Genomic DNA, 72,089 nt, shown 5'->3' on the forward strand with positions numbered 1-72,089 from the left:
CTTCTAATGTTAACATGCACAACAGAAGGCTTCTAATGTTACCATGCACAACAGAAGGCTTCTAATGTTACCATGCACAACAGAAGGCTTCTAATGTTAACATGCACAACAGAAGGCTTCTAATGTTATGCACATGTTAACACAACAGAAGGCTTCTAATGTTACCATGCACAACAGAAGGCTTCTAATGTTAATGTTAACATGCACAACAGAAGGCTTCTAATGTTAACATGCACAACAGAAGGCTTCTAATGTTAATGCACAACAGAAGGCTTCTAATGTTACCATGCACAACAGAAGGCTTCTAATGTTAACATGCACAACAGAAGGCTTCTAATGTTACCATGCACAACAGAAGGCTTCTAATGTTAACATGCACAACAGAAGGCTTCTAATGTTAACATGCACAACAGAAGGCTTCTAATGTTAACATGCACAACAGAAGGCTTCTAATGTTAACATGCACAACAGAAGGCTTCTAATGTTAACATGCACAACAGAAGGCTTCTAATGTTACCATGCACAACAGAAGGCTTCTAATGTTACCATGCACAACAGAAGGCTTCTAATGTTACCATGCACAACAGAAGGCTTCTAATGTTAACATGCACAACAGAAGTTACCATGCACAACAGAAGGCTTCTAATGTTAACATGCACAACAGAAGGCTTCTAATGTTAACATGCACAACAGAAGGCTTCTAATGTTAACATGCACAACAGAAGGCTTCAGAAGGCTTCTAATGTTACACATGCACAACAGAAGGCTTCTAATGTTACCATGCACAACAGAAGGCTTCTAATGTTAACATGCACAACAGAAGGCTTCTAATGTTAATGTTAACATGCACAACAGAAGGCTTCTAATGTTACCATGCACAACAGAAGGCTTCTAATGTTACCATGCACAACAGAAGGCTTCTAATGTTACCATGCACAACAGAAGGCTTCATGCACAACAGAAGGCTGTTAACATGCACAACAGAAGGCTTCTAATGTTAACATGCACAACAGAAGGCTTCTAATGTTAACATGCACAACAGAAGGCTTCTAATGTTACCATGCACAACAGAAGGCTTCTAATGTTAATGTTACCATGCACAACAGAAGGCTTCTAATGTTAACATGCACAACAGAAGGCTTCTAATGTTAACATGCACAACAGAAGGCTTCTAATGTTAACATGCACAACAGAAGGCTTCTAATGTTAACATGCACAACAGAAGGCTTCTAATGTTACCATGCACAACAGAAGGCTTCTAATGTTACCATGCACAACACAATGTTACATGCACAACAGAAGGCTTCTAATGTTACCATGCACAACAGAAGGCTTCTAATGTTACCATGCACAACAGAAGGCTTCTAATGTTAACATGCACAACAGAAGGCTTCTAATGTTAACATGCACAACAGAAGGCTTCTAATGTTACCATGCACAACAGAAGGCTTCTAATGTTAACATGCACAACAGAAGGCTTCTAATGTTAACATGCACAACAGAAGGCTTCTAATGTTACCATGCACAACAGAAGGCTTCTAATGTTAACATGCACAACAGAAGGCTTCTAATGTTAACATGCACAACAGAAGGCTTCTAATGTTAACATGCACAACAGAAGGCTTCTAATGTTACCATGCACAACAGAAGGCTTCTAATGTTACCATGCACAACAGAAGGCTTCTAATGTTACCATGCACAACAGAAGGCTTCTAATGTTAACATGCACAACAGAAGGCTTCTAATGTTACCATGCACAACAGAAGGCTTCTAATGTTACCATGCACAACAGAAGGCTTCTAATGTTAACATGCACAACAGAAGGCTTCTAATGTTAACATGCACAACAGAAGGCTTCTAATGTTACATGCACAACAGAAGGCTTCTAATGTTACCATGCACAACAGAAGGCTTCTAATGTTACATGCACAACAGAAGGCTTCTAATGTTAACATGCACAACAGAAGGCTTCTAATGTTAACATGCACAACAGAAGGCTTCTAATGTTAACATGCACAACAGAAGGCTTCTAATGTTAATGCACAACAGAAGGCTGCACAAACAGAAGGCTTCTAATGTTAACATGCACAACAGAAGGCTTCTAATGTTACCATGCACAACAGAAGGCTTCTAATGTTAACATGCACAACAGAAGGCTTCTAATGTTAACATGCACAACAGAAGGCTTCTAATGTTAACATGCACAACAGAAGGCTTCTAATGTTAACATGCACAACAGAAGGCTTCTAATGTTACCATGCACAACAGAAGGCTTCTAATGTTACCATGCACAACAGAAGGCTTCTAATGTTAACATGCACAACAGAAGGCTTCTAATGCTTCTAATGTTAACATGCACAACAGAAGGCTTCTAATGTTACCATGCACAACAGAAGGCTTCTAATGTTACCATGCACAACAGAAGGCTTCTAATGTTAACATGCACAACAGAAGGCTTCTAATGTTACCATGCACAACAGAAGGCTTCTAATGTTAACATGCACAACAGAAGGCTTCTAATGTTAACAACAGAAGGCTTCTAATGTTAACATGCAAACAGAAGGCTTCTAATGTTAACATGCAAACAGAAGGCTTCTAATGTTACCATGCACAACAGAAGGCTTCTAATGTTACCATGCACAACAGAAGGCTTCTAATGTTAACATGCACAACAGAAGGCTTCTAATGTTAACATGCACAACAGAAGGCTTCTAATGTTAACATGCACAACAGAAGGCTTCATGCAATGTTAACATGCACAACAGAAGGCTTCTAATGTTACCATGCACAACAGAAGGCTTCTAATGTTAACATGCACAACAGAAGGCTTCTAATGTTAACATGCACAACAGAAGGCTTCTAATGTTAACATGCACAACAGAAGGCTTCTAATGTTAACATGCACAACAGAAGGCTTCTAATGTTAACATGCACAACAGAAGGCTTCTAATGTTAACATGCACAACAGAAGGCTTCTAATGTTAACATGCACAACAGAAGGCTTCTAATGTTACCATGCACAACAGAAGGCTTCTAATGTTAACATGCACAACAGAAGGCTTCTAATGTTAACATGCACAACAGAAGGCTTCTAATGTTACCATGCACAACAGAAGGCTTCTAATGTTACCATGCACAACAGAAGGCTTCTAATGTTACCATGCACAACAGAAGGCTTCTAATGTTAACATGCACAACAGAAGGCTTCTAATGTTAACATGCACAACAGAAGGCTTCTAATGTTAACATGCACAACAGAAGGCTTCTAAGCACAACAGAAGGCTTCTAATGTTAACATGCAACAGAAGGCTTCTAATGTTAACATGCACAACAGAAGGCTTCTAATGTTAACATGCACAACAGAAGGCTTCTAATGTTACCATGCACAACAGAAGGCTTCTAATGTTACCATGCACAACAGAAGGCTTCTAATGTTAACATGCACAACAGAAGGCTTCTAATGTTAACATGCACAACAGAAGGCTTCTAATGTTAACATGCACAACAGAAGGCTTCTAATGTTACCATGCACAACAGAAGGCTTCTAATGTTACCATGCACAACAGAAGGCTTCTAATGTTAACATGCACAACAGAAGGCTTCTAATGTTAACATGCACAACAGAAGGCTTCTAATGTTAACATGCACAACAGAAGGCTTCTAATGTTAACATGCACAACAGAAGGCTTCTAATGTTAACATGCACAACAGAAGGCTTCTAATGTTACCATGCACAACAGAAGGCTTCTAATGTTACCATGCACAACAGAAGGCTTCTAATGTTACCATGCACAACAGAAGGCTTCTAATGTTACCATGCACAACAGAAGGCTTCTAATGTTAACATGCACAACAGAAGGCTTCTAATGTTAACATGCACAACAGAAGGCTTCTAATGTTAACATGCACAACAGAAGGCTTCTAATGTTAACATGCACAACAGAAGGCTTCTAATGTTAACATGCACAACAGAAGGCTTCTAATGTTAACATGCACAACAGAAGGCTTCTAATGTTACCATGCACAACAGAAGGCTTCTAATGTTAACATGCACAACAGAAGGCTTCTAATGTTAACATGCACAACAGAAGGCTTCTAATGTTAACATGCACAACAGAAGGCTTCTAATGTTAACATGCACAACAGAAGGCTTCTAATGTTAACATGCACAACAGAAGGCTTCTAATGTTAACATGCACAACAGAAGGCTTCTAATGTTAACATGCATTCTAATGTTACACATTCTAATGTTAACATGCACAACAGAAGGCTTCTAATGTTACCATGCACAAACAGAAGGCTTCTAATGTTACCATGCACAACAGAAGGCTTCTAATGTTAACATGCACAACAGAAGGCTTCTAATGTTACCATGCACAACAGAAGGCTTCTAATGTTACCATGCACAACAGAAGGCTTCTAATGTTACCATGCACAACAGAAGGCTTCTAATGTTAACATGCACAACAGAAGGCTTCTAATGTTAACATGCACAACAGAAGGCTTCTAATGTTACCATGCACAACAGAAGGCTTCTAATGTTAACATGCACAACAGAAGGCTTCTAATGTTAACATGCACAACAGAAGGCTTCTAATGTTAACATGCACAACAGAAGGCTTCTAATGTTAACATGGGAACAGAAGGCTTCTAATGTTAACATGCACAACAGAAGGCTTCTAATGTTAACATGCACAACAGAAGGCTTCTAATGTTACCATGCACAACAGAAGGCTTCTAATGTTAACATGCACAACAGAAGGCTTCTAATGTTAACATGCACAACAGAAGGCTTCTAATGTTAACATGCACAACAGAAGGCTTCTAATGTTAACATGCACAACAGAAGGCTTCTAATGTTACATGCACAACAGAAGGCTTCTAATGTTAACATGCACAACAGAAGGCTTCTAATGTTAACATGCACAACAGAAGGCTTCTAATGTTAACATGCACAACAGAAGGCTTCTAATGTTAACATGCACAACAGAAGGCTTCTAATGTTACCATGCACAACAGAAGGCTTCTAATGTTAACATGCACAACAGAAGGCTTCTAATGTTAACATGCACAACAGAAGGCTTCTAATGTTACCATGCACAACAGAAGGCTTCTAATGTTAACATGCACAACAGAAGGCTTCTAATGTTACCATGCACAACAGAAGGTTTCTAATGTTACCATGCACAACAGAAGGCTTCTAATGTTAACATGCACAACAGAAGGCTTCTAATGTTACCATGCACAACAGAAGGCTTCTAATGTTAACATGCACAACAGAAGGCTTCTAATGTTAACATGCACAACAGAAGGCTTCTAATGTTAACATGCACAACAGAAGGCTTCTAATGTTAACATGCACAACAGAAGGCTTCTAATGTTACCATGCACAACAGAAGGCTTCTAATGTTAACATGCACAACAGAAGGCTTCTAATGTTAACATGCACAACAGAAGGCTTCTAATGTTAACATGCACAACAGAAGGCTTCTAATGTTACCATGCACAACAGAAGGCTTCTAATGTTAACATGCACAACAGAAGGCTTCTAATGTTACCATGCACAACAGAAGGCTTCTAATGTTAACATGCACAACAGAAGGCTTCTAATGTTAACATGCACAACAGAAGGCTTCTAATGTTAACATGCACAACAGAAGGCTTCTAATGTTACCATGCACAACAGAAGGCTTCTAATGTTAACATGCACAACAGAAGGCTTCTAATGTTACCATGCACAACAGAAGGCTTCTAATGTTAACATGCACAACAGAAGGCTTCTAATGTTACCATGCACAACAGAAGGCTTCTAATGTTAACATGCACAACAGAAGGCATTTACAGTTGCAAAAGTCAACAAATGAGAGCGCCTGGGGACACACAGAGGCTGGGTTAACCTCTACATCACCAGAAGAACAGAAGAGGAGTAGGATGAGGGTACGGCTAAAGGCTATAAGAACTGGTCGTCTAGTGCTTTGGGAACAGAGAATTAAAGGAGCAGATTTCTGGGTATGGTAGGATAGATTCAGGGCATAGCGTACAGACAAAGTTATGGTAGGGTGAGAGTACAGCGGGGGTAAACCTAGGCATTGAGTGACAATGAGAGAAGTTGCATCTCTGGAGGCAACAGTTAAGCTAGGTGCGGTCTCCGCATGTGTGGGGTTGGGACAAGGGGGCTATCTGAGGCATGGACTAGGGGCTCAGCAGTAAAATCAAACAATGAGAGCTGCCCTAAACAACAGTATACAAGGCATATTGACATTAAGGAAAGGCATAAAGCAATCACAGGTATTGATTGGGAGAGCTAAGACAACAATGGGTAAACAGCTAGGGCAACAACAATAGGTAAATGGCGATGAATGGGCAGAGGGTCAGTTAGCTACACACAGGGCCTGAGTTGGAGGCTGGGGCTGACAGATAAACAAAATGAGGTACCGTGTTAATGAACAGTCCAGCAGGCATCAGCTGTGCAGCCGAGTGATCATAGGGTCCAATGAACCGCAATAGGTGAAACAGGGAGCCATTCAGTAGTCGATTACAACGCTAGGCGGGAGACAAAAGGTTCAGGAAGCTCTCGGGCCGGGGCTAGCAGATGGATCATAAACATCCACGACGCAGAGGCCGGTTGAGAGCACATCGGCTGAATTACGTCAGTAGACCAGCAGACCAGTCGTGATGGATCGGCGGGGCTTGCGGCAGGTGATGTAGTGGAAAAAAGCAGTCCGATATGCTCAGGGCTGATATGGCGCTGTGCAGACTGGCAGGTATTATCTGGGCAAAAGTGTCTGGAGTCTGAGTGAGCTAAGGTAAAGACCGCTAGAAGAGGCTAAGAATGACTAATTAGCTAGTAGATAATTAGCTGGCTAGCTTTTGATGGAGGTTCATGTTATAAGGAATAAAAACATAGCAGATCCGTACCACACTGGTTGAGGCGGGTTGCAGGAAGGTATATTGAATTTGAAAATGGAAAAAAGAGATTGAAATATAATGAAATGTACACAAAAAAAACGATAAAGACAATGGGGACGAAAACAAACACGTCTTACTGCTACGCCATCTTGGAAGCAATGTGACTACAATTTGCAGTGAATTGTGGGTCATATCGCCCCAGCAAGTTACCAAAGTTGTTCACTCGCTCCCTCAAGCTTAATCGAGGGATAAGGGGGCAATGTTAGCGAATTGGACCTCCACTTGAAATGACAATCAAACTGCATCCGGTTTAGACGCACATCATTTTTTGTCATCCCCCCTAATCTTAGACACACAAGCACACAAGCACACACACACAAGCACACACACACACACACACACACACAGGCAGTAACTATGCAGTAAGTTGTCAACTGTAAGGAGATGCCAGACCAGGTAAGGTAAGAGACCTTGTGAAAGGTAGGAAGAACAGAATGTCTCCCCTTTTCCCCCCATTTCTCCTATTCTAGCCCTCTCTCCTCCTGTCTCTCATCCACAGGTGATGACGGGCGAGGATTTCTTTGGTCTCTGGGTGCATGAAACTTTTGTTTCCTTTCAACTTCTACACTTCTAAATAAGTTTCTCTCATTACAAATCTACTGTATGCTCCATCTCTGGCCCACACTACTCAATATGACAAGCTAAAATCAAAACATCCAGTCTCATTTTCGCACTGGGCGTCTAATGAAACCACACGCTCGGCACGCTCTTCCGGCCGAGCGTCTGTGTTTGTCTTCCTGCAGTGCTGCAGACGGGATGCTGTGAGAGCAGAAATCATTATGGCACAGGGTAGATTTTCGCTCTTCGCTCTCCAGGCAACTCCAACAAATGGCGACCCCAGGACCTTCTCGGATAGACCACGCTGTCTATATCGGACCAATGGAGCCTTCAGATCTTGATATAGCCCTACCTGACAACACACACTATAGTTTATAGTTCATATAAGGAAATCAGTTGATTAATTTATTTCAATCAGGCCATAATTTACAGATTTCATGACTGGGAATACTGATATGCATCACAGATGCCTTTAAAAAAAGTAAGGGCATGGATCAGAAAACCTGCATCTGGTTTGACCACCATTTCCCTCAGACAGCGCGACTCATCTCCTTCACATAGAGATGACCAGGCTGTGGAATGTTGTCCCACTCATCTTCAATGGCTGTGCAAAGTTGCTGGATATTGCCGGGAACTGGAACACACTTCTGTACACGTAGTGCCAGAGCAGCCATCCAGAGAATCCCAAACATGCTCAATGGGTGACATGTCTGGTGAGTATGCAGGCCATTGGGACATTTTCAGCTTCCAGGAATTGGGTACAGATCTTTGCGACATGGAGCCGTGCATTATGCTGAAACAGGAGGTGATGTCAGCTGATGAATGACAATGGGCCTCAGTATCTGACCACGGTATCTCTGAGCATTCAAATTGCCATCGATAAAATGTAATTGTGTTTGTTGTCTGTAGCTTATGCCGGTCCATACCATAACCCCACCTCCACATTGGGGCACTCTATTCACAACGTTGACATCAGCAAACCACTCGCCCACACGACGCAAATACGTGGTCTGCGGTTGTGTGGCAGGTTAAACGTACTGCCAAATTCTTTAAAACGACGTTGGAGGCGACTTATGGTAGAGAAATTAACAATACATTCTCTGGCATCAGCTCTGGTGGACATTGCAGCAGTCAACATGCCAATTTCACGCTCCCTCAAAACATCTGTGGCATTGTGTTGTGTGACAAAACTGCACATTTTAGAGTGGCCTTTTCTTGACCCCAGCACAAGGTGCACCTGTGTAATGATCATGCTGTTTAATCAGCTTCTTGATATGCCACACCTATCAAGTGGATGGATTATCTTGACAAAATACAGATTCTCACTAACATGGTATGTAAACAAATGTGTACAAAATTTGGGAGAAATAAGCATTTTGTGCGTATGGAACATTTCTGGGATTGTTTATTATAGCTCATGAAACACAAACTTTACATGTTGCATTTATATTTCTGTTCAGTGTAGTATACACACACACAAGACATGTACGCATAAATGAAAATACACACACACATCCATAATGGTAACCCAATACAATCAGCGGTTCATAAAGTCCATTATCTAAAGTGCTGTACTGCTGAGCTGAAGACCAGGGCTCTGTGCTTGTAAAAGCTACACAGTGGGGGAGGTCATACCTATTTAACATTTTGGAAATTTCTTTAACTGTAGAATTGTTCAGAAAGCTTTAAGAATTAGCTGCAACCACATTCATCTGCTCTGATCTTGAGGTACCAGTCTGTGGGCTGGTATTCTACACATAGAAATACGTCCTCCCTCTAGATAAATATTAGGAAGCAGATTATTCAGCAGAAATTCCTATCAGTCCTAGATTGTGGCGACATCATCTAATGTATATGAACACAGCTGCTACTTCATTAATGTTGTTAGATGTAGCATGTCATAGCCCACTGCCCTTTGGTACAGGGGAACATCTAATGTATATGAACACAGCTGCTGTCACTGCCCTTTAGTACAGGGGAACATCTAATGTATATGAACATTAATGTTGTTAGATGTAGCATGTCATAGCCCACTGCCCTTTGGTACAGGGGAACATCTAATGTATATGAACACAGCTGCTACGTCATTAATGTTGTTAGATGTAGCATGTCATAGCCCACTGCCCTTTAGTACAGGGGAACATCTAATGTATATGAACACAGCTGCTACGTCATTAATGTTGTTAGATGTAGCATGTCATAGCCCACTGCCCTTTAGTACAGGGGAACATCTAATGTATATGAACACAGCTGCTACTTCATTAATGTTACTTAGATGTAATGTCATAGCCCACTGCCCTTTAGTACAGGGGAACATCTAATGTATATGAACACAGCTGCTACTTCATTAATGTTGTTAGATGTAGCATGTCATAGCCCACTGCCCTTTAGTACAGGGGAACATCTAACGTATATGAACACAGCTGCTACTTCATTAATGTTGTTAGATGGAGCATGTCATAGAGCACTGGCTTCCTGTCAAAGCAAGGGCTGATTTCAAGGTTTTACTGCTAACCTACAAAGCATTACATGGGCTTGCTCCTACCTACCTATCTCTCTGATTTGGTCCTGCCGTACATACCTACACATACACTACGGTCACAAGACGCAGGCCTCCTAATTGTCCCTAGAATTTCTAAGCAAACAGCTGGGGGCAGGGCTTTCTCCTATAGAGCTCCATTTTTATGGAACGGTCTGACTACCCATGTCAGAGACGCAAACTCGGTCTCAACTTTTAAGTCTTTACTGAAGACTCATCTCTTCAGTGGGTCATATGATTGAGTGTAGTCTGGCCCAGGAGTGGGAAGGTGAACGAAAGGCTCTGGAGCAAGGAACCGCCCTTGCTGTCTCTGCCTGACCGGTTCCCCTCTTTCCACTGGGATTCTCTGCCTCTAACCCTATTACAGGGCCTGAGTCACTGGCTTACTGGGGCTCTCTCATGCCGTCCCTGGAGGGGGTGCGTCACCTGAGTGGGTTGATTCACTGATGTGGTCATTCTGTCTGGGTTGGCGCCCCCCCTTGGGTTGTGCCATGGCGGAGATCTTTGTGGGCTATACTCAGCCTTGTCGCAGGATGGTAAGTTGGTAGTTGAAGATATCCCTCTAGTGGTGTGGGGGCTGTGCTTTGGCAAAGTGGGTGGGGTTATATCCTTCCTGTTTGGCCCTGTCCGGGGGTGTCCTCAGATGGGGCCATAGTGTCTCCTGACCCCTCCTGATGGACTGCACCTCCTCCTCATGGACTGCACCAGATTAACCAGTTCTTGCTGTGAGATGTTACCCCACTCTTCCCCCAAGGCACCTGCAAGTTCCCGGACATTTCTGAGGGGAATGGCCCTAGGCCTCACCCTCTGATCCAACAGGTCCCAGACATGCTCAATGGGATTGAGATGCGGGCTCTTCGCTGGCCATGGCAGAACACTGACATTCCTGTCTTGCAGAAAATCACACACAGAACGAGCAGTATGGCTGTGGCAATGTCATGCTGGAGGGTCATGTCAGGATGAGCCTGCAGGAAGGGTACCACATGAGGGAGGAGGATGTCTTCCCTGTAACGAAGTGTTGAGATTGACTGCAATGACAACAAGCTCAGTCCGATGATGCTGTGACGCCCCAGACCATGACGGACCCTCCACCTCCAAATCGATCCCGCTCCAGAGTACAGGCCTCGGTGTAATGCTCATTCCTTCGGCGATAAATGCGAATCCGACCATCACCCCTGGTGAGACAAAACCGCAACTCGTTAGTGAAGAGCACTTTTTGCCAGTCCTGTCTGGTCCAGAGACGTTGGGTTTGTGGGGAACATCTAATGTTTGTGCCTATAGGCAACGTTGTAGCCGGTGATGTCTGGTGAGGACCTGCCTTACAACAGGCCTGCAAGCCCTCAGTCCAGCCTCTCTCAGCCTATTGCGGACAGTCTGAGCACTGATGGAGGGATTGTGCGTTCCAGTTGTAACTAGGCAGTAGAAAAGCCTCTTTAGTGCCCTAAGTTTTCATAACTGTGACCTTAATTGCCTACCGTCTGTAAGCTGTTAGTGTCTTAACGACCATTCCACAGGTGCATGTTCATTAATTGTTTATGGTTCATTGAACAAGCATTGGAAACAGTGTTAAAACCCTTTACAATGAAGATCTGTGAAGTTATTTGGATTTCTACTTATCTTTGAAAGACAGGATTATTATTTTTGTTAGTTTCTAACAGAAAACATTGTTCACACGTACACACACAGCTCTCCTCTGGACATACTTATACTGTACACTAAGCTTTAAACACACACACTCTCTCAAGCCCAGTTCCTTACATACAGACACTGACACACACTCCCTGGGAGCGTGCACCTACCTGCCTCACATTTGGGTCCTGTGAGTCAGACATGTGAAGCTCCTGTTGCTGAGGAGCCGAGAGAGAGCAGAATTCCAGCCCGGTCATCAACACACTATTAGAACTTCTAAATGAGGGAAACCCAGAGGAGAAAACAGAGAGAGGAGATGGAGGGGCAGTCTGAGCCACATGGGAGAGCAGAGTGCTAGGAGAGCTGCCACAGTGGACTCACATTGGTAAAGGCTTCACTACCACACACACGCACCTATGCACAAAAACAATTTAGTTATACACATGGCCACATATTTCACTGAGTCTCACTGCCCATACAGAACACCAGATTCCTCACTGCATATTCACATGGCCACATATTTCACTGAATCTCACTGCACATAAAAAACAGCAGATTCCTCACTGCATATTCACATGGCCACATATTTCACTGAATCTCACTGCACATAAAAAACAGCAGATTCCTCACTGCATATTCACATGGCCACATATTTCACTGAATCTCACTGCACATACAGAACAGCAGATTCCTCACTGCATATTCACATGGCCACATATTTCACTGAATCTCACTGCACATACAGAACACCAGATTCCTGACTGCGTATTCACATGGCCACATATTTCACTGAATCTCACTGCACATACAGAACACCAGATTCCTGACTGCGTATTCACATGGCCACATTTCACTGCACATAAAGAACAGCAGATTCCTCACTGCATATTCACATGGCCACATATTTCACTGAATCTCACTGCACATACAGAACAGCAGATTCCTCACTGCATATTCACATGGCCACATATTTCACTGAATCTCACTGCATATACAGAACAGCAGATTCCTCACTGCATATTCACATGGCCACATTTCACTGCACATACAGAACACCAGATTCCTGACTGCATATTCACATGGCCACATTTCACTGCACATACAGAACACCAGATTCCTCACTGCATCTCACTGCACATAAAGAACACCAGATTCCTGACTGCATATTCACATGGCCACATTTCACTGCACATACAGAACACCAGATTCCTCACTGCATCTCACTGCACATAAAGAACAGCAGATTCCTCACTGCATATTCACATGGCCACATATTTCACTGAATCTCACTGCACATACAGAACACCAGATTCCTGACTGCGTATTCACATGGCCACATATTTCACTGCACATACAGAACAGCAGATTCCTCACTGCATATTCACATGGCCACATATTTCACTGAGTCTCACTGCACATAAAGAACAGCAGATTCCTCACTGCATATTCACATGGCCACATATTTCAGAGTCTCACTGCACATAAAAAACAGCAGATTCCTCACTGCATATTCACATGGCCACATATTTCACTGAATTTCACTGCACATACAGAACACCAGATTCCTCACTGCATATTCACATGGCCACATATTTCACTGAATCTCACTGCACATAAAGAACAGCAGATTCCTCACTGCATATTCACATGACCACATATTTCACTGAATCTCACTGCACATAAAGAACAGCACGGCCGGCCGCCCAACAACCTGCCCGCTTGACCCTATCCCCTCCTCTCTTCTCCAGACCATTTCCGGAGACCTTCTCCCTTACCTCACCTCGCTCATCAACTCATCCCTGACCGCTGGCTACGTCCCTTCCGTCTTCAAGAGAGCGAGAGTTGCACCCCTTCTGAAAAAACCTACACTCGATCCCTCCGATGTCAACAACTACAGACCAGTATCCCTTCTTTCTTTTCTCTCCAAAACTCTTGAACGTGCCGTCCTTGGCCAGCTCTCCCGCTATCTCTCTCAGAATGACCTTCTTGATCCAAATCAGTCAGGTTTCAAGACTAGTCATTCAACTGAGACTGCTCTTCTCTGTATCACGGAGGCGCTCCGCACTGCTAAAGCTAACTCTCTCCTCTGCTCTCATCCTTCTAGACCTATCGGCTGCCTTCGATACTGTGAACCATCAGATCCTCCTCTCCACCCTCTCCGAGTTGGGCATCTCCGGCGCGGCCCACGCTTGGATTGCGTCCCTACCTGACAGGTCGCTCCTACCAGGTGGCGTGGCGAGAATCTGTCTCCTAACCACGCGCTCTCACCACTGGTGTCCCCCAGGGCTCTGTTCTAGGCCCTCTCCTATTCTCGCTATACACCAAGTCACTTGGCTCTGTCATAACCTCACATGGTCTCTCCTATCATTGCTATGCAGACGACACACAATTAATCTTCTCCTTTCCCCCTTCTGATGACCAGGTGGCGAATCGCATCTCTGCATGTCTGGCAGACATATCAGTGTGGATGACGGATCACCACCTCAAGCTGAACCTCGGCAAGACGGAGCTGCTCTTCCTCCCGGGGAAGGACTGCCCGTTCCATGATCTCGCCATCACGGTTGACAACTCCATTGTGTCCTCCTCCCAGAGCGCTAAGAACCTTGGCGTGATCCTGGACAACACCCTGTCGTTCTCAACCAACATCATGGCGGTGGCCCGTTCCTGTAGGTTCATGCTCTACAACATCCGCAGAGTACGACCCTGCCTCACACAGGAAGCGGCGCAGGTCCTAATCCAGGCACTTGTCATCTCCCGTCTGGATTACTGCAACTCGCTGTTGGCTGGGCTCCCTGCCTGTGCCATTAAACCCCTACAACTCATCCAGAACGCCGCAGCCCGTCTGGTGTTCAACCTTCCCAAGTTCTCTCACGTCACCCCGCTCCTCCGCTCTCTCCACTGGCTTCCAGTTGAAGCTCGCATCCGCTACAAGACCATGGTGCTTGCCTGCGGAGCTGTGAGGGGAACGGCACCGCAGTACCTCCAGGCTCTGATCAGGCCCTACACCCAAACAAGGGCACTGCGTTCATCCACCTCTGGCCTGCTCGCCTCCCTACCACTGAGGAAGTACAGTTCCCGCTCAGCCCAGTCAAAACTGTTCGCTGCTCTGGCCCCTAATGGTGGAACAAACTCCCTCACGACGCCAGGACAGCAGAGTCAATCACCACCTTCCGGAGACACCTGAAACCCCACCTCTTCAAGGAATACCTAGGATAGGATAAGTAATCCTTCTCACCCCCCCCCTTAAATGATTTAGATGCACTATTGTAAAGTGGCTGTTCCACTGGTTGTCAGAAGGTGAATTCACCAATTTGTAAGTCGCTCTGGATAAGAGCGTCTGCTAAATGACTTAAATGTAATGTAAATGTAAACAGCAGATTCCTCACTGCATATTCACATGGCCACATATTTCACTGAATCTCACTGCACATAAAGAACAGCAGATTTCTCACTGCATATTCACATGGCCACATTTCACTGCACATACAGAACACCAGATTCCTCACTGCATATTCACATGGCCACATATTTCACTGAGTCTCACTGCAAATACAGTACACCAGATTCCTCACTGCATATTCACATGGCCACATATTTCACTGAATCTCACTGCACATACAGAACACCAGATTCCTGACTGCATATTCACATGGCCACATTTCACTGCACATACAGAACACCAGATTCCTCACTGCATATTCACATGGCCACATATTTCACTGAATCTCACTGCACATAAAGAACAGCAGATTCCTCACTGCATATTCAAATGGCCACATATTTCACTGAATCTCACTGCACATACAGAACAGCAGATTCCTCATTTCATATTCACATGGCCACATATTTCACTGAATCTCACTGCACATACAGAACAGCAGATTCCTCACTGCATATTCACATGGCCACATTTCACTGCACATACAGAACACCAGATTCCTCACTGCATCTCACTGCACATAAAGAACAGCAGATTCCTCACTGCATATTCACATGGCCACATATTTCACTGAATCTCACTGCACATAAAGAACACCAGATTCCTGACTGCATATTCACATGGCCACATATTTCACTGAATCTCACTGCACATACAGAACACCAGATTCCTCACTGCATATTCACATGGACACATATTTCACTGAATCTCACTGCACATACAGAACACCAGATTCCTGACTGCATATTCACATGGCCACATATTTCACTGAATCTCACTGCACATACAGAACACCAGATTCCTGACTGCATATTCACATGGCCACATATTTCACTGAATCTCACTGCACATACAGAACACCAGATTCCTCACTGCATATTCACATGGACACATATTTCACTGAATCTCACTGCACATAAAGAACAGCAGATTCCTCACTGCATATTCACATGGCCACATTTCACTGCACATACAGAACACCAGATTCCTCACTGCATATTCACATGGCCACATATTTCACTGAATCTCACTGCACATACAGAACACCAGATTCCTCACTGCATATTCACATGGTCACATTTCACTGCACATACAGAACACCAGATTCCTCACTGCATATTCACATGGCCACATATATCACTGAATCTCACTGCACATAAAGAACAGCAGATTCCTCACTGCATATTCACATGGCCACATTTCACTGAATCTCACTGCACATAAAGAACAGCAGATTCCTCACTGCATATTCACATGGCCACATATTTCACTGAATCTCACTGCACATAAAGAACAGCAGATTCCTCACTGCATATTCACATGGCCACATATTTCACTGAATCTCACTGCACATACAGAACACCAGATTCCTCACTGCATATTCACATGGCCACATTTCACTGCACATAAAGAACAGCAGATTCCTCACTGCATATTCACATGGCGTCATTCATTTCCAATAATATTTTTTTTGTAGTTCACACTGATTGGCTGTGCATTACACAGTGAAGGACTGGACTGAGCTGTTTACCATTCACTGTTAGAGGAAATCACATTGGTGAACATTTCTAAACACACATTGGGATGAGAAACCAGTGGTCACCATAGCACTGTAAAAAGCAGCTATAGACAACACACACACACCAGTCCTTTCCACATATAATCATGGGGACTTGGTCAGTTACTAAAAAGACACTCAATTCAAACAATTCATTATAATTATGCACCTTGCTTTACTACAAAGTGGTAACGGATTTAAACAGATTGACTCAATCTGAGAGAGAATGCCAATGCACAGATAGTACATTAAACATCCAGAGAAATATGCCTACAAAGACATTTACATTTAAGTCATTTAGCAGACGCTCTTATCCAGAGCGACTTACAAATTGGACCGATGCATAACTCTCTCATTCACACACACACACTCCCTCCATGTATGATACCTGCTCTGAGGGGATAGGTTGAGAGACAGATAGGTCAGTGTTTGTACTGGCAGCCTGACCAGCATGTGAGCTCCATGGAAATGCCACATCTAATGAAGTAGAAACTCCACATTGACTGACAGGGGCTGGGTGGGTACACAGGCAGCATTTCCACGACAAGGTCTTGTGGTTATAAATAAACCTCCTGGCAGTTATTTCCTGTCATAAAACAAACATCAAACATATTTTGAACAGTGTTGATGAGGCTGGTGTAATGGCACCTTTAGATGTAACGGCACATATCAAATCAAATGTATTTATCAAGCCCTTCTTGCATCAGCTGATATCTCAAAGTGCTGTACAGAAACCAGCCTAAAACCCCAAACAGCAAGCAATGCAGGTGTAGAAGCACGGTGCCATACATACCGTATGGCACCTTTTAGAACAGTGCTTCACTGGCAGGAGTTAACAGCATTCTACAAGTTGGATTTTAAACCTAAACACACTGCTAACCTTTTGTAATGTTTTTATCCAATTCCAATGTTGTGGCTGTGGAATTTGACCGTGGCAGTGTTATCTAGTGAAAACCATCACAGATCAATGGGGGGAAAAGGCATTTTAAAAGGTTTCACTGACATCCTCAGAGACCAAACATTTCCCCTCCAGATTGATCTACAGACAACAATAAATAGCTAGTGAAGATCAGGGCTGCCATCTAGTGGACATAATCTGTTTATAACAGAATAACCAAAAGTTGTTTATTCAAAGGAAACGTCCAGACACAGAATATTACAGCGAATGGGGACAAAGGAAACGTCCAGACACAGAATGTTACAGCGAATGGGGACAAAGGAAACGTCCAGACACAGAATGTTACAGCGAATGGGGACAAAGGAAACGTCCAGACACAGAATATTACAGCGAATGGGGACAAAGGAAACGTCCAGACACAGAATGTTACAGCGAATGGGGACAAAGGAAACGTCCAGACACAGAATATTACAGCGAATGGGGACAAATGAAACAAAAGGAATGTGTGTGTGTGGGGGGTTTAACACTCTGCTGGATAGTCCACACAGGGTAGAATACCCACACATTGAAAAACAACAAGTCTTCAGTGGCACAGTCAGATTAAGTCAGAGTTTATTATGTTCAGAATTAACTGTTCTAGGGTCATTTTCCACTAGAATGTTCTACATTGTAAGAAATACATGAGTTTCAGATAAGGTGTCAACTCAAACACAAATCAACAATAACCTACTTGGGCTTTTTCTGATGTACTGTCAAAGACAAGCAATTCCCAAAAACAAAACAAAAAACTCACTTGATAAGTGCTTGCCTGAACACAGAAGCACCACTAAAGTGAGGTTTTCCACATTTTAGAATTCTCCTCTAAAACATTAGAATGATCCACCGAGACCACATTGACCTCATTCCTGATTCCAATTGAACCATTCAGTTCAGATGGCCAAGTGCTCATTCATGTGTAGACTGACAGAGGTTACAGACAGAGAGCCAGGGAGGGGAAAGCATGGTCAGAACTGTCACTGGTTGGCCTATGGAGAGTGACACCCCATAATCTAGAGCCTTGGAGGACAGTTGTTTTTCCTTAGTGGTAAAACTCCCATTCAAGGCAACACACTGGAAAGAAATGAGACAAAGAAGTCCTCGCTCTTCTTTAAAAATGTGGTTTCAGTCCTGTTTCCTCCCCTGACCCAGGAACCTGGATAATCTTCTGAGCTCAGTCCAGTGTGACCCCATCAGGCAGTTCCACTACGACAGGATCACAATCGTCAGGATCGACCTCAAAGTCCCAGCGGAACTTCTTGGTCAAGTGGGCCTTGAACTTCTCTGCCCGCTTCCGCAGGGTGCCGTCCACCCCCGGCCCACTGGCAAACTGGAAGAAGTCCTGGGGGAGAGCAGGGAAATGGAGAGCGAGTTAGAGGCGCGAGACACCATAAGGAATGTAGGCTCAGTAGATCACCTGCTGGGTGCGGACGAACGAAGACGATTCAACATGTAGAATCAATGGGAAATTAATAGAAAATGGCAGACAATGTTTTGTGGCCAGATGCGATAGGACCAAATGATGTGTATAACCCCTAGATGACTGTTTTGAAGCTACAGCACGCAGACATTTTTTCAGCCACAGGCTGAATTTTGATGGAGGGAACAGGGGCGGAAAGGTATTAAGTATTGTTTCTTCATCGTTAGTAATGTAGTCCCTTGTGAATTTGGTGACGCAATTAATCGTTTCCCGACCTGAGAAATGTGCCATTTAAGTCGCTTTCAGCATTTACCAAAAATGTGTGTGAAGGTACCAAGTTAAGCCAGCTGTTCCTGACACCTTTTTCTCATGGAATTGTTTTAAGAAAGTCTTAAGGATAATTCAGCTATTTGATTTTGAATTTTTAAATCCCTTGAAGTACAGCCCCAGTCAAGAATTAGCACATCTTCATTCGACATTGTAGAATAATAGCGAAGACATCAAATCTATGAATTAACACATATCGAATAATGTAGTAACCAAAAAGTGTTTTAACAATTCAAAATGTATTTTATATTTGAGATTCTTCAGAAGTAGCCACCCTTTGCCCTGATGACAGCTTTGCATTTTCTCAACTCAACTCGTTCTCTCAAGCTTCACCTTTAATGCTTTACTAACAGTCTTGAAGGAGTTCACACATTTTTTATGAAAAATGTTTTGGCCTTACTGATCTTCGCCCAAAAAAACACATTGAAAACATATTCACAACATGGAACAGATAGTCCCTCCCCGTAAAAAAAATAATCTGAAGGAAGGTTGTTTCTCAATTGTCTGTCCAAACATGCATTTAACACTTTATTTTTCAGTACTAAACAGTTCCAAATATATACTTCCATTAATTTTTTGGGTAACGGGGGACATTCAGGCGAGTCTTGAGGCATGTGGGCGTCCTAGACATGTACAGTTGAAGTCAGAAGTTTACATACACCTTAGCCAAATACATTTAAACTCAGTTTGTCACAATTTTTGACATAAAATCCTAGTAAAAATTCCATCTCAGGTCAGTTAGGATCAGCACTTTATTTTAAGAATGTGAAATGTCAGAATAATAGTAGAGAATTTCAGTTTTTATTTATTTCATCACATTCTCAGTGGGTCAGAAGTTACATACACTCAATTAGTATTTGGTAGCATTGCTTTTAAATGGTTTAACTTGGGTCAAACGTTTCAGGTAGCCTTCCACAAGCTTCCCGCAATAAGTTGGGTGAATTTTGGCCCATTCCTCCTGACAGAGCTGGTGTAACTGAGTCAGGTTTGTAGGCCTCCTTGCTCACACATGCTTTTCAGTTCTGCCTACACATTTTCTATAGGATTGAGGTCAGGGCTTTGTGATGGCCACTCCAATACCTTGACTTTGTTGTCCTTAAGCCATTTTGCCACAACTTTGAAAGTATGCTTGGGGTCATTGTCCATTTGGAAGACCCATTTGCGACCAAGCTTTAACTTCCTGACCGATGTCTTGATGTTCCTTCAATATATCCACCTAATGATGCCATCTATTTTGTGAAGTGCACCAGTCCCTCCTGCAGCAAAGCACCACCACAACATGATGCTGCCACCCCCGTGTTTCACGGTTGGGATGGCGTTCTTTGGCTTGCAAGCCTCCCCCTTCCCCTCCAAACATAACGATGGTCATTACGGCCAAACAGTTCTATTTTTGTTTAATCAGACCAGAGGACATTTCTCCAAAAAGTATGATTTTTTCCCCCCATGTGCAGTTGCAAACCGTAGTCTGTTTATTTATGGCGATTTTGGAGTCATGGTTGATGATACTACTAGATATTATCTAGCGTGTCATGCGTTGCATATAATCTGACTGAGCATATAAGTATCTGACTGAGCGGTGGTAGGCAGAAGCAGGCGCGTAAACATTCATTCAAACAGCACTTTCGTGTGTTTTGTCAGCAGCTCTTCGTTGTGCATCAAGCATTGCACTGTTTATGACTTCAAGCCTATCAACTCCCGAGATGTGGCTGGTGTAACCGATGTGAAATGGCTGGCTAGTTAGCGCGCGCTAATAGCGTTTCAAACGTCACTCGCTCAGAGCCTTCTAGTAGTTGTTCCCCTTGCTCTGCATGGGTAACGCTGCTTCAATGGTGACTGTTGTAGTTGTGTTGCTGGTTCGAGCACAGGGAGGAGCGAGGAGAGGGGCGGAAGCTATACTGTTACACTGGCAATACTAAAGTGCCTATAAGAACATCCAATAGTCAAATGTTAATGAAATACAAATGGTATAGAGGGAATTAGTCCTATAATTCCTATAATAACTACAACCTAAAACTTCTTACCTGGGAATATTGAAGACTCATGTTAAAAGGAACCACCAGCTTTCATATGTTTTCATATTCTGAGCAAGGAACTGAAACGTTAGTTTTCTTACATGGCACATATTGCACTTTTACTTTCTTCTCCAACACTTTGTTTTTGCATTATTTAAACCAAATTGAACATGTTTCATTATTTACTTGAGGCTAAATTGATTTTAATGATGTTATATATTAAGTTAAAATAAGTGTTCATTCAGTATTGTTGTAATTGTCATTATTACAAATTAAAAAAAAAATATATATATATATATTTATTTTTTTTATTATTATTAAATTATTATTATTATTTGTATTTTTTAATCGGATGATTAATCGGTATCGTCTTTTTTGGTCCTAATTGGTATCGGTGTTGAAAAATCATGTTGAAAAATCATAATCGGTCGACTTCTAGTTTGGACACCAATGACGATTTTGTGAGAAGACCGATTCACAGAATGTCTTACGGTCTGACTAACACAACAGCAAATCACCGCAGATGCAGAAGTGAGAAATGCAGTGGTTTGAGATGCATCCAATACAAAAAAAATATCTTGCTTAAACTGACAGATTTCATGGTGATGTTTTTATTACACTAATTGAATTTCCATGGGGAGATCGACTCTCGGGGTTAAATGGATCACAACATTTTCTTTGTAACTTCGGGTAGAAAATGACCAAATTCACAGGAAATACATGACAAAGGATGAAGAAGCAATATTTGAAATGCATCTTTATAATAAACTAAAAACTAAACAATTCCCAGGACCCTGCTTCTCAAAGATTCATGCCGGCTCACCTGTAGCGTGGAGGTGAGGAAGTTGTCCTGGGACACGATGTCAACAAAGAAGTCTGGAGGTATCTCTCCCAGCTGGTGGTAGAGCACAGCGATGAGGCCCAGGTACAGATCCCGGCGCTGACGCATGGCCTCCTCACTGCGACACAGCAGGGCTAGAAGGCGCTTCCAGTGCTCAAAGCCCTCGTACACATTCCCAATGAGGAAACACACAAACGCAAACTGCAGCTCACCTGGAAGGGGGGGGCAGGGAGAGAAGGGCAAGGAGCAAAGAGGGAGAGAGAAAGAGAGAGAGAAGGAAGATGCGCAATCAGTCAGACAGTTTATCATCAACTGGCAATGAACTCAAAACAATAGACATATACAGTTTATTTTACACCTCTATATAAAGTAAAGACTGTCCTTCTCAGTTTTCCCATAAAATGTGGTTTATAGTGGTTAAGGATTGGCAGCTGAGGGAGAAATATGACCAACTGCAGGGCTCTAATCATGTCAATTCAAATATCTACGCCCCAATCTCATTTGATGTTCTGCTGTCTATACAATTCTAGTCTAAGTTCCAATTCAACTGCTCCATAAATTCATATAAACTGGTCAAATATACCAAGTAGGTCTCCCTTCTCACTCACCCAGCACGTTGAGTGGCTGCTGCTGGTGATGTTTCTCTAGCAGACTGTCCAGGGCATAGCTCAGGTCCAGGCTGCACTGGGTGATCTGGGCTGGGGTGGCCCCAGGAGGGTAGGTCTGCCTGGGGATGGGGGAGAACCTCAGCTCAGTCCCCTCTCTTGGCTTCATCCTGGGAAGCCTGTCCAGGCCCTCCCTCATGCTCTGACACTCTGTGTCATTCCTGGGCAGGTTCTGCTCGTCGCGATCCTTGGTGTGTGTGAGCTGGAGCTCTGGGATCACGTCGCTGAAGGCACACACACGCCCAGAGAGAGGCTGCAACCTGGTGGCCAGCTCCTGGTTCACCCTGTCAGTTAGGGAGACCCATTTCCGCATCACCTCGTACGGGTAGGGCCCCAGGAAAGGGTCAAGGTCTCGTAAGACTGCGCGGACCCGACCCACCTCATCTTCATTCTGAGTGGCAGAGAAGTCCAGATCCTCCTCTTTGGGGTCCCAGTGGGCCAGCAGGATCTCTCTGGGCTTCAGGGTGAGGAAGAGGCCTGTTCTCGGGCCTGTTTCACCCCCGCGGTCTGGTGCGTTAGAGGAGCAGTAGTGGAGGAAGTGGAGACCTGGTGGGATCATCTTCACCCCGCGGAAGCGAGGCCCGACCTGCCAGCTCTTGTAGTCAATGCCCAGCTCAGTGCCCTCGGGAACCCCCAGCAGTACCAAGGTCGCCCCCTCCTCAAACAACCCCCGTGCCACCTCGGGATCCATGTCCACCGTTGCCATGGCTGTTCCCACAGTGATAGGAATGGATCAATACAGACGTTAGCTAGATAGTTCTTTGAACGTCATGCTTCATTATTACTAAACAAGTGAGCTACATAGCAGATCTGTTATACTTTATTATGCGTTGAGCTAGCAAGCTAGTTAGTGAGCTCTCGTAGCCAACGTTCGATAGCTAGCGTTAACTAACTAAACAAGCCAAATATTCGGAATTGAACTCCATTGATAACGTTAGCTGCTTGCCCAAATGTGCTCTGAACGTGCAAATAAGGTTAACATACTTAACTAAAACACAACAGTCGTGTTTCGATAAACAAGAAGTTTCCAAAAAATGCACTGTACCTGAAAGTTCAGTAGTTGCGTTCACGTTACTAGTTGGTGCAACATTACTGTGCGTGCCTAAATTCTTTCCCCAATAAACAAAAACCTTGAACGAGAAAAGTTCCGGAAGGTATGCAACTACGGAAGAACTTCGTCTTATTTAAAAAAATATATATATATTCATATTGCATCACACGAACATTGTACAAAACAATATACAAACATCACATATGACAAAAGACCCAACCCCAAAATTAAAATAATACTAAATAAAACCAGAAAGGCACAAAGCAAGTATATTACACTATAGACAAGTTACATCTTGACAAATACTGTAAACATGTATTTGATCATTTGCTATTTACACTTTTCACTGATGTTAGATAATATTCTAAATCACATTTTTCCCAATAAAAGTAACAAATCCACAATGTATTGGCAGTCATTGTGTATGTACTGTATGTAAAATAAGCAATTATATCAAACGTGGTAATGCTTACAGGTTTACTTATCTCATCATTAATATAATAATGCTTACAGGTTTACTTATCTCATCATTAATATAAATGTTCATATCTGTCAAAAATATGTCACTATGCAGACGACAAAAAAAAATCAGATTCACAAAAGCTATATTCATTTTCTACATTACATTAACATATTTAGAGACACAGCTATTACAATGATAACATTTGTGAAGGATCTTATAAGAGACTTCTCTTACTTCATTACTTATCAAATATTTCAAATCAAATCAAATGTATTTATATAGCCCTTCGTACATCAGCTGATATCTCAAAGTGCTGTACAGAAACTCAGCCTAAAACCCCAAACAGCAAGCAATGCAGGTGTAGAAGCACGGTGGCTAGGAAAAACTCCCTAGAAAGGCCAAAACCTAGGAAGAAACCTAGAGAGGAACCAGGCTATGTGGGGTGGCCAGTCCTCTTCTGGTTGTGCCGGGTGGAGATTATAACAGAACATGGCCAAGATGTTCAAATGTTCATAAATGACCAGCATGGTCGAATAATAATAAGGCAGAACAGTTGAAACTGGAGCAGCAGCACGGCCAGGTGGACTGGGGACAGCAAGGATCATCATGTCAGGTAGTCCTGAGGCATGGTCCTAGGGCCTATATGGTCCTATATTTATGTGGATTAGTCAACACATGCTGCCATTTCACATCAAACTAAGATGCTGGTTGAAAAAATGCAGCAGGGGTGAACTTCCCGTTAATAATTTCTATAGTTAAGTTGTTACATTTCTCATCTAATATATTCATGCCATTCATTTCTACACTATCACCAATGCAATGGACATCTTGATTAATCCTTCAATTAAAGGGAAACAACTGATTTAACAAGCGGGTTACCTCTGACCTATAGCACCATAACTCTAAATCATCTACAGTGATAGAAAACAGACCCCAACCAGGGAAACAACTGATTTAACAGTTACCTCTGACCTATAGCACCATAACTCTAAATCATCTACAGTGATAGAAAACAGACCCCAACCAGGGAAACAACTGATTTAACAGTTAACTCTGACCTATAGCACCATAACTCTAAATCATCTACAGTGATAGAAAACAGACCCCAACCAGGGAAACAACTGATTTAACAGTAAACTCTGACCTAAAGCACCATAACTCTAAATCATCTACAGGGATAGAAAACAGACCCCAACCAGGGAAACAACTGATTTAACAGGCTGGTTACCTCTGAGCTATAGCACCATAACTCTAAATCATCTACAGTGATAGAAAACAGACCCCAACCAGGGAAACAACTGATTTAACAGTTACCTCTGACCTATAGCACCATAACTCTAAATCATCTACAGTGATAGAAAACAGACCCCAACCAGGGAAACAACTGATTTAACAGTTACCTCTGACCTATAGCACCATAACTCTAAATCATCTACAGTGATATAAAACAGACCCCAACCAGGGAAACAACTGATTTAAGAGGCTGGTTACCTCTGACCTATAACACCATAACTCTAAATCATCTACAGTGATAGAAAACAGACCCCAACCAGGGAAACAACTGATTTAACAGGCTGGTTACCTCTGACCTATAGCACCATAACTCTAAATCATCTACAGTGATAGAAAACAGACCCCAACCAGGGAAACAACTGATTTAACAGGCTGGTTAACTCTGACCTATAGCACCATAACTCTAAATCATCTACAGTGATAGAAAACAGACCCCAACCAGGGAAACAACTGATTTAACAGGCTGGTTACCTCTGACCTATAGCACCATAACTCTAAATCATCTACAGTGATAGAAAACAGACCCCAACCAGGGAAACAACTGATTTAACAGTTAACTCTGACCTATAGCACCATAACTCTAAATCATCTACAGTGATAGAAAACAGACCCCAACCAGGGAAACAACTGATTTAACAGTTAACTCTGACCTATAGCACCATAACTCTAAATCATCTACAGTGATAGAAAACAGACCCCAACCAGGGAAACAACTGATTTAACAGTTACCTCTGACCTATAGCACCATAACACTAAATCATCTACAGTGATAGAAAACAGACCCCAACCAGGGAAACAACTGATTTAACAGTTACCTCTGACCTATAGCACCATAACTCTAAATCATCTACAGTGATAGAAAACAGACCCCAACCAGGGAAACAACTGATTTAACAGGCTGGTTAACTCTGACCTATAGCACCATAACTCTAAATCATCTACAGTGATAGAAAACAGACCCCAACCAGGGAAACAACTGATTTAACAGTTACCTCTGACCTATAGCACCATAACTCTAAATCATCTACAGTGATAGAAAACAGACCCCAACCAGGGAAACAACTGATTTAACAGTTAACTCTGACCTATAGCACCATAACTCTAAATCATCTACAGTGATAGAAAACAGACCCCAACCAGGGAAACAACTGATTTAACAGTTAACTCTGACCTATAGCACCATAACTCTAAATCATCTACAGTGATAGAAAACAGACCCCAACCAGGGAAACAACTGATTTAACAGGCTGGTTACCTCTGACCTATAGCACCATAACTCTAAATCATCTACAGTGATAGAAAACAGACCCCAGCCAGGGAAACAACTGATTTAACAGTTAACTCTGACCTATAGCACCATAACTCTAAATCATCTACAGTGATAGAAAACAGACCCCAACCAGGGAAACAACTGATTTAACAGGCTGGTTACCTCTGACCTATAGCACCATAACTCTAAATCATCTACAGTGATAGAAAACAGACCCCAACCAGGGAAACAACTGATTTAACAGGCTGGTTACCTCTGACCTATAGCACCATAACTCTAAATCATCTACAGTGATAGAAAACAGACCCCAACCAGGGAAACAACTGATTTAACAGGCTGGTTAACTCTGACCTATAGCACCATAACTCTAAATCATCTACAGTGATAGAAAACAGACCCCAACCAGGGAAACAACTGATTTAACAGTAAACTCTGACCTATAGCACCATAACTCTAAATCATCTACAGTGATAGAAAACAGACCCCAACCAGGGAAACAACTGATTTAACAGGCTGGTTACCTCTGACCTATAGCACCATAACTCTAAATCATCTACAGTGATAGAAAACAGACCCCAACCAGGGAAACAACTGATTTAACAGTAAACTCTGACCTAAAGCACCATAACTCTAAATCATCTACAGTGATAGAAAACAGACCCCAACCAGGGAAACAACTGATTTAACAGGCTGGTTACCTCTGACCTATAGCACCATAACTCTAAATCATCTACAGTGATAGAAAACAGACCCCAACCAGGGAAACAACTGATTTAACAGTTAACTCTGACCTATAGCACCATAACTCTAAATCATCTACAGTGATAGAAAACAGACCCCAACCAGGGAAACAACTGATTTAACAGTTAACTCTGACCTAGAACACCATAACTCTAAATCATCTACAGTGATAGAAAACAGACCCCAACCAGGGAAACAACTGATTTAACAGTTAACTCTGACCTAGAGCACCATAACACTAAATCATCTACAGTGATAGAAAACAGACCCCAACCAGGGAAACAACTGATTTAACAGTTAACTCTGACCTATAGCACCATAACTCTAAATCATCTACAGTGATAGAAAACAGACCCCAACCAGGGTTGATTTAACAGAAAACATGACCTACACCATAACTCTAAATCATCTACAGTGATAGAAAACAGACCCCAACCAGGGAAACAACTGATTTAACAGTTACATTTTCCTATACATTTCATCTACAGTGATAGAAAACAGACCCCAACCAGGTTTGATTTAACAGTTAACTAATCTATAGCACCATTTAAATCATCTACAGTGATAGAAAACAGAGCAACATTTAACCGTTAACTTTGTATCAAAGATACATTGATAATTAAACAACTGATTTAACAGTTACCTCTGACCTATAGCACCATAACTCTAAATCATCTACAGTGATCAGACCCAACAGGGAAACAACTGATTTAACAGTTAACCTGACCTAGCACCATAACTAAAACTACAGTGATACAGACTCAACTGATTTAACAGACTCGATTAGTGTAGTGTTAGCTAGCCATCTACAGTGATAGAAAACAGTTGTCTTTGCTGTCTTGATTTAACAGTATCCAAGATAATTCTACAGTGATAGTTTTAACAGGTGTGTAGACCTTAGCACCATATCTAAATCATCTACAGTGATAGAAAACAGACCCCAACCAGGGAAACAACTGATTTAACAGTTAACTCTGACCTATAGCACCATAACTCTAAATCATCTACAGTGATAGAAAACAGACCCCAACCAGGGAAACAACTGATTTAACAGTCTCTGACCTATAGCACCATAACTCTAAATCATCTACAGTGATAGAAAACAGACCCCAACCAGGGAAACAACTGATTTAACAGGCTTCGTCCACAGGTATATCACCATAACTCTAAATCATCTTCAGTGATAGAAAACAGACCCCAACCAGGTTTGATTTAACAGGTTAACTCTGACCTATAGCACCATAACTCTAAATCATCTACAGTGATCAGAAACCAGAAACAACTGATTTAACAGTCTGGACCTATAGCACCATAACTTTCATCTACAGTTAGAAAACAGACCAACCAGCTATTTAACAGTTCTTTATAACCATAACTCTAAATAATCTACACTGATAGCTAGACCCCAGCAACTGATTTAACAGCCCTGACCTATAGCACCACTGTAAAACATCTACACTGATAGAAAACAGACCCCAACCAGGAAACAACTGATTTAACAGTGTAGTGTCAACCTAAGCAGCCACTGCCAGCTAGCCTACAAACTCTAAATCATCTACAGTCAACAACGTAAACACTGATTTAACAGCTAGCCTACCTATAGCACCATAACTGTAAATCATCTACAATGATTTTAAACAGACCAATAAAACAACTGATTTAACAGTTCTGACCTACGCACCATAACTCTAAATCATCTACAGTGAACAAAACAGACCCCAACGGTAACAACTGATTTAACAGTCTCCTCTGACCTATAGCACCATAACCTCTAAATCATCTACAGTGATAGAAAACAGACCCCAACCAGGTGTCTGATTTAACCCTGTTAACTCTGACCTATAGCACCAGACCATCTACAGTGATAGAAAACAGACCCACAACCAGGGAAACAACTGATTTAACAGGCCGCTCTGACCTATAGCACCATAACTCTAAATCATCTACAGTGATAGAAAACAGACCCCAACCAGGGAAACAACTGATTTAACAGGTCTCCGGTTACATCTGGAACTGCCTAAATCATCTACAGTGATAGAAAGGCAGACCCCATCTCAGCCTATTTAACCTCCCTCCTAGTCCCATAACTCTAAATCATCTACAGTGATAGAAAACAGACCCCAACCAGGAAACAACTGATTTAACAGACAACACTCTGACCTATAGCACCATAACTCTAAATCATCTACAGTGATAGAAAACAGACCCCAACCAGGGAAACAACTGATTTAACAGTTAACTCTGACCTACACCTCTAAATCATCTACAGGTCAGACCCCAACCAGGGAAACAACTGATTTAACAGTTAACTCTGACCTATAGCACCATAACTCTAAATCATCTACAGTGATAGAAAACAGACCCCAACATGGTTACACCATAACAAATCCAGGGAAAACAGACTGATTTAACATCTCTCCTAAGCACCATAACTCTAAATCATCTACAGTGATAGAAAACTCCCCAACCCAACTGATTTAACAGCCTCCTTTGAATTCACCATGCTCTAAATCATCAGTGATAGAAAACAGACCCCAACCAGGGAAACAACTGATTTAACATTTAACTCGACCTCCAGGTTCCATCTCGGAGAGAAAACATCAATGAGCTTGATGCCTTGATAAGCTCCTTTCATCTACAGTGATAGAAAACAGACCCCAACCAGTCAACTGATTTAACAGTTTAACCTCCCTATAGCACCATAACTCTAAATCATCTACAGTTAGAAAACAGACCCCAACCAGGGAAACAACTGATTTAACAGGCTTCTCTGACCTATAGCACCATCTCCTCTCTTGATAGACCCCAACCCAACTGATTTAACAGGCTTTCTCCCCACCATACTCACAAGTGATAGAAAACAGACCCCAACCAGGGAAACAACTGATTTAACAGATGCTGTTCTTCCACCATAACTCTAAATCATCTACAGTGATAGAAAACAGACCCCAACCCAAGTTTAACTCCGACCACTACCTCTAAATCATCTACAGTGATAGAAAACAGACCCCAACCAGGGAAACAACTGATTTAACACTTCCCACTGACCTATAGCACCATAACTCTAAATCATCTACAGTGATAGAAAACAGACCCCAACCAGGGAAACAACTGATTTAACAGTTAACCCCTAACACCATAACTTCATCTACAGTGATCAGACCCCCCAGGGAAACAACTGATACTCTCTCCTCTTCCATCCTAAATCATCTACTGATCCCCCAACTGGGAAACAACTGATTTAACAGTTACCTTCTCACAACCTAAATCATCTACAGTGATTCTGCCTCCAACCAAAACAACTGATTTAACAGTTCCTGACCTATAGCATCCATAACTCTAAATCATCCCCAGTGATCAGACCCCAACCAGGGAAACAACTGATTTAACAGGCTGGTTACCTCCCCTCCCCATAACTCCGTGGCTCGACGACTCATTGCAACTTTACAGAACAGTGCTCCTAAATCATCTACAGTGATAGAAAACAGACCCCAACCAGGAAACAACTGATTTAACAGTTAACCCTGACCTATAGACCATGGCAAATCATCTACAGTGATAGAAAACAGACCCCAACCAGGGAAACAACTGATTTAACATTTTCCTCACCATCTGTCATCTGCTGCTAAAGCCACAACTTTTAACACTCTAAATTCCAAGCACCATAACTCTAAATCATCTACAGTGATAGAAAACAGACCAACCAGGGAAACAACTGATTTAACCTGAATCCTGACCTATAGCACCATAACTCCCCCCTCATCTACAGTGATAGAAAACAGACCCCAACCAGGGAAACAACTGATTTAACAGGCTCTCTGCAGATGACTTCGTCAACCATTTCATCTACAGTGATAGAAAACAGAAGGTCGACGACATCCTAAATCATCTGCTGTAACTCAAAATCACAGTTTAGAAAAGTCAACCAGGGAAACAACTGATTTAACAGCTGGTTCTGACCTCACACCATAACTCTAAATCATCTACAGTGATGAAAACAGACCCCAACCAGGGAAACAACTGATTTAACAGTCCCTCTGACCTATAGACCATAACTCTAAATCATCTACAGTGATAGAAAACAGACCCCAACCAGGGAAACAACTGATTTAACAGGCTTGACCCTGACCTATAGCACCATAACTCTAAATCATCTACAGAAAACCATTTCCAGGAAACAACTGATTTCCCTGACCTATAGCACCATAACTCATCATCTACAGTGATAGAAAACATCCCCAACCAGGGAAACAACTGATTTAACAGCTCTGACCCCACCATAACCGTCATCTCAAGATAGAAAACAGACCCCAACCAGGGAAACAACTGATTTAACACCCTCTGACCTAAAACCTACACTCGATCCCTCCGATGTCAACAACTACAGACCAGTATCCCTTCTTTCTTTTCAGACCCCAACCAGGGAAACAACTGATTTAACAGTTAACTCTGACCTATAGCACCAGCTCTAAATCATCTACAGTGATCAGACCTCAACAGAATGATTTAACAGTTAACTTGACCTTAGATCCAAATCATCTACAGTTTCAAGACAGTCATTCAACTGAGACCTATAGCACCATAACTCTAAATCATCTACAGGATAGAAAACAGACCCCAACCAGGGAAACAACTGATTTAACAGCTAACTCCTATAGCATAGCACCATAACTCTGCATCTACAGTGATAGAAAACAGACCCCAACCAGGGAAACAACTGATTTAACAGGCTGCCTCTGACCTATAGACCATAACTCTAAATCATCTACAGTGATAGAAAACAGATCCCAACCAACTGATTTAACCACCCTATAGCACCATAACTCTAAATCATCTACAGTGATAGAAAACAGACCCAACCAGGGAAACAACTGATTTAACAGGCTGGTTAACTCTGACCTATAGACCATAACTCTAAATCATCTACAGTGATAGAAAACAGACCAACCAGGGAAACAACTGATTCCTCACCACGCGCTCTCCTATAGCACCACCATCTACAGTGATCCCCCAGGGCAACTGATTTAACAGGCTAGGCCCCTATAGCACCATAACTCTAAATCATCTACAGTGATACAGACCAAGGGAAACAACTGATTTAACAGGCTAACCTCACCTATGGTCACTCCTAAATCATCTACAGATAGAAAACAGACCCCAACCAGGGAAACAACTGATTTAACTTCTCTGACCTATTCACCATAACTCTAAATCATCTACAGTGATAGAAAACAGACGAACCGCAACTGCATGTCTGGCAGACATATCTGTGTGGATGACAGGATCACCACCTCAAGCTGAACCTCGGCCTATAGCACCATAACTCTAAATCATCTACAGTGATAGAAAACAGACCCCCCAGGGAAACAACTGATTTAACCCGTCTGACCTATAGCACCATCACTCTAAATCATCTACAGTGAAAACAGACCCCAACCAGTCCTCCTCCAGGGAAACAGAGCGACCTAAGAACCATAACTCTAAATCATCCAGTGATAGAAAACAGACACCCAACTGATTTAACAGTTCTCTGACCTACACCATAACAAATCATCTACAGTGATGAAAACCCCCAACCAGGGAAACAACTGATTTAACAGGTTCATGCTCTAACAAATCATCTACAGTGATAGAAAACAGACCCCAACCAGGGAAACAACTGATTTAACAGACCCTGCCTCACACAGGAAATCATCTACAGGCGCAGGTCAACTGATCCAGGCACTCTGTCATCTCCTAAATCATCTACAGTGATTAAAACAGACCCCAACCAGGGAAACAACTGATTTAACAGGCTGGGCTCCCTGACCTATAGCACCATAACTCTAAATCATCTACAGTGATAGAAAACAGACCCCAGCCAGGGAAACAACTGATCTAACAGGTGTTCAACCTTCCCAAACTCTAAATCATCTACGTGATAGAAAACACCCCCAGCTCAACTCCGTTAACTCTGACTCCATAACTGGCTTCATCTACAGTGATAGAAAACAGACCCCAACCAGGGAAACAACTGATTTAACATGGTGACCTATAGCACCATAACTCTAAATCATCTACAGTGATAGAAAACAGACCCCAACCAGGGAAACAACTGATTTAACCAGGCTCTGATCAGGCACCATACACCCAAATCATCTAGTGATAGAAAACACTGGGAAACAACTGATTTAACATCCTGACCTATGGCACTAACTCTAAATCATCTACAGTCCCTACCACTGAAACTGATTTAACAGTTCCCGCTCAGCCCAGTCAAAACTGTTCGCTGCTCTGGCCCCCCCAATGGTGGAACAAACTCCCTCTGACCTATAGCACCAGGACAGCATCTACAGTGATAGAAAACAGATCCCAACCAGGGAAACAACTGATTTAACAGGAGACACCTGAAAGCACCACTCTAAATCATCTACAGTGATAGGAATACCTAGGATTTAACAGGATAAAGTAATCCTAAATCATCTACAGTGATAGAAAACAGACCCCAACCAGGGAATGATTTAGATGCACTATTGTAACTGATAGCTGTTCCACTGATGTCAACTGAAACAGTGAATCTGACCTCACCATAACTCTAAATCATCTACAGGATAGAAAACAGACCCCAACCAGGGAAACAACTGATTTAACATGTTATGACCTAAATAACTCTAAATCATCTACAGTGATAGAAAACAGACCCCAACCAGGGAAACAACTGATTTAACAGTTAACTCTGACCTATAGCACCATAACTCTAAATCATCTACAGTGATAGAAAACAGACCCCAACCAGGGAAACAACTGATTTAACAGGCTGGTTACCTCTGACCTATAGCACCATAACTCTAAATCATCTACAGTGATAGAAAACAGACCCCAACCAGGGTAAACAACTGATTTAACAGTTACCTCTGACCTATAGCACCATAACTCTAAATCATCTACAGTGATAGAAAACAGACCCCAACCAGGGAAACAACTGATTTAACAGTTAACTCTGACCTATAGCACCATAACTCTAAATCATCTACAGTGATAGAAAACAGACCCCAACCAGGGAAACAACTGATTTAACAGGCTGGTTACCTCTGACCTATAGCACCATAACTCTAAATCATCTACAGTGATAGAAAACAGACCCCAACCAGGGAAACAACTGATTTAACAGTTACCTCTGACCTATAGCACCATAACTCTAAATCATCTACAGTGATAGAAAACAGACCCCAACCAGGGAAACAACTGATTTAACAGTTAACTCTGACCTATAGCACCATAACTCTAAATCATCTACAGTGATAGAAAACAGACCCCAACCACCAGGGTAACAACTGATTTAACAGTTACCTCTGACCTATAGCACCATAACTCTAAATCATCTACAGTGATAGAAAACAGACCCCAACCAGGGAAACAACTGATTTAACAGTTAACTCTGACCTATAGCACCATAACTCTAAATCATCTACAGTGATAGAAAACAGACCCCAACCAGGGAAACAACTGATTTAACAGGCTGGTTACCTCTGACCTATAGCACCATAACTCTAAATCATCTACAGTGATAGAAAACAGACCCCAACCAGGGAAACAACTGATTTAACAGGCTGGTTACCTCTGACCTATAGCACCATAACTCTAAATCATCTACAGTGATAGAAAACAGACCCCAACCAGGGAAACAACTGATTTAACAGGCTGGTTACCTCTGACCTATAGCACCATAACTCTAAATCATCTACAGTGATAGAAAACAGACCCCAACCAGGGAAACAACTGATTTAACAGGCTGGTTACCTCTGACCTATAGCACCATAACTCTAAATCATCTACAGTGATAGAAAACAGACCCCAACCAGGGAAACAACTGATTTAACAGGCTGGTTAACCTCTGACCTATAGCACCATAACTCTAAATCATCTACAGTGATAGAAAACAGACCCCAACCAGGGAAACAACTGATTTAACAGGCTGGTTACCTCTGACCTATAGCACCATAACTCTAAATCATCTACAGTGATAGAAAACAGACCCCAACCAGGGAAACAACTGATTTAACAGGCTGGTTACCTCTGACCTATAGCACCATAACTCTAAATCATCTACAGTGATAGAAAACAGACCCCAACCAGGGAAACAACTGATTTAACAGTTAACTCTGACCTATAGCACCATAACTCTAAATCATCTACAGTGATAGAAAACAGACCCCAACCAGGGAAACAACTGATTTAACAGGCTGGTTACCTCTGACCTATAGCACCATAACTCTAAATCATCTACAGTGATAGAAAACAGACCCCAACCAGGGAAACAACTGATTTAACAGTTAACTCTGACCTATAGCACCATAACTCTAAATCATCTACAGTGATAGAAAACAGACCCCACCAGGGAAACAACTGATTTAACAGGCTGGTTACCTCTGACCTATAGCACCATAACTCTAAATCATCTACAGTGATAGAAAACAGACCCCAACCAGGGAAACAACTGATTTAACAGGCTGGTTACCTCTGACCTATAGCACCATAACTCTAAATCATCTACAGTGATAGAAAACAGACCCCAACCAGGGAAACAACTGATTTAACAGTTAACTCTGACCTATAGCACCATAACTCTAAATCATCTACAGTGATAGAAAACAGACCCCAACCAGGGAAACAACTGATTTAACAGGCTGGTTACCTCTGACCTATAGCACCATAACTCTAAATCATCTACAGTGATAGAAAACAGACCCCAACCAGGGAAACAACTGATTTAACAGGCTGGTTACCTCTGACCTATAGCACCATAACTCTAAATCATCTACAGTGATAGAAAACAGACCCCAACCAGGGAAACAACTGATTTAACAGGCTGGTTACCTCTGACCTATAGCACCATAACTCTAAATCATCTACAGTGATAGAAAACAGACCCCAACCAGGGAAACAACTGATTTAACAGGCTGGTTACCTCTGACCTATAGCACCATAACTCTAAATCATCTACAGTGATAGAAAACAGACCCCAACCAGGGAAACAACTGATTTAACAGGCTGGTTACCTCTGACCTAGAGCACCATAACTCTAAATCATCTACAGTGATAGAAAACAGACCCCAACCAGGGAAACAACTGATTTAACAGTTACCTCTGACCTATAGCATCAACACTCTAAATCATCTACAGTGATAGAAAACAGACCCCAACCAGGGAAACAACTGATTTAACAGGCTGGTTACCTCTGACCTATAGCACCATAACTCTAAATCATCTACAGTGATAGAAAACAGACCCCAACCAGGGAAACAACTGATTTAACAGGCTGGTTAACTCTGACCTATAGCACCATAACTCTAAATCATCTACAGTGATAGAAAACAGACCCCTCTGACCAGGGAAACAACTGATTTAACAGGCTGGTTACCTCTGACCTATAGCACCATAACTCTAAATCATCTACAGTGATAGAAAACAGACCCCAACCAGGGAAACAACTGATTTAACAGTTACCTCTGACCTATAGCACCATAACTCTAAATCATCTACAGTGATAGAAAACAGACCCCAACCAGGGAAACAACTGATTTAACAGTTAACTCTGACCTATAGCACCAACACTCTAAATCATCTACAGTGATAGAAAACAGACCCCAACCAGGGAAACAACTGATTTAACAGGCTGGTTACCTCTGACCTATAGCACCATAACTCTAAATCATCTACAGTGATAGAAAACAGACCCCAACCAGGGAAACAACTGATTTAACAGTTACCTCTGACCTATAGCACCATAACTCTAAATCATCTACAGTGATAGAAAACAGACCCCAACCAGGGAAACAACTGATTTAACAGTTACCTCTGACCTATAGCACCATAACTCTAAATCATCTACAGTGATAGAAAACAGACCCCAACCAGGGAAACAACTGATTTAACAGGCTGGTTACCTCTGACCTATAGCACCATAACTCTAAATCATCTACAGTGATAGAAAACAGACCCCAACCAGGGAAACAACTGATTTAACAGTTACCTCTGACCTATAGCACCATAACTCTAAATCATCTACAGTGATAGAAAACAGACCCCAACCAGGGAAACAACTGATTTAACAGTTAACTCTGACCTATAGCACCATAACTCTAAATCATCTACAGTGATAGAAAACAGACCCCAACCAGGGAAACAACTGATTTAACAGGCTGGTTACCTCTGACCTATAGCACCATAACTCTATACTCTCCCACACACTGAGGCTGGAAGTTTGCTTGAGTTGCCTTTTAGCCTGTGCAGGCTTGGATAAACACTCAGCCAAGCATGAAGTGTGATCTTCACCTAATAACCTACACTTCCCATACTCACTCCCTGACCCATGCCATGTGTGTATCTCTTTCCCCTGAGGGGGATGGAGAGGTTTACTCTCCTCGTAGCTTGGGTTGGAGTGGTTGGATGAAGTGTGGATTATAAAACACTCATCCAGGCATGAAGTGTGATCTCGGAGAGGGGTTTGTTTGTGGATTAGGCCTCAGTATAATTCTACCAGACTCACATAGTGCACAATATTTGACCCGACACCTATCTACATCTAGGAAATCAGGTAATAGGGTGTCATTTGACATTCAACCTTTGAGTGTTGCTCTGTAGGAGGTGAACTATTTGAGTGTTGCACTGTAGGAGGTGAACTATTTGAGTGTTGCGCTGTAGGAGGTGAACTATTTGAGTGTTGCTCCATTGGACCAAGATCAGCTGCTTTAATCTGACCCTCCATCTTCCAGGAGTTAATTCTTGTGAAGAAACATCGGAGGCAGGCTTCCTCTTGCCACATGATTAGCGTGAACAATAATGGCCAAGTGGTCAGTGTTACTGTGTTCCTGTAGAAGATAATGGCATTTTGGGAATGATTTGACGGCAGATTATTCAACACAGCACCAGTGAATGGAATGTGAAGAGCGACAAAAAATGAGAGCTCATCTTCTGTATCCTATTTCTCCCTCCTCATCTCTCTTCTTTACTTCCTGCCATATGCACGTCCTCTCCCATTACATCCATCTATCATCTTTTCCTCCCTTCTCTCCACTCCACTCCACCCCAACCCTTCTATACTCATTCCCTCAGTTAGCCAAAGCAGAGGCAGAGTCAGGCTTTTGTGGGCCTCCATTGTAATTGCACACACAGAGTTATCCTACATAGGGCTCCGGTGATTTTCTGTTTACTGACCCTGGCGGTAATTGATAACAACTTCCACATTGTTTCCTGTGTGGAACGGACTGCTGGCATCCACAAGCAGCCTGGTCCCTGTGGGTACATAAGGGCACATGCTCAGGACCATGTTCTGGTCCCAGCTGACTGGACCGCTGCTTCCCTCTGTTTCTCCCTCCTTTTATCCCTTGGGAATGCCTCAATAGAATGCACTCAATTCAATACACTCCCAATGTTTTTCATTTCCTATCTTGAATCAGCGCTCTCCCACGCATTGTTTCACTTTCTCTCTTCCACTCTTCATATCTTTCTTGCTATCTCACTTGCGTTCAATCTCTTGTGCTTCCTCCCTCTCTCTACCTCTATCTTGCTCTGTACTCTGTACCAGGATCTCAAAAGAATGTTGAGTAATGTTTCATAACTTTCTTCATAGCTCTCCATCCGGTTTGTCCTGGAGGGAGAAACACATGTGAATCAGATCTTTATTTCCCTGATTTGCCAAAGAGCATAGAGATATATCCTTATCATTCCCTCTCTCTGGCTTGATGCTCCCTTTTGTTTTCGGGAGGAAGCAGACAAGGGTTGAAAGGGCTCATAGTAGGAGTAAGATAAAGTTGCCCCTAGACTAAGGTTAGTTTTGTGTTTAATCCTAGATCTGTGAGTTTGAGTTTATTTTTTACTTTTACGGGGACAGTGCACATTAATCAACGTTTCAGTAAAAGTGACGGTTCATTTTCAACCGCAGTCCCTGGGCAGGTTATTAAAAACAATTACAATACAGACAATCAATGAGCAGTGAGCACACACAGAACAACATAGGACAAGCAAGACATAGCATGCAGACAGAGCAACATAGGACAAAAAGCAACAAGACAAAATCCATAAAAGCAACAAAGTGTTTCCACACAAGCTACAGTCAACAGACAACATGGAAAGCGGCAATACACAGCTAGGGACCATGTTCACAAATCTGATGGACCTTTAGGCATGTATTCATGCCTTTTGTGAAAGTGTGATAGGTGGTGCAGTTATGTGTGTCTGATGGCAGTGTATTCCAGACATGGGAAGCTCTCAAAGAGAAAGCGGATTTACTAAAGGTGCTTTTCCTTAAGGGAACTATACAGTCACCTCTCATGGCAGACCTTGTGGATCTGCTGCCATATGTTTGGGTTTTCTGTTTAACAAAAATACTGAGTGGAGGGGGAGGAGCCAGGCCATTTAGGATCTTGAATACAAGACATGCTTGCACAAGATTTTCCCAACTCAGGAGCTCATGCTTTCTGAGGATGAACAGTGAAGACGGCTATTGGGCTTCCTATCAAGCACTTTGAGAGCCTGTTTGTAGACAGACTGAATAGATTTTAATGTTGTACAGCAAGCTTGGGCCCAACTAGTCAATCAGTATGTTAAGTGGGGGAGTATCATAGATTTGAAGTACAGTTTTGCCACCTCTGTAGTCAAACAATTGTGTATAAGTCGTACACTAGCTAGGTTGAATTTAGTTATTTGAATGACCTTTTTCACCCAATTTTTTAAAGAGAGGTTGGAATCAAGTATCATGCCAAGGTACTTATATTTAAAATTTATTAGCGAATTTATGAAACTTGTGCTGGTGTAAAAATAATTTGATGTGGGGCGCCGTCCTCAAACAATCGCATGGCATGTTTGCGCTGTAATAGCTACTGTAAATCGGGCAGTGCAGTTAGATTAACAAGAATTTAAGCTTTCAGCCAATATCAATGTTTAATATCCATAATTGTTATGATTATTTATTTGAATTGCGCGCCCTCCAGTTTCACCGGAAGTTGTCCTGCTAAAAATATTCCAAAACATGCATCCTGTTTGCAATAAGGACCATGGTGGCTGCTGTTATGGTATGCTTGTCATCGGCAAGGACTAGGGAGTTTTTGGGATAAAAGAACTAGACTCGAGCTAAGCACAGGGAAAGTCCTAGTTGAAAACCTGCTTCCATCTGCTTTCCAACAGACACTGGGAGATGAATTCCCCTTTCAGCAGGACATCAACCTCAAACACAAGACAAATATACACTGGAGTTGCTTACCAGGACAACATTCAAAACTTACAGCTTTGTCTTAAAGTGTTTTGAAAATCTATGGAAAGACTTGAAAATGGCTGTATAACAATGATCAACAACCAACTTGATAGAGCTTGATAAATATTTTTTTTGTTGCAAATATTGTACAGGTGTGCAAAGCTCTTATTGACGTACCCAGAAAGACTCACAGCTGTTTTCACTGGGAAAGGTGATTCTAACATTTATTAACTTCATGTGCTTCTCAGTTTACTTGGAGATAACTGTACAACCATCAAGATGAATTGTCAGATCAAACAACATATCTCTTTGTTTTGAGTTTAAAAGTTAAACATTTGCCGCCATCCACTTCCTTATGTCTGAAACACAGTCTTCCAGGGTAGCCAATTTTGGGGCTTCACCATGTTTAATGTTTCATTGAAATGTTCAGCTGTGTGTCGTCTGCATAACAGTGAAAGTTGACATTGTGTTTCCGAATGACATCACCAAGAGGAATATATAGTGAAAACAATAGTGGTCCTAAAATGGAACCTTGAGGGACACTTAAACTAACAATTGATTTGTCAGAGGACAAACCATCCACAGAGACGAACTGATATCTTTCCATAAGATAAGATCTATACCAGACAATAGCTTGTCCCTGTAGGCCAATTAGGGTTTCAAATCTCTCCAAAAGAATGTGGTGATCGATGGTGTCAAAAGTGGAACTAAGGTCTAGTAGCACGAGGACAGATGCAGAGCCTTGGTCTGGCTCCATTAAAAGGACATTTACCACCTTCACGGGTGCAGTCTCAGTACTATGGTTGGGTCTGAGAGAGAGAGAGAGAGAGAGAGAGAGAGAGAGAGAGAGAGAGAGAGAGAGAGAGAGAGAGAGAGAGAGAGAGAACTGGGAGAACTGGGAGAACTGGGAGAACTGGGAGAACTGTGATCCCATCCAACAATACTCCAAGACAGGGCCAACCAGGCAGGATATAACCCCACTCACTTTGCCAAAGCACAGCCCCCACAGCACTAGAAGGATATCAACAGACCACTAACTTACTTCCCTGACACAACAAGGCTGAGTATGTCCCATGAAGATAGATCACGAAGATGGGAGAATTTGGGAAGGTTGAAGACCAGGCAGGCTTCAGCGTTCTGGATAAGTTGTTGGGGTTTGATGGCACTAGCTGGTTGATGCAGTGAGATAAGTAGACACACAGCCTTGAGTAAAGATGATGTCAAGCCTATGTCCTGCCTTCTGAGTGGGAAGGGACTGGGAAAGGGGAAAAAGGAAAAAGAGTTGGACCCTTCCTGCTGTCAATGACCAAAAGCGCCCTCTTTGGTCTCATGGGTGGAATGATATAATTTTTTTAAATAATTTCATAATTAATTTTAAACTGTTTTCAACCGACGAAAATCCAATGTTTCTATGTCAAAAAGTTGTGTTATATTTCAGTCTTCTGTGATGTATATAAAGTGTAATATTGGATGCAAGCTCAAAACACTTACCAATACATGGTCGGACAGTAGACCTCTGAGACTGAAAAATGAGTGTTTTCCATATTGACTGTATTATAGTGTATCTGTATGCTGGCTTCACAAAAATTATTTACAAGTAAATGGACAATAAAGTATATCACCTTTTCTTGTATAGCTTCTGCCATTTTGACTGCTTTGTTAATGTTTTAACTGCAGGTTGTATAGCTTTTTAACAAAACTCTGCCATGTTGACTGCTTTGTTAATGTTTTAACTGCAGATTGTATAGCTTTTTAACAAAACTCTACCATGTTGACTGCTTTGTTAATGTTTTAACTGCAGGTTGTATAGCTTTTTAACAAAACTCTGCCATGTTGACTGCTTTGTTAATGTTTTAACTGCAGGTTGTATAGCTTTTTAACAAAACTCTGCCATGTTGACTGCTTTGTTAATGTTTTAACTGCAGGTTGTATAGCTTTTTAACAAAACTCTACCATGTTGACTGCTTTGTTAATGTTTTAACTGCAGATTGTATAGCTTTTTAACAAAACTCTACCATGTTGACTGCTTTGTTAATGTTTTAACTGCAGGTTGTATAGCTTTTTAACAAAACTCTGCCATGTTGACTGCTTTGTTAATGTTTTAACTGCAGGTTGTATAGCTTTTTAACAAAACTCTGCCATGTTGACTGCTTTGTTAATGTTTTAACTGCAGATTGTATAGCTTTTTAACAAAACTCTGCCATGTTGACTGCTTTGTTAATGTTTTAACTCCCGATTGTATAGCTTTTTAACAAAACTCTGCCATGTTGACTGCTTTGTTAATGTTTTAACTCCCGATTGTATAGCTTTTTAACAAAACTCTGCCATGTTGACTGCTTTGTTAATGTTTTAACTCCCGATTGTATAGCTTTTTAACAAAACTCTGCCATGTTGACTGCTTTGTTAATGTTTTAACTGCAGGTTGTATAGCTTATATACAAAACTCTGCCATGCTGACTGCTTTGTTAATGTTTTAACTGCAGATTGTATAGCTTTTTAACAAAACTCTGCCATGTTGACTGCTTTGTTAATGTTTTAACTGCAGGTTGTATAGCTTTTTAACAAAACTCTGCCATGTTGACTGCTTTGTTAATGTTTTAACTGCAGATTGTATAGCTTTTTAACAAAACTCTGCCATGTTGACTGCTTTGTTAATGTTTTAACTGCAGGTTGTATAGCTTTTTAACAAAACTCTGCCATGTTGACTGCTTTGTTAATGTTTTAACTGCAGATTGTATAGCTTTTTAACAAAACTCTGCCGTGTTGACTGCTTTGTTAATGTTTTAACTGCAGATTGTCACTTTAACGAAGAGAGTTGAGCCAGAAGAAAGAAATGTATAGATAGAAAGAGGAACAAAAAAGAAGAGAGCAGAATGGGAAAAAAACAGACCAGCGGTCAATTGGGCTCCCGAGTGGCGCAGTGGTCTAAGGAACTACATTTCAGTGCTAGAGGTGTCACTACAGACCCTGGTTCAATTCCAGGCTGTATCGCAACTGGCTGAGATTGGCATCTGACCTTTGACCCCCTCCTAAGAATAACTTCTTTCTGGTGATTGGTCCTTTCATTACGTTGACTGAAGGTAAATGTCGCCAACTCCTCCTGTCAAATTAACCAATGACAAATGTGTCTCCCGGGCCTAACGAGGCCTCATTTTCTGTTACCTTCACTAATTTGTCTTACTCCACACCTAGACACACGCAAAAGGCCACATTTCTCATTATTAAATCGCGATTGAGCTCCCTCACTTCTGAGATATGGAGATTTATAGTGAGTGACAAGTTCAATAGGGACTCCATTACATTAGGTTAGACAGCGCTGTGGCGACCATAACTCAATACAGATGGACAACCTGTTTCCATAATTATCTGAGAAAGGCCACACAGGGCTGGAAAACTAGGTCATTATTAATCATTCTTTACAACGTTTCAAGGTAAGACCCAGATGCAGACACTGTCGAATTAACAACAGTTTAATAATCCAACAGGGACATGCAAAAGACAGGTCAAGGGCAGGTAGGGGTCAGAAATCCAGATAGGTGGGGCAAAGGTACAGGACGGCAGGCAGGCTCAGGGTAGGCATAGGTCAGTAATCCAGATAGGTGGGGCAAAGGTACAGGATGGCAGGCAGGCTCAGGGTAGGCAGAGGTCAGTAATCCAGATAAGTGGGGCAAAGGTACAGGATGGCAGGCAGGCTCAGGGTAGGCAGAGGTCAGTAATGGAGATACGTGGGGCAAAGGTACAGGACGGCAGGCAGGCTCAGGGTAGGCAGAGGTCAGTAATCCAGATAGGTGGGGCAAAGGTACAGGACGTCAGGCAGGCTCAGGGTAGGCAGAGGTCAGTAATGGAGATACGTGGGGCAAAGGTACAGGACGGCAGGCAGGCTCAGGGTAGGCAGAGGTCAGTAATCCAGATAAGTGGGGCAAAGGTACAGGACGGCAGGCAGGCTCAGGTTAGGCAGAGGTCAGTAATGGAGATACGTGGGGCAAAGGTACAGGACGGCAAGCAGGCAGGCTCAGCGTAGGCAGAGGTTAGTAATGGAGATACGTGGGGCAAAGGTACAGGACGGCAGGCAGGCTCAGGGTAGGCAGAGGTCAGTAATGGAGATATGTGGGGCAAAGGTACAGGACGGCAGGCAGGCTCAGGGTAGGCAGAGGTCAGTAATGGAGATATGTGGGGCAAAGGTACAGGATGAGGGTCAGGGTAGGCAGAGGTCAGTAATCCAGATAGGTGGGGCAAAGTTACAGGACGGCAGGCAGGCTCAGGGTAGGCAGAGGTCAGTAATCCAGATAGGTGGGGCAAAGGTACAGGACGGCAGGCAGGCTCAGGGTCAGGGTAGGCAGAGGTCAGTAATGGAGGTACGTGGGGCAAAGGTACAGGACGGCAGGCAGGCTCAGGGTAGGCAGAGGTCAGTAATCCAGATAGGTAAAGCAAAGGTACAGGACGGCAGGCAGGCTCAGGGTAGGCAGAGGTCAGTAATCCAGATAGGTGGGGCAAAGGTTCAGGACGGCAGGCAGGCTCAGGGTAGGCAGAGGTCAGTAATGGAGATATGTGGGGCAAAGGTACAGGACGGCAGGCAGGCTCAGGGTAGGCAGAGGTCAGTAATCCAGATAGGTGGGGCAAAGGTACAGGATGGCAGGCAGGCTCAGGGTAGGCATAGGTCAGTAATCCAGATAGGTGGGGCAAAGGTACAGGACGGCAGGCAGGCTCAGGGTAGGCAGAGGTCAGTAATGGAGATATGTGGGGCAAAGGTACAGGACGGCAGGCAGGCTCAGGGTAGGCAGAGGTCAGTAATCCAGATAGGTAAGGCAAAGGTACAGGACGGCAAGCAGGCTCAGGGTAGGCAGAGGTCAGTAATCCAGATAGGTAAAGCAAAGGTACAGGACGGCAAGCAGCCTCAGGGTAGGCAGAGGTCAGTAATCCAGATAGGTAAGGCAAAGGTACAGGACGGCAGGCAGGCTCAGGGTAGGCAGAGGTCAGTAATCCAGATAGGTAAGGCAAAGGTACAGGACGGCAAGCAGGCTCAGGGTAGGCAGAGGTCAGTAATGGAGATATGTGGGGCAAAGGTACAGGACGGCAGGCAGGCTCAGGGCAGGCAGAGGTCAGTAATGGAGATATGTGGGGCAAAGGTACAGGACGGCAGGCAGGGTCAGGGTAGGCAGAGGTCAGTAATGGAGATATGTGGGGCAAAGGTACAGGACGGCAGGCAGGCTCAGGGTAGGCAGAGGTCAGTAATGGAGATATGTGGGGCAAAGGTACAGGACGGCAGGCAGGCTCAGGGTAGGCAGAGGTCAGTAATGGAGATAGGTGGGGCAAAGGTACAGGACGGCAGGCAGGCTCAGGGTAGGCAGAGGTCAGTAATGGAGATAGGTGGGGCAAAGGTACAGGACGGCAGGCAGGCTCAGGGCAGGCAGAGGTCAGTAATCCAGATAGGTGGGGCAAAGGTACAGGACGGCAGGCAGGCTCAGGGCAGGCAGATAAGGTCAAACCTGGAAAACTAGAGAACAGGAACAATCACGAGACAGGAAGAGTGAGGAAATAACTCTGGTAGATTTAATGAAACAAAACAAACTGTCAACAGACAAACAGAGAACACAGGTATAAATACACAAGGGATAATGGGGAAGATGGGCAACACCTGGAGAGGGGTGGAGACAAAGACAGGTGAATTACAAAGACAGTTGAAACAGATTAGGGTGTGACAATTCCCCTGTCTTGTCTTTGATGGATTAACCTTGGACACAAGCTGGAGAGAGGGAAAGAGAGCTGATCCATGCAGTTGCTGCTCTGTTAGACTAGTCTTTATAGTTGAAGCTGGCTGTGGCTGTAAAGTACACATTGAGTTAGAGTGGTGAGGCACTTGACCTGTAAATAACGTTCTTATAGTAGATGCCCTTTTACAGAAGAGGGGAATGAGACAGATAGAGAGATAAAGAGAGAGTGATAGAGGGAGGCAGATGTGTAAACTCCAGGTGCTGGGAAAGCAGTGGCTAAACTAACAGTTAATAATAAGGTCAGAGGTCAAATAGCTGATGGTTAGGACAGGACCCTGCTGGTCCCCAAACCAGGGGCTAGGAGGGGGTCTAGGAGGCTACAAGGGGCCAACTTTATTTGTAGGGGAGACTGTCAGTATGTTTTAATGCTCTGAGACCTGGGGAGGAATGTGTCTGAGGGGCGGTTGTGGGGTATATTGAAGATTGGACGTTGCCATTACATGATCTACAAAAAACATCAAAGTATCTCCTTCATTTGGCAATGTTTCAAAATCTCCAAGGTGATCATTGGTTGACCTTTTTGAATATATTTTAGAGGACACAAGGGACCACACAGGAGGGACAGAGAAGGAACAGAAGGAGTGAGCAGAGGGGTCAAACAGAAGGGAATGATCGAAGGAATAAAGAAGATGAAGGAGTGGAGGAAAACACAGAAGCAAGCAAACAGGAGTCTGTGGAGTTATGTTCTCTGTCACCGTAAATAAATCATTCTGGAATTCCCAGCCTCCAGACCTCCAGCTGCGAGTTTGAAACGGGGGAGCAGGTCATCTGGAAGTGACAGGAAGGAGTGAAGCAAACATCCTGGAAGGACCTCAGATAACAGGCAGAAGAACAAGTGATTAGTCTTTACAGATCAAATGTATTCAGTAAACTGAGCGACTACTGCGCTTTATATCTCCCCCTCTCTGGCGCTTAGCAAGATATGAGTACAAAACAATGAAAAGTACTAGAACATTAAAGGTATATTTAACTTGTATCGCTCCTCATATCTTTCTCATGTTTTTCTCTCCTTTGATCTCTGTATCCTGTACTGCTCTCTCTGTCCTCTCATAACAAAACTTTAATCTAACCATCTCCTCTCCCTTTTCCTGTTGCCATCCTCTCTCTCTCTGTTCTCTCATAACAAAACTTTAATCTAACCATCTCCTCTCCCTTTTCCTGTTTCCATCCTCTTCTCTCTCTGTTCTCTCATAACAAAACTCTACTCTAACCATCTCCTCTCCCTTTTCCTGTTGCCATCCTCTCTCTCTCTGTCCTCTCATAACAAAACTCTACTCTAACCATCTCCTCTCCCTTTTCCTGTTGCCATCCGCTTTCTCTCATGTCACATGTGTTCTCTGATGAATTAGCCAGGGTTGTGTGCTGTTGACCTCCTATTGGGTTGCTGTCTGATTGACAGACCCCAGAAACAGGCTCGATTCATAGGCACCTTAAACACACAAATACATCATTGTATCTTTATTTTGTCATTGTCAATAGTCACTTAAAAGCAAGCACATTATACTGTTTATTCTCCTCTCAATGACTCATTCTGGGACAACCTCCACACATGCACACACACACAGACACAGACACAGACACACACACACAGGCACATGCACACACAGGCACATGCACACACAGGCACATGCACACACAGAGACAAAGACACATGCACACACGCAGACACACACACGCAGACACACACACACACACACACACACACACACACACACACACACACACACACACACACACACACACACACACACACACACACACACACACACACACACACACACACACACACACACACACACAGACACACAAACACACAAACACGCACACACGCACACACGCACACACACACACACACACACACACACAGACACACACACACACACACAGACATGGATGCACACACGCATGTACACATGCACACACAACCCACTAGTGGATTGTGACTAGTCCCACGTGTCACAGCTACGAAAATAGTTGGGTGTGTCAGAAACATTGATTTGATTTATTTGTGGGCCACAACTAAGCTTCTAAAAGCTACTAATGGAATGTGGGGGTGTTGGGTGAAGTCAGACAAGAGTTTGGGAACCACAGTGTTTCTGAGGAACAGGCCAGAGGGGCTGTGTTTTTGGCTAATATTTTCCTTAGGGAAATGGCTAATAGTACTATTGTTTTGAGCTTTTACATTCTTGTGTTGTGAACCTCACTGTGAGGGCCTGTTTCCTCACATGTTATTGATCAGGAAGCAGATCCGATGGCAAAATGCTGATGGATGAGAAAGCGTGAACTACCAAGTCAATTTTCATGAGATAATATAGTATTGTGTTGCATCATAATGTGTCATCTATTGTCCAACAAACACAGGGTCCAACACAGCATCCAAGAGAGTTTCGATTCAAGAGTCTATGAAGTGTGTCTTTGCTCCATAACAGCAACACCTCAGCATCTCAGACATATGGAAGTGCCATGTGATGGGAATCAGTATGTTGGCCAGACTTGAATTGGAGACGAACACAACAGGAGAAATGAAAATTAAAACATCACTTGGCTTGTAAAAGGTGCACAGAGAGGCCTCGACACGTCTGAATGCAATGGATGTGCCATAGTTCACATATGACCATGCTGTTAGCTACCAATGAGGCATTCCAATGCAATGAATTTTACTGCTGGCAGGCCAGTGTGAAATATTGGAATACATAAAAAAAATATTTAAAAAATAAACACACTGAGCAATGAGGATTCAAACTGCTGATATGTGGTTCCATGAGGGACATTAAACTAGAAAGGGGTGTGTGTAAGAGTGTACACTACCGGTCAAACGTTTTAGAAGTTATTCAAGGGTTTTTCTTTATTTTACTATGTTATACATTGTAGAATAATAGTGGAGACATCAAAACTATGAAATAACACATGTGGAACCAAGAGAGTGTTTAACAAATCAAAATATTTTTTATATTTGAGATTCATCAAATAGCCACCGTTTGCCTTGATGACAGCTTTGCACACTCTTGGTATTCTCTCAACCAGCTTCACCTGGAATGCTTTTCCAACAGTCTTGTAGGAGTTCCCTCATATGCTGAGCACTTGTTGGCTGCTTTTCCTTCACGCTACGGTCCGACTCCTCCCAAACCATCTCAAATTGGTTGAGGTCGGGGATTGTGGAGAGATCATCCGTCCACCCACACCGTTATGACGGTTGGAACCAAGCATCTCCAATCTGGACTCATCTGATCAAAGGACACATCTCCACCGGTCTAATGCCCATTGCTTGTGTTTCTTGGCCAAAGCAAGTCTCTTCTTCATATTGATGTTCTTTAGTAGTTGTTTCTTTGCAGCAATTTGACCATGAAGGCCTAATTCACACTAATTCACACCTCTGAACAGTTGATGTTGAGATGTGTCTGTTACTTGAACTCTGTGAAGCATTTATTTGGGCTGCAATTTCTGAGGCTGGTACTCTAAAGAACTTATCCTCTGCAACAGAGGTAACTCTGGGTCTTCCCTTCCTGTGGTGGTCCTCATATGTTTTATTTCATAGTTTGATGTCTTCACTATTATTCTACAATGGAGAAAATAGTACAACTAAAGAAAAACCATTGAATAAGTAGGTGTTCTAAAACTTTTGACTGGTGGTGTATATGCGTGTGTGGACAGAGTGGGTCCTGGTTTCTGTCTGGGACGATACGCATTGTTCCTCTCACAGACAGAGAGCCAAGATCAATTTCACATGCTGCCCACACCCCTGCCCTCTCATGGGAAACTAACAGAGTGGCCAAAGTGAACTGCATCCTCTGGCAGGTAAGTAGATGTTATCATTTTCAAAACACAAAGACCTAACAATGCCGAACCATTGTATAACAACATGTCTCAACGATAAGCTCATGTGTCTTGACACTGTAGAACAGGTTATGGAACTCATGCCAATCATTCTCTGACATGGCGGGTGCATTTAAACTCCAGTAGTCAGAAACGCTGGAAGGCCTGTATTCAGGAGAATTTGCCCTTTGTAGATCTGAGATGTTTTTTCCAACAGCTTCGTTCTTCACTCATTCCACCTCTCATCCAACAAGGCCACTCGTGAATGGATTACAGGCCATGCTGTCCAAATATCCCTGTCACCGCTGCTAGCTACAGATGTCAGGCCTTGTTAGTCTCAGTGCCCCCCTGCACACTCCTGTCCCCTTGCATTAAGCTCCAAATCTAACCCCAGTTACACACACAGGCTTCTCAGGCCTAGGTCAGACCACTCCTGGATGAACCTGTCAAAAGACATACAGAGACCAGCAGAGACCAGACAACCCTGATTGCCTGTAAATTCCATAGAGAAACAGAGACACATGCAATGGTTTGAGATTGTGGTGAATGCTTGTCTCACTGAGGGCAGACCTGGTTTATGGTTTATTCACACTCCCCGCTAAGCAAACCACAGTCGGACATGGGAAAATGATTAGAACGTACTTTTATTGTAGAACGCATTTTATTGCACTTGTGGTTGCTTTGGTACAAATATATTATCTTTACCACTCATAAACACATGCACAGACCCAATCCTCAGACATTGTTGTATCTCTATACGAACATGTACATGCAAGCTAGGGCTGACCACAATTACTCAACTGATCCATTTTTGTGGTCGTTCGGCTCCTGGTTAGTGCCAGTCAAAAGTTTGGACATGCTTTCTCATTCAAGGGCTTTGATTTATTTGACCATTTTCTACATGGTAGAATAATGGTGAAGCCATTAACAAATGATTACACTATAATGGAATCATGCAGTAAGCAAAAAAGTGTTGAACAAATGAAAAATATATGTTATATTTGAGATTCTTCAAAGTAGCCACTCTTTGTCTGAATACTTATGTAAATGTGATATTTCATTTTTGTGGTTTTAATATACTTGAAAAATAAAATTCTAAAAAACAGTTTTTGCTTTGTCATTATGGGATATCGTGTGTAGATTGATGACGGACATTTAAAAAAAAATAAGGGTGTAATGTAACAAAATGTGTTAAAAGTGAACGGGTCTGAAAAATTTCAGAATGCACTGTACATACAGTATTTTCAAACGCTCTCCCAGTGTCTCACCCTCGTTGTCAGTGTCTGATAATGTTTAACTGATTACTTTCAGAATGCACTGTACATACAGTATTTTCAAACGCTCTCCCAGTGTCTCACCCTCGTTGTCAGTGTCGGATAATGTTTAACTGATTACTTTCAGAATGCATGCACTACATGATTTCAAACGCTCTCCCTCTCCCAGTGTCTCACAGTATTTTCAAACGCTCTCCCAGTGTCTCACCCTCGTTGTCAGTGTCTGATAATGTTTAACTGATTACTTTCAGAATGCACTGTACATACAGTATTTTCAAACGCTCTCCCAGTGTCTCACCCTCGTTGTCAGTATCTGATAATGTTTAACTGGTTACTTTCAGAATGCACTGTACAGACAGTATTTTCAAACGCTCTCCCAGTGTCTCACCCTCGTTGTCAGTGTCTGATAATGTTTAACTGGAGGTGGAATGCAAGGTTTGTTTTTAAGACTGATCCTGGTGTTTCTCTTGCACCTTGCACCTTGCTGGGCCTTAAGGGACATATGTAGGATGAGTCCCCTTCTTCCCCTTCTTAAGTCCTAACATTCACCATTGAAAGGCATAACACAAACTGACGTTTGATCAATGCATAAGACGGGGCAACCTCATCCTACTCTCACCTCGCCCGGGTTCTTAAATTCCATTTGACGCTTTGGACTGATCCCGTCCACAGATCCAAAGGGTTCCAGCTGCTGGCTCTCCTGGGACCATCACAGGTGGATCAGAGATGGCTGCACAGACAAACATCTGTCCTGGCAGACAGAGGGAGAGGGGGATGAGAAGCAGGATGTCGTGTTAAGAGAGAGAGAGCAGGAGTGAGAGAGAAAGAAAGAACTGGAGGTGGGAACAAGGGAGGGAAAGGGAGAATGAGAGGGGGGAAAGGATGGATACCGGGGTAGAGAGAGAGGGGACAAATGGGGAGAAGAAGAGCGGGCGGGAGAAGGGTCTGGTAAAATTAGACTGAGCTAGAGAGAAACAGGTGGTGGTTCTGTGTTGACTTGATAGGTTAATACAGGTTAAATGGATAATGAGTTTAGAGCACGGTGCTGTAAAAGGCCCTGCAAAGCCATGTGTTGTGAGAACAGTATTATAGCTATGTACTCAATGACCAGAAAAACAAGACTGATATCTGACAGAATGTCCAGGTGGCAGATTGAAGCAGCCACATGCATGAGTCTTAGGAATTTGCTCACTTAATCAGGTGTAGTCATGTGTCAATGTTTCTTAAACTTCCAGAAGGAAAATCCTTTCTCCAAAATGAAATATGTGTTGATATTAGTTGGTAGTGGTCTTTACTTCAACATTCTAGTCTTTTGATGTATTTTCTAATACTATTTAAGACTTTTTCTGGTAGATGTTTTTCTCTTATCTGTCTGGTTGACCAGAAATCCAAGCCATTACTTATGTATGCCTAATTTTAAGATGAAAACGGTTGAGAAGTGTATATATGCATTCATTTCTCCAAAATATAGATTCTTAGCTTTTCTTTGAGAAATGTAGCTTCTCCTTTTGCATGGACATGACCATAAGCAATGGATGGATATTGCCTAATGTCATTCACTTAGCAAGTCTGCTGCGCAGACGTGAGAGAGCTGTTTTAGACAGACAGCACACACAGTTTTAGACTCAGACAGCACACACAGTCATAAATATACACACCCCCACACACATGCAAATACACGCAAAGTTGCAAACACACAAAATCAGTCCTTTATAAGTCTGTATTTTGTATCCACCACACCCATCTCTCTATTGTACCCTCTTCCTCTAACGCACACACAAACAGACACACCTACACACCTACCGTTCCATGATTTTGGTTCGTACCATGGTTCATTTGGAAAACATTTCATCAGCTTTTCTTGCTACGTCTTAGCAGCAAACAGAGGGCCTCGGTGTTGATTTGCTTACCTGCCTAGCTTCTCCCCTGTGTCGCGCAAAACTATTTCGCCACATGTGCTGCTCAAAGTGCCTCCTTTGTCTCCAATCCTGTGGCCTTTAAGTCCTCAGCTGTCTACAATTGTCCTTGTTAATCTCTATTTACTAGTAGTAGTAGTGTAGTAGTAGTCTACCACTCTAGTAGTGGTGTTATTGCTGCATTGCTGATGCCATTTCCGGTCACAACTTGCAGATTTGTTTGCGTGTTGCTGTTTTGTGCGTTTTGTTGCCAACCTTATTTTGCTACCTGACAACTTTACGGTTTTTACTTTTTAATTACCGTTTAGATTTTTTGGGTTTTTCCCTCACTCAACTTTTTTTTCATTCAACTTTTTCACTCCGAACCCTTTATCTGGACGTGGTTCGTCAGGACCTCCAACAGGCGAAGCTAAGTAGTAACATCATAATATACAGGAGAACGATCGCCTTACGGCGAAGATAGCTGTGTTGCAAGCCCAGCTTCAGACGCAATCGTTAGGCAGGGTAATTTCAGTGTAGGAAAGGATGAAACAGCGTCTGTGCCACCAGTAAGTACAGATAGTAACGTTAGTATAAATCCCCTCGTACGGTCCCCGCAGCCGGACAACTTTCCCATGGTTTCTGGAGGGATATGCTGTAGGAATGCTCAACCGGTGTCGCTCATTCAGCCGACAGAAACTTTCAACCGGTTTTCGGTGTCTGAGGCTGAGCCTTCTCTTGTCTCTACTCCTCCCGTTACGGGGTCTGAGACACCGAAGCTTCCCACCATTAGCTCTGACAAATTGAAAACCCTAGTCATTGGCGACTCCATTACCCGCAGTATTAGACTTAAAACGAATCATCCAGCGATCATACACTGTTTACCGGGGGGCAGGGCTACCGACATTAAGGCTAATCTGAAGATGGTGCTGGCTAAAGGTAAAACTGGCGAGTATAGAGATTGTTATCCACGTCGGCACCAACGATGTTAGGATGAAACAGTCAGATGTCACCAAGTGCAACATAGCTTCAGCGTGTAAATCAGCTAGAAAGATGTGTCGGCATCGAGTAATTGTCTCTGGCCCCCTCCCAGTTAGGGGTAGTGATGAGCTCTACAGCAGAGTCTCAAAACTCAATCGCTGGTTGAAAATTGTTTTCTGCCTCTCACAAAAGATTTGTAGATAATTGGCCCTCTTTCTGGGACTCTGTTGGGAAAATTATGATTAAATGACTGAACAAATCATTTTAAATGGAACTGTAACTAAGTAAACTTATACTCTGTTTTATTATATCTGATTAACAATATGAGTTCATAAGAAGGGATTGTGTGACACGGACAAGGAGTAATTAAAGTTAATGAACACCATTCCAATTAGGAAGAAAGGAATGGTTTGTGGATTAAGTAAGCAGATAAGGTAGTTAACCTATGGCTGAACCGACAAAACTGAGCTCTGGGGTGTTTTAGATAAGGAAGTGAGTGCATTCCTACGTTTTCTGTTAATTAGAACTGTCAGCTAAGTGGTGATCGATAATGTTGGGGGGTCAAAAGTTAATTCAGTTATGTTGTGTGACCTGTGAGTGTGTAAGTAAGTTAGAATGAACTATTAACCTCACTTTGTCCCGGTCGAGAGGAGGGGATTCTGTTAAGCAATGAAATGACTCATGTCATGTACAAACTGTTGCCCGTGGTAATGTGGTAGCGCGCTCCGAGAATAAATTCTGTTACCTATTGTTGAAATGGCTGTTCTCCGTCTATTTTATGCAAACAAGAATCTTACAAATTCTCATAAAATAGATTAAGGGTTTTCAATTAATGAAAACACATTGGCATAATTAAATTACAGTAACAGACTCACCCACAAACAGGACCAAGCCTGGCCTGCTGAGGAGTGACAGACTCCATCCTAGCTGGAGGGGTGCTCTCATCTTATCTACCAACATAGACAGGGCTCTAACTCCTCTAGCTCCACAATGAAATAGGGTGCAGTCCAGCCTGCCAGCTTAGTGGAGTTTGCCACTAGCACAGTCAGTGTAGTCAGCTCCGCTATCCCCATTGAGACTGTGTCTGTGCCTTGACCTGGTTTGGGCAAAACTAAACATGGCAGAGTTCTCCTTAGCAATCTCACTAGGATAAAGACGTCCTCCATTCCTGTCATTGTTGAAAGAGACCGTGATACCGCACATCTCAAAATAGGGCTACTTAATGTTAGATCCCTTACTTCAAAGGCAATTATAGTCAATGAACTAATCACTGATCATGGCTTAAACCTGATGAATGTACTGTGTTAAATGAGGCCCCACCTCCTGGTTACACTAGTGACCATATCCCCCGTGCATCCCGCAAAGGCGGAGGTGCACAAATGATATTTTTGTCTTTTGAGCTTCTAGTCATGAAATCTATGCAGCCTACTCAACCACTTTTTATAACTACGGTTTACAGGCCTCCTGGGCCATATCCAGCGTTCCTCATTGAGTTCCCTGAATTCCTATCGGACCTTGTAGTCATAGCAGATAATATTCTAATTTTTGGTGACTTTAATATTCACATGGAAAAGTCCACAGACCCACTCCAAAAGGCTTTCGGAGCCATCATCGACTCAGTGGGTTTTGTCTAACATGTCTCTGGACCTACTCAATGTCACAGTCATACTCTGGACCTAGTTTTGTCCCATGGAATAAATGCTGTGGATCTTAATGTTTTTCCTCATAATCCTGGACTATCGGACCATCATTTTATTACATTTGCAATTGCAACAAATAATCTGCTCAGACCCCAAACAATGAGCATCAAAAGTTGTGCTATAAATGCACAGACAAGACAAAGATTCCTTGATGCCGTTCCAGACTCCCTCTGCCAACCCAAGGACGTCAGAGGACAAAAATCAGTTAACCACCGAACTGAGGATCTCAATTTAACCTTGCGCAATACTCTAGATGCAGCTGCACCCCTAAAAACTAAAACTATTTCTCATAAGAAACTAGCTCCCTGGAATACAGAAAATACCCGAGCCCTGAAGCAAGCTTCCAGAAAATTGGAACCGAAATGGCGCCACACCAAACTGGAAGTCTTCCGACTAGCTTAGAAAGACAGTACCGTGCAGTACCGAAGAGCCCTTACTGCTGCTTGATCATTCGATTTTTCCAACTTAATTGAGGAAAATAAGAACAATCCAAAATGTATTTTTGATACTGTCGCAAAGCTAACTAAAAAGCAGCATTCCCAAAGTGAGGATGGCTTTCACTTCAGCAGTAATAAATTCATGAACTTCTTTGAGGCAAAGATCATGATTATTAGAAAGCAAATTACGGACTCCTCTTTAAATCTGCGAATTCCTTCAAAGCTCAGTTGTCCTGAGTCTACACAACTCTGCCAGGACCAAGGATCAAGAGAGACACTCAAGTGTTTTAGTACTATATCTCTTAACACAATGATGAAAATAATAATGTCCTCTAAACCTTCAAGCTGCATATTGGACCCTATTCCAACTAAACTACTGAAAGAGCTGCTTCCTGTGCTTGGCCCTCCTATGTTGAACATAATAAACGGCTCTCTATCCACCGGATGTATACCAAACTCACTAAAAGTGGCAGTAATAAAGCCTCTCTTGAAAAAGCCAAACATTGACCCAGAAAATATAAAAAACTATCGACCTATATCGAATCTTCCATTCCTCTCACATTTTTTTGAAAAGGTTGTTGCGCAGCAACTCACTGCCTTCCTGAAGACAAACAATGTATACGAAATGCTTCAGACTGGTTTTAGACCCCATCATAGCACTGAGACTGCACTTGTGAAGGTGGTAAATTACCTTTTAATGGCATCAGACCGAGGCTTTGCATCTGTCCTCGTGCTCCCAGACCTTAGTACTGCTTTTGATACCATCGATCACCACATTCTTTTGGAAAGATTGTAAACCCAAATTGGTCTACACAGACAAGTTTGGGCCTGGTTTAGATCTTATCCATCGAAAAGATATCAGTTTGACTCTGTGAATGGTTTGTCCTCTGACAAATCAACTGTAAATTTCGGTGTTCCACAAGGTTCCGTTTTAGGACCAGTATTGTTTTAACCATATATTTTACCTCTTGGGGATGTCATTCGAAAACATAATGTTAACTTTCACTGCTATGCGGATGACACACAGCTGTACATTTCAATGAAACATGGTGAAGCCCCAAAATTGCTCTCACTAGAAGCCTGTGTTTCAGACATAAGGAAGTGAATGGCTGCAAACGTTCTACTTTTAAACTCGGAAAAAACAGAGATGCTTGTTCTAGGTCCCAAGAAACAAAGAGATCTTCTGTTGAATCTGACAATTAATCTTAATGGTTGTACAGTCTTCTCAAGTAAAACTGTGAAGGACCTCTGCGTTACTCTGGACCCTGATCTCTCTTTTGATGAACATATCAAGACTGTTTCAAGGACAGCTTTTTTCCATCTACGTAACATTGCAAAAATCAGAAACTTTCTGTCCAAAAATGATGCAGAAATATGAATCCATGCTTTGTCACTTCTAGGTTAGACTACTGCAATGCTCTACTTTCCGGCTACCTACATAAAGCACTAAATAAACTTCAGTTAGTGCTATATACGGCTGCTAGAATCCTGACTAGAACCAAAAAAATGTATCACATTACTCCAGTGCTAGCCTCCCTACACTGGCTTCCTGTCAAGGCAAGGGCTGATTTCAAGGTTTTACTGCTAACCTACAAAGCATTACATGGGCTTGCTCCTACCTATCTCTCTGATTTGGTCCTGCCGTACATACCTACACGTACACTACGGTCACAAGACGCAGGCCTCCTAATTGTCCCTAGAATTTCTAAGCAAACAGCTGGAGGGATGGCTTTCTCCTATAGAGCTCCATTTTAACCTCTTACATCTATGGGGGCGCTATTTCATTTTTGGATGAAAAACGCAAGATATTTTGTCACAAAAAGATGCTTTACTGAATAATTATCTTTCATACATTGAGTGTAGAACTACCCAGATATTGTGAAGGTGAACGGAGCTTCAGGAAAACCAAGATGAGATGGCATCCAGGAAATGCTGTCTCTGCCTGGGCTCTGTTTTCCACTGGGATTCCTTAACCCTGTGAATGCGGAGGAATAACTGGCCTTTCTGGTGCTCTTTCATGTCGTCCATTGGACGGGTAGGCAGATCATTGAAGATTGACCATAAGAGACCACATTTACCAGGTGTCCGCCCGGTGTCCTGCGCCGAAATTGGTGCGTAAATCACCTGCCTATATTTTTCCTTGTCTCAGAGATGGTAAGTTGGTGGTATGAAGATATCCACCTAGGATGTGGGGGCTGTTTCGGCAAATGTGGGTAATCCGGAAATATTTTACTGTTTGGTGACTGAATCCGGGTTTCGGTAGCATCGGATGGGGCCACGATTTCTCCTACACACAGACCTGTCTCAGCCTCCAGTAATTATGTAACTGCAGAGTTTATTGAAAACATCAGGGGCTAGGGGTAAATTTGTTATATCTGGAGTTATCTGTCATATCCGGAAAATGTCCTGCGTGAATTTAAATGCTACTCAAATTGCTATTAGCTTTGCATACTCTTTCACAAATTAGTCAATTTCTAGGACCAAAAGCATATTTTGAAAATGCTGAGATGACAGTGTTGTTAAGAAAAGGCTAAGCCTGATGACTCGCTTGCTTTCATTTTACCTGGCCAGAAATGTTGCTGCTTCAGCTTCAACTGAGCCTGAGGCTTTAGTCACAAATCCTGATCCTGTTCAAGAAGTTAATGGAATGGTCCCAACCCATGTATTTGACCATGCAGGTCTCAAACTTTAAGTCTTTACTGAAGACATCTTTCATGTTCTGTTATAATCTCCACCCAGGCACAGCCAGAAGGGACTGGCCACCCTCTCATCGCCGCCCTTGCTGTCTCTGCCTGGGGTTTGTCCTTTCCACTGGGATTCTAACCCTATTACAACGTGCTTCAGTAACTGGCTTATTGCTTGCTGTTTGGGGTTTTGAGGCTGGGTTTCTGATGTGATCATAACTTTGAGATATGAGCTGATGTGCCTTGGCGTAGATCTTTGTGGGCTATACTCGGCCTTGTCTCAAGATGGTAAGTTGGTGGTTGAAGATATCAGTCAAAATGGTTGGGGGCTGTGCTATGCGTAACAAAGTGGGTGGGGTTATATCCTTCATGTTTGTTGTCCAACAGAGCTGGGGCCACAGGTTTTGACCCCTCCTGTCTCAGCCTCCAGGAATTATGCTGCAGTAGTTTAGTTGGGGGCTAGGGTCAGTTTGTTATATCTGAATTCTCCTGTCATATCCGGTGTCCTGCGTGAATTTAAGTATGCTCTGAATCTAATTCTCTGACTTTCTTTCTTACCACCTCTCTCTCTTTGTTTCATGTTACCTGATGAAATTGCCCTGAGACCATGCCTCAGGACACCTGGCTGATGACTCATTCAGCTGTCTCCAGTCCACACTGGCCGAGCTGCTGCTTCAGTTTCCTGTTCTGCCTGCCTTGATTGTATTACTGTTCACCAGATGATATCTGTCCCAGACATTATTTGACCATGTACAATATGGTCACAGGTCATTTATGAACATTTGAACATCTTGGCCATGTTCTGTTATAACCCACCCGGCACAGCCAGAAGAGGACTGGCCACCCCTCATCGCCTGGTTCCTCTCTAGGTTTCTTCATGATTGGTTTTGGAATTTTTTTATTTTTAGTTTCCCTTTCTCAATTTCTCACCTGTTTTGCTTGCTGTTTGGGGTTTTAGTGGGTTTTCTGTACAGAACTTTCTATGAGCTGATTTCCATTTCTATATAAATAAATGTGATTTGATTTGATTTATAGTCAGTCAAAATGTTAGTTCATTTGTTATTTCTAACAAATCTTACTGGAATCCGAGTCATGTTTGTTCCAACAGAGCTCACATTTTAGGCACTCACATGAAGCCTCAGGAAATCTCCCTGTTAAAGGGATCTCAGTTACACCATTTGCATTCAACCGAAATGTGCCTTCCGTCTTTAACTCCAACCTCTCTGAATCTTACTGGACTTCTGACTTCCTATTCTTACCACCTCTCGCCGAATTTGTGTTCATGTTACCTGATGAAATTGCTGTAAATATGATCTTGTTGCCATCTGATGCACATTCAGGGGTCATAAATCAACTGGATCTCTCCCTGTCCTCTGCCGTGCCTTGATTGTATTACTGTTGATGATATCTGGAAATGGATGTACACCCTGGCATGTACAATATGCATGTACAACATGGTACAAACATTATCGGGAACAGACAACCGCACAAAGGGCAAGTTACTGGATCTCTACATCACGCAAAGAAGCTTTCTCCCTTGTCACTGGATGTCCATGATTGGGTCTTGGTCTTTTTTATTTTTATTTCCCTCTTACTGGATTTCTCTGTTACTGTTTTCCCTTTTCTGGATCTCACCCTCTTAGTGGATCTTTCCCTGTTTCTATTTCTCTCTTTTTCCATTTCTCTCTCCCTCTAACTGGATCTCTTGCACTTTCTCAATTTCTCTTTCTCTTTCTCCATTTCTCTCTCCCTCTTACTGGATCTCTTTCTTTCTCCATTTCCCTCTCCCTCTTACTGGATCTCTCCCTCTTACTGGATCTCTTTCTCCATTTCTCTCTCCTCTTACTGGATCTCTCCCTCTTACTGGATCTCTCCCTGTTACTGGATCTCTCCCTCTTACTGGATCTCTCCCTGTTACTGGATCTCTCCCTCTTACTGGATCTCTCCCTATTACTGGATCTCTTTCTCCATTTCTCTCTCCCTGTTACTGGATCTCTTTCTCCATTTCTTTCTCCCTCTTACTGGATCTCTCCCTCTTACTGGATCTCTCTCTCTTTCTCCATTTCTCTCTCCCTCTTACTGGATCTCTCCCTGTTACTGGATCTCTCCTTCTTACTGGATCTCTCCCTGTTACTGGATCTCTCCCTGTTTCTGGATCTCTCTGTCTTTCTCCATTTCTCTCTCCCTCTAACTGGATCTCTCTGTCTTTCTCCATTTCCCATATCCCTCTTACTGGACCTCTCCCTGTTACTGGATCTCTTTCTCCATTTCCCTCTCCCTCTTACTGGATCTCTCCATTTCTCTTACTGATCTCTTTCTCCATTTCTCTCTCCCTCTTACTGGATCTAGTTTTTTTCCTGATTCATTATGTCCTCTGTCCATCACAGCCTCTCCCTCTCAATACCAGTCACACATTACACTACTTCCTACACTAGCGGTTAACATTTTAAAACACCTACTCATTCAAGGGTTAGTTGTTATTATTATTTTTTTACATCTCTAAATGCAAAAGGAAGACCAAAATGTAATATTCCAGTTTAGGCTCACATACACATCAGTGTATGTGCAAAGATTTAGACTGATTCATTGAACCGTGCGCTCCACCGTGTAACACGGTGCTTGACCAGTACAACGCCCACCATGGTAAGCACGGCTCTGAGAACCGAGCTGGCACAGGACGTGCAGGGCTAGGGAGGCGCGCAGAATTCCACAAGAGCGTCCACCGGGATCAACAAGAGTACACAGAATACTAGGGCTGGGTGCTAACATACAAACACAGAGCAAAGAACTGAGGGAAACTAAGGGTTTAAATACAATCAGGGGAAAACGAGGCACAGGTGCAAATAATAATGGGGATCAAGGGAAAGCAAAAGGTCAAAAAGCACAATGAGGGCATCTAGTGACCAAAAACCGGAACAACCCTGGCCAAATCCTGACAGAATCCCCCCCCTAGGAACGGCTCCTGACGTTCCTACCAGCTCTCTCGGGGTGGAGGGCTTCGGCAGGAACCCAGGAGCGCTCCTCGGGACCGTAGCCTTCCCAGTCCACCAGATACTGCCAGGACCGCTGCACCCGGCGGGAATCCAGTATCCGATGGACGGTATAAGCCGGCTGGCCTCCAATGACACGAGGCGGAGGGGGAGGTCTGTCTGCCGGGACAAGGGGAGAAAAAACAACAGGTTTTAATAAGGAAATGTGAAACGTGGGATTAATCTTAAGGGATCTGGGTAAGTGTAGGCGATAAGAAACAGGGTTAACTCTCCTGGCAACCTTAAAGGGACCGATGTATCTTTGGGACAGCTTGCGAGACTCCACCCGTAGTGGTAAGTCTCTTGTGGTGAGCCAGACTCTCTGGCCGGGCGCAGGGGTAGGCCCGGGACGGCGGCGTCTGTTGGCTTGTTGTTGGTACCTCTGTGAGGAACGCATAAGATTAAGACGGGTCTTCCTCCACATAAGCCGACAGCGTCTGATGAACTTCAAGGCTGAAGGCACTCTGACTTCTGCCTCCTGGTCCGGGAACAATGGAGGGGCATAGCCAAACTGACACTTGTGCGGGGACATAACAGTGGAGGAGGAGCGCAAGGTGTTGTGCGCGTATTCGGCCCAAACAATAAAGGACGACCATGTGGACGGGTTGTTACGAGTCATACATCGGAGGGTGGTTTCCAGCTCTTGATTCATCCTCTCTGTTTGGCCGTTGGACTCGGATGGTACCCTGAAGATAGACTGGCAGAAGCTCCCATGAGTTGGCAGAAGGCCTTCCAAAACCTTGAGGCGAACTGGGGACCTCTGTCAGAAACCATATCTTGAGGAATGCCGAAGACTCGAAACACATGATTAATTACCAACTCAGCCGTTTCCTTGGCAGAAGGTAACTTAGTCAGAGGGACGAACCTGGCCGCCTTTGAAAACCTGTCGATTATGACTAGGATAGTAGTATTGCCATGGGATGGAGGAAGGCCAGTAATAAAGTCCAATGAGATATGGGACCAGGGTCTGTGGGGAACAGGTAAAGGGTGAAGGAGTCCTTGAGGGCGGAGGTGAGAAGATTTGCCCTGGCAGCACACGGGGCAGGCATTGACGAAAGTGACAACGTCTTCTCTTATGGTAGGCCACCAGAACTTACGCTGGATGAACTCCAAGGTGCGACCTACGCCCGGGTGACAGGTGAGGCGAGAGGAGTGCCCCACAGAAGGACCTGAGTCCTCACTGCCTTGGGGACAAACAACCGATTGGCAGGACCTCCTTCGGGTCCGGTTCGATAGCTTGAGCTCGTCTCACGGTATCCTCAACTTGCCACGAGATCGGAGCCACGATCTTAGCAGCAGGAAGGACAGGCATGTCCGTGTCATCTCGAATGGCAGGAGCGTAGACTCGGGACAGGGCATCCGGTTTGAGATTCTTCGACCCGGGCCGATAGGTGAGGATAAACTGGAATCGACTGAAGAAGAGAGACCATCTAGCTTGTCTAGAGTTCAACCGCTTCGCCTGCTGGATATACTCCAGATTTTTGTGGTCCGTAAGCACTTGAAACGGGTGAGAAGCCCCCTCGAGCCAGTGTCTCCATTCCTTCAATGCCATCCTAACCGCTAGGAGTTCACGATCCCCCACATCGTAGTTCCTCTCAGCCGGGGTAAGCCGGTGTGAGAAGAAAGCGCACGGATGAAGCTTCTTGTCTTCACCCCTCTGAGACAGGACAGCTCCAACACCAACCTCTGATGCGTCTACCTCCACCACAAACGGTTCATCCGTAGTCGGTAATATCAGGATGGGAGCAGAGAGGACGCGCTGCTTGAGTCCTTGGAAGGCCGTCTCAGCTTCTCTTCCCCACAAAAACCTTGCATTGCCACCCTTGGTTAAAGCTGAGAGAGGGGCTGCCACCAAGCTGAAGTTCTTGATGAACTTGCGGTAAAAGTTTGTGAAGCCCAGGAAACGCTGAACTTCCTTAATGGATTTGGGAGTTGGCCAATCCGCTACCGCCCCTACCTTCCTGGGGTCCATTTGGACTCGACCGGGTTCCACTACAAATCCCAGGAATTGTACTCGGGATGAATGGAATTCACATTTTTCCGGCTTAACGTACAGATGGCTGTCTAGGAGGCGTTTGAGTACTTGTCTGACATGCTTTGTGTGTTCTTGAAGGGAGCTCGAAAAGATGAGGATGTCATCCAAGTAAACGAAAACAAATATGTTAAGCATATCCCTAAGCACATCGTTTATGAGCGCTGGAACACCGCTGGGGCGTTGGTCAGGCCGAAGGGCATCACCAAGTATTCATAGTGACCAGTAGGCGTGTTGAAAGCGGTCTTCCACTCGTCACCAGGTCTGATCCGCACAAGATGGTATGCGTTCCGCAGGTCAAGCTTAGTGAAAACAACTGCTTCCTGGAGCAGCTCGAAGGCTGTGGCCATAAGGGGTAGCGAGTAACGGTTACGAACGGTTATGGCATTGAGTCCCCGGTAGTCGATGCAGGGACGTAATCCACCGTCTTTCTTGGCCACAAAGAAAAACCCTGCTCCCGCCGGGGAGGTGGATGGACGCATGAGGCCTGCTTCCAGAGCGTCCTTGATGTAGGTATCCATAGCAGCTCGTTCGGGTGGAGATAGGGAGAAGATCCGACCCCTGGGGGCAAGTGCCCGGAAACAGGTCGATGGGGCAATCATAAGGTCTATGGGGTGGTAGCATGGTGGCCCTCTGTTTGCTAAACACCAGTTTGAGGTCATGGTAACACTCGGGAACTCGGGTCAGGTCGATGGATTCTAAAGACTCGGGAGTAGAACTCGGGGAATTCGGGAAAATACAAGTAGCTTGGCACGTAGGACCCCACTGCTTGATAGTGCCCACAGACCAGTCGATGTGAGGGTTATGGCTGTGAAGCCAGGGGTATCCAAGGACGAGAGGGAACTCGGAACAGGAGATCAAATGAAAGTTCATCAATTCCTGGTGTTGTGAAACTGAAAGTCGCAAGGAGGTAGTGACATGAGTGACAAGTCCAGATCCCAAAGGGCTTCCATCCAATGTAGTAACCCTCATGGGGTCACTTAGAGGTTCAGAGGGAACGCCATTCTCCTTCGCCCAGACACCATCCATGAAGTTACCTGCGGCTCCAGAGTCTACCAAGGCTTGAAGGTGAAGCTTGTGGTTGTCCCAGCAAAGGGTGACTGGAATGAGCAGACAGGAGTTGGACGGATGGGAGGAGGTTATGTTTCCCGTTACAGTTCCTCCCGGTCTGTATGGGACAGAGCGTTTCCCTGGAGCCCGGGACACGTGGAACGGAAATGGCCCGGTTTGCCGCAATATAGACAGCGTCGCTCCTCATCCGGCGGTCTCTCTCAGCCTGGGAGATGCGTCCAATCTGCATGGGTTCCGGTGGAGCCAGCGAGGATAAAGGTGGGGACTCGGAGCTGGGACTGATAGGGGCTAGAGGTCTACGGTTGAGTTCTCTCTCTCTCAGACGCTGGTCAATGCGTGAGGCCAACTTGATCAGGGACTCGAGATTGTCCGGTGGTTCCCGAGTGGCCAGTTCATCTTGGATAGTGTCAGAAAGGCCTTTCAGAAAGCACACCGTGAGCGCCTCGTTGTTCCAGCCACTCGCTGCTGCCACCGTGCGGAACTGGATGGCATAGTCCGTCACGCTGCGCCCGACCTTGGTGGAGAGTCAGGAGCTGTTTGGCTGAGTCAGGACCACTGCTTGGGCCTTGAAACACTTGTTTGAATTCCTCAGCAAAGGCAGAGTAGCTGGCACAGCAGGAACTATGGGCATCCCACACAGCAGTAGCCCAGGCCAGGGCTTTTTCTGACAGCAGGGTGATGATATATGCGATCTTAGACCGGTCGGTGGGAAAAGACGAGGGTTGCAGCTCGAAGGAGAGAGAACATTGGGTGAGAAACCCTTTACAAGCACTTGGATCACCTGAGAACCGTTGGGGAGGTGGAAGACGAGGTTCAGACAGGGGTTAACTGCCATGGGTACGTGAATCTGAGGTACTGGGACGGGAACTGTTGCCGGGGTAAGTCGATCAGATATCTGCTTTATGGAAGTCAGCATCTCCGACAGAAGATGACAATGTCTAGCCATTAAGGCCTCTTGCTGAACCAGGGCGGCTTCGTGGCGTTGGAGAGTCTCCTGGTGGTGGGACAGCATGGCAACAAGGTCCTGGGAACTGGCTGCCTCTGGGTTCATTTTTGGCTCTGTGTTTCTGTCAGGACCCGGTTACGAACCCGGGTCTCCGGAGTGAGAAACAGTCACTTAACCAACTGAGCCACGAATAGTCAGCAGAACCCAGAAGATGAGGCAGACACAGCAGTACTTGAGACGGTGTATTTAATAAAGTAAAAAGTGAAGTCCTTCAGGAAAACATGTAACTCCACAACCTCAAAAGGAATTCCACAAGAACAAGGTAAACCACAAGGTAATCCTCCAAGACAAAAAGGTAAATCCACAAGGTGGTAGGTAAAGCATAAAAAGCCTCAAAAGATATTCAAAAATAAATAAACAAGAACAAAAAAACAGAATTCCACAAGAGCGTCCACCGGGATCAACAAGAGTACACAGAATACTAGGGCTGGGTGCTAACATACAAACACAGAGCAAAGAACTGAGGGAAACTAAGGGTTTAAATACAATCAGGGAAAACGAGGCACAGGTGCAAATAATAATGGGGATCAAGGGAAAGCAAAAGGTCAAAAAGCACAATGGGGGCATTTAGTGACCAAAAACCGGAACAACCCTGGCCAAATCCTGACAAGTTGAAGTCGGAAGTTTCCATAAACTCAGGTTGGAGTCATTAAAACTCGTTTTTCAACCACTCCACAAATCTCTTGTTAACAAACTATAGTAATATTTCCAACAATTTTTTACAGACAGATTATTTCACTTATAATTCACTGTATTTCAATTCCAGTGGGTCAGAAGTTTACATAAAGTAAATTGGCTGTGCCTTTAAACAGCTTTCACGGCTTTAGAAGCTTCTAAAAGTCTTATTGACATAATTTGAGTCAATTGGAGGTGGACCTGTGGATGTATTTCAAGGCCTTCCTTCAAACTCAGTTCAAACTCAATGCCTCTTTGCTTGACATCATGGGAAAAATCAAAAGAAATCAGCCAAGACCTCAGAAAAAAAGTGTAAAACTCCATAAGTCTGGTTCATCCTTGGGAGCAATTTCCAAACACCTGAAGGTACCACGTTCATCTGTGCAAACGACAGTCTGCAAGTATAAACACCATGGGACCACGTATCCGGCATACCGTTCAGGAAGGAGACGCGTTCTGTCTCCGAGAGATGAACATTCTTTGGTGTGAAAAGTGCAAATCAATTCCAGAACAACAGCAAAGGACCCTGTGAAGATGCTGGAGGAAACAGGTAAAAAAGTATCTATATCCACAGTAAAACGAGTCCTACGTATATCGACATAACCTGAAAGTCCGCTCAGCAAGGAAGAAGCCACTGCTCCAAAACCGCCATAAAAAAGCCAGACTACGGTTTGCAACTGCACATGGGCAAAAATATCAAACTTTTTGAAGAAATGTCCTCTGCTCTGATGAAACAAAAATATAACTGTTTGGCTATAACGACCATCATTATGTTTGGAAGAAAAGGGGGGAGGCTTGCAAGCTGAAAAACACCATCCCAACCGTGAAGCACGGGGGTGGCCGCATCATGTTGTTCGGGTGGTTTGTGGCAGGAGGGACTGGTGCACTTCACAAAATAGATGGCTTCATGAGGAAAGAAAATCATGTAGATATATGGAAGCAAAATCTCAAGACATCAGCCCGGAAGTTAAAGCTTAGAAGCAAATGGGTCTTCCAAATGGACAATGACCCCAAGCATACTTTCAAAGTAGGGGCAAAATGGCCTAAGCACAACAAAGTCAAGGTATTGGTATGGCCATCACAAAGCCCTTACCTAAATCCTATAGAACATTTGTGGGCAAAACTGAAAAAGCGTGTGCGAGCAAGGAGGCCAACAAACCTGTCTCCGTTACACCAGCTCTGTCAGGAGGAATGAGACAAAATTCACCAAACTTATTGTGGGAAGCTTGTGGAAGGCTACCCAAAACATTTGACCCAAGTTAAACAATTTAAATGCAATGCTAACAAATACTAATATGGGGTATGTAAACTTCTGACCCACTGGGAATGTGATGAACGAAATTAAAGCTGAAATAAATCATTCTCCCTACTATTATTCTGACATTTTACATTCTTAAAATAATGTGGTGATCCTAACTGACCAAATACATGGATTTTTTACTGGGATTAAATGTCAGGAATTGTGAAAAACTTTGTTTAAATGTTTTTGGCTAAGGTGTATGTAATCTTCTGACTTCAACTGTATGTACATAGACTGTCACCTTTTGTCATAAAATAACATTTCATTATGTTGTGGGGAAGTTGTAAGAACGTTCTCCCTAAAAGTTGTAAATCTGTCCAGTTCTGCTGATGATTATACAATGTTGGTGGGATTTTTTTATCTGATTCTGACAGAACATAGTTTTTTTACGATATTTTAAAGTTCCAAAAACATTTCATTATGTTGTAAGAACAATGTGGGGACATCACAAGAGATAACAAAATATGGGCTCCCGAGTGGTGCAGCGATCTAAGGCACTGCATCTCAGCGGTAGAGTGCTAGAGGCTTCACCACAGACCCTGGTTTGATTCCAGGCTGTATCACAACTGGCTGTGATTGGGAGTCCCATAGGGCGGCGCACAATTGACCCAGCGTCATCTGGGTTAGGGTTTGGCTGGGGTAGGCCGTCATTGTTAATAAGAATTTGATCTTAACTGTATTGCCTCGTTAAATAAAAGGTTAAATATATTAACATCTACTTCAACCAGTGTAGATGAAGGGGAGGAGACAGGATAAAGAAGGATTTTTAAGCCTTGAGATAATGAGATGTGTATGTGTGCCATTCAGAGGGTGGATGGGCAAGACAAAGATAAATATATATATATATATTTTTAACTGCAACGCTGCTGGGTTTTTCACACTCAACAATTTCCCGTGTGTATCAAGAATGGTCCACCACCCAAAGGACATCCAGCCAACTTGACACAACTGTGGGAAGTATTGGAATCAACATGGGTCAGCATCCTTGTGGAACACCTTGTAGAGTCCATGCCCGACGAATTGAGGCTGGTCTGAAGCAACTTAATATTAGGAAGGTGTTCTTAGTGTTTTGTACACTTAGTGCATATCCATAGTTGTAATCATAATTTAGGGATTTCAGTGCAAAGGGAAATCCACTGGAAATAGGAGGATCCTGGTGGCACAACAGACTAATTGCCTATAGATCGCAGGTTCAAATCTACTTAATGATCTTTCTTTAAAAAAGCTAGGACAATACCCGAATAAAATATGATATAAGAAGATGAAAATGTCATTTCACATAATAATGTTGAACTACACATTAGCAGAACGTTGCAGCATTGGTTTCAGAACTACTTCCATTCATTTACCAAGTCAGTTAAGAACAAACTCTTATTTACAATGACAGCCTAGGAACAGTGAGTTAACTGCCTTGTTCAGGGGCAGAATGACAGATTTGAACTTGTCAGCTCAGGGATTTGATCTAGCAACCTTTTGGTTACTGGCCCAATGCTCTAACCACTAGGCTTCCTGCCGCCCCAGCCTTACTATGCCTTCAGAACATTATTGGAACATCATGTCATAACATTTCAGAATATAAGAGTCTCGCAGGAATGTTTCTAGTTTGGTGTTATAACAGAGGGGAGAAGGGCTTTATGAGGTGCACATGTGAAAATAAAGGTAATTCTTTGTTACTGGGAAAAAGGAATCTCCATGGATCTACACATCCTGCCTGGCTAATAAATGCAGACAAAGCGCTGGACATTTTTGAGGGAGATAACGATCCAGGGTTTGAGCAGTCCAAGACTAGGTGGATTACACAATTCAAGTCACCTCCAAAATGTAAATAGTGTGAGTTGAGATTGGGTATCAAAGAAATGTTGGTAAAACGTTTGGTAAACCTTCTTAAGGCTATGAGTCCTACTAGCAGGACAACTTTGGTAAAACGTTTGGTAAACCTTCTTAAATGAGTCCTTTTGGTAAAACTTTGGTAAACCTCCTTAAGGCTATGAGTCCTACTAGCAGGACAACTTTGGTAAAACGTTTGGCAAACCTTCTTAAGGCTATGAGTCCTACTAGCAGGACAACTTTGGTAAAACGTTTGGTAAACCTTCTCAAGGCTATGATAACTGATTTTAGCAGGTGCGTTCTGTCTTCATCGAGCATACACACATTTCCAAGACTGTGTCACTGTACTAATCTTCTGCATTGAACAGAACTGCTATGAAAGTCAGTTCTGTTTGCCAATCAGATCAGCACACCGTGATTCATTGTTCCAAAGGCTCATTTGAGAGTGGGCAGCCAGAGTCCACAATGCATTTAAAAGATGCAGAACATTAGCAATGGATCAAAACAGTGTGTGTGTTTGATGTTCCTAGTACTCTATCCACACATGGATAGAGAGAAGAAAATCTATGGGATATACATGGCCATAGATGGGTAAAGAGAATGCAAATACAAAGGTGCAATCTAGAACACAAAAGTTTTTTTTTTGACTGTAGTTTAACCCTTTGAATAACGCCTTTTGAATCTAGGGAGAACCCTTTTGATTGCAGGTAGAACTGTTTTGGGTTTCATGTAGAACCCTTTTCAAAGAGAGTTTTACCTGGAACCAAAAAGGGTTCTCCTTTTGGGACAGCCATAGAACTCTTTTGGAACCCTTTTTTCTAAGAGTGTAGTATTGACATGGATGGGTAGACTAGATTATAGTTATAGTCACCCTAGTCTCTGTTTGTCTATCAAAAGCAGCCACACTCCACTGCCACTTTAATGGCCTTTTCCTGATTTTCTCTTAGTCAATTATTGCCTACTTCTTCTCGCACTCTCTCTCGCTCTAACTTACTCACTCACTCCCTCTCCCTCTCTCACCATCTCTCTCTCTCACCTTCTCTCTCTCACCATCTCTCTCTCTCACCTTCTCACCTTCTCTCTCTCACCTTCTCTCTCTCTCACCCTCTCTCTCTCTGCCCCTATGACACTGTTCTGGGAAACACTTCCGTGTTCAGATGGAACATCTAGTCAGAGGCCAACACTAGCAGCTACCCAGACGTTATTCAGATGGAACATCTAGTCAGAGGCCAACACTAGCAGCTACCCAGAGTTTATTCAGATGGAACATCTAGTCAGAGGCCAACACTAGCAGCTACGTGGAGTTCATTCAGATGGAACATCTAGTCAGAGGCCAACACTAGGAGCTACGTGGAGTTCATTCAGATGGAACATCTAGTCAGAGGCCAACACTAGCAGCTACGTGGAGTTATTCAGATGGAACATCTAGTCAAAGGCCATCACTAGCAGCTACACAGAGTTGATTCAGATGGAACATCTAGTCAGAGGCCAACACTAGCAGCTACGTGGAGTTCATTCAGATGGAACATCTAGTCAGAGGCCAACACTAGCAGCTACGTGGAGTTTATTCAGATGGACCATCTAGTCAGAGGCCAACACTAGCAGCTACGTGGAGTTTATTCAGATGGAACATCTAGTCAAAGGCCATCACTAG

General features: G+C 43.3%; 1 protein-coding gene across 1 annotated transcript; it reads right to left on the minus strand.

Moving 5' to 3' along the window:
- Nucleotides 1-17,775: 17,775 nt before the first annotated feature.
- Nucleotides 17,776-24,030, minus strand: LOC135559086 (protein AAR2 homolog). Its single transcript, XM_064993452.1, has 4 exons — nt 23,937-24,030; nt 22,835-23,599; nt 22,209-22,438; nt 17,776-18,968 (listed from the first exon to the last, which is right to left on the minus strand). The coding sequence occupies exons 2-4, from the start codon at nt 23,595-23,597 to the stop codon at nt 18,801-18,803; spliced, it is 1,161 nt and encodes a 386-aa protein (XP_064849524.1). The 5' UTR covers nt 23,598-23,599; nt 23,937-24,030; the 3' UTR covers nt 17,776-18,800.
- Nucleotides 24,031-72,089: the final 48,059 nt, after the last annotated feature.

Source organism: Oncorhynchus masou, chromosome 17, assembly GCF_036934945.1.
Source record: "Oncorhynchus masou masou isolate Uvic2021 chromosome 17, UVic_Omas_1.1, whole genome shotgun sequence".
In the NCBI taxonomy this organism is placed as follows: domain Eukaryota; kingdom Metazoa; phylum Chordata; class Actinopteri; order Salmoniformes; family Salmonidae; genus Oncorhynchus; species Oncorhynchus masou.

Excerpts from the sequence above, each read along its gene's own strand:
- LOC135559086 (XM_064993452.1), bottom strand. The coding sequence starts at position 23,597 with ATGGCAACGGTGGACATGGATCCCGAGGTGGCACGGGGGTTGTTTGAG. Across the intron at positions 22,439-22,834 it reads GCAGCCACTCAACGTGCTGG|GTGAGCTGCAGTTTGCGTTT; the intron begins GTGAGTGAGAAG and ends CCCCCCTTCCAG. Across the intron at positions 18,969-22,208 it reads TCCTCACCTCCACGCTACAG|GACTTCTTCCAGTTTGCCAG; the intron begins GTGAGCCGGCAT and ends GCTCTCCCCCAG.